The sequence below is a fragment of the Myodes glareolus genome, chromosome 17 (genome assembly GCF_982192425.1).
Source record: "Myodes glareolus chromosome 17, mMyoGla1.1, whole genome shotgun sequence".
NCBI lineage: Eukaryota > Metazoa > Chordata > Mammalia > Rodentia > Cricetidae > Myodes > Myodes glareolus.
This window is the reverse complement of record NC_142042.1, coordinates 51,306,095-51,378,183: the sequence shown is the minus strand read 5'-3', so window position 1 is coordinate 51,378,183 and position 72,089 is coordinate 51,306,095. Positions and strand designations below refer to the sequence as shown.

The window sequence follows — 72,089 nt, the reverse complement described above, 5'->3', positions numbered from 1 at the left end:
AAGTGGAAAGAAAAATTTCAAGATCAAGAAGCTAGAAGTAATGAAAGGTCAAATGAAGACCCTGTGGAGGACACAGATGCACTTAGGAAGAAGCTCAGTAAGCTTCAGGATGAGCTTCAGAAATTCAAAGAGAAATATAAAGCTGATAGAAAGAAGTGGTTAGAAGAAAAGGTGATCCTTACCACTCAAGCAAAAGAAGCTGAAAATCTACCAAACACAGAAATGAAAAAACATGATGAAGACAGAGAATACTGTTTAAAGCTACAGAATGAAGTGGAAACCCTGAGATTACAGCTGGCAGAGAGAACTTGTCACCTTCAAAAGTGAAGAGAGAAGTGGGACTAGGTGCTCATAGCTGTGGAGGTGCAGATGAAGGTGGTGCTCTCCACAGCAAGCACAAGGACAAGGGAGTCCAGCAATGGAATAGGGCTGCAGCAGAGAGCGCGGGGCCAGAAAACCAAACCGGGAATCTCAAGCCTGAACATAATAGTTTATTTGATCTTGGTGTAGTTGAAACTGAACCTCAATAAACAAGTTTTGAAATTTCTAGGAATGCAGCAGAGGATGGATCTGTAGCTCTTGATTCTTGTGAAGTTTCAACAGAAAATGTGCAAAGCACTTGATTTCCAAAACCTGAATTGGAGTTTCAGTTTACACTTTTGCAGCCAAACAGAATGGCAGTGAAGCACCCAGGTTGCGCTTTACCAGTCACAACTAACACTACCAAGGCATGGAAGAGGAAATGTGATGAAATAGAGGAGGACTTGTTGAAATGTGAAAATAAGAATTCTACTCTCAGAAATAACATGCAGCTTCCTGCTTCAGAACATAGAAATTCCTCTATGAAAAAGGATCAAAAGGTTTCCTCATGTCCATCATCAAAGAAAACATATTCTTTATGGAGCCAGGCATCTATAGTTAGTGCAGACATAACCTCTAGCAAATAGAGAGAGCAATAAAGAAATTTGGAGACTTCTTGCAGCCTTCTCCAACAACTCTTCAATCCAAAGCGAAAAAGATAATTGTAACAATGAGTTCTCCAAAGAACCAAGTAAAGAAACCTTGTCTCAGCCAAAAAAAATGCAAACAGAAATTATACATAAATAAAATTTTATCTCCCATCAATATATCTGGACAAGTGATTTTAATGCAACAGAAAGTAAAAGAAAGTGACATCAGATTCTCAAATGACAGCTTTGAACAAGAACAGTCAAATAAATTGCTTTGGGAGACTGTTTCAATGTCAATTTTGTATTCACAATCATTGTAAATTTTAAGTTTTAAAAGTTAATTGTGGATTCCAGCTTTCACACAGGAACCATTTCCTTTATTCCTCCCTTCCTCCTCAGGACCATAAAATCCCCCAGCTCTGCTGCCTTGGTCTTGTTCACTGGGACTGGGCTGCAAGTGCAACCCGGCAGGAGGAAATTCCTGTGTTTCAATAGCCTGCGTCCAGAAAGGTAGGCCTTTTGTCAGTTAAGCAAGATTCCTGGCCAGCAAGGGGCACTGATCCTCTAGCAGAAGATCCATCAGAGGGGTGAGTTTGCTCCTGACCCACGGCAGAAGCCCAGCAAGGCAGAGCTCAGACTTTCCCCGACCCCCTTGACTCTCTGGTCACTCGGCATGGGCTGCTCCACCCTGCTAAGCCCTCTGACCTCCTATCCCATCCCAGCTTTCACCCAGGAACCACTTCACTTATTCCTCCCTTCCTCCTTGGGGCAGCTCAGCCTGCTTGGACTCCAGGACTGGGTGGTAAAGGCAATTCTGGCAGGAGGGAATTCATGTGTTTCTATAGCCTGCCTGCAGAAAGGCAGGCCTTCTGTCAGTGAGGTCCCTGCCCAAGAAGGGAACCTGACCCGGTACCAGAAGATCCATTAGAGAGCATTTGAAGGAAGAAATGGGCAAACGCCAAGGCAAGAATTCCTCCAACAATCTAAAAAACAACATGAAAACACCAGATCCCAGCGACCCTACAACAGAAGAACTTGAACACCCTAATCCAGAAGAAGTGGGAAAAAGTGCCATTATGAAAGCAATAGAGTCCCTTTAACAGGATATGAATAACTCCCTTAAAGAAATGGATGAGAAGTATAAAAAAAGTTTGAAGAAATGAGTAAGGAAATGGATGAGAAATATAGCAAAAAGTTTAAAGAAATGAGTAAATCCGTAAATGATACCCCAGGAAACCAAGAAAAACAATCAAACAGATAATGGAAACAGTCCAAGAATTGAAAACTGAAATGAGGCAATGAAGAAAACCAAACCAAGGTCTGGCTGGATATGTAAGATCTAGGTAAACGAAAAGAGACTCCTGAATCAAGCATAACCAATAGAATACAAGAGATAGAAGAACGAATCTCAGATTCTGAAGACACTATAGAGAAAATAAATGCTCTGACCAAAGAAAACAGCAAATCCAACAAATTCTCATCACAAAACATTCAGGAAATCTGGGACATAATAAAAAGACCAAACTTAAGAATAATAGGAGTAGAAGAAGGAGAAGAATTGTGGATCAAAGGCCCAGATAGTATATTCAACAAAATTATAGAAGAAAACTTTACCAACCTAAAGAATGATATTCCTATGAAGGTTCAAGAAGCATACAGAACACCAAATAGACTGGATCAAAAAAAATCCCCTCACCATATAATATTCAAAACACAAAGCATTCAGATTGAAGAAAGAATATTAAGAGCTGCAAAGGAAAAAGGTCAAGTAACTTATAAAGGTAAACCTATCAGACTTACACCAGACTTCTCTATGGAAACCATGAAAGCCAGAAGATCCTGGATAGAGGTACTGCAGAAACTAAGAGACCATGGATGCAAGCCCAGAATACTATACCCAGCCAAGCTATCATTCACGATCAATGGAGAAAACAAAATATTCCAGGGTAAAAACAAATTTAAGCAATACGTCGCCACAAATCCAGCCTTACAGAAATTAAGAAAAGGAAAATCACAAACCACGCAATCTAACATTCCCAACACTGCCTACAATAACTCAGACATCTGGCGACCCTTCACAAGAACAGCTCAAAAAAGGGAAACACACAAACTCAACTACACAAAAATAAAATAAAAAAAATAACCGGAGACAACAACTACTGGTCACTAATATCACTTAATATTAATAGACTCAACTCACCTATAAAAAGGCACAGACTAAGAGATTGGATACGAAAACAGGATCCAACATTCTGCTGTTTACGAGAAACATACCTCAACCATAAAGACAGACATCTACTCAGAGTAACGGGTTGGGAAAAGGTTTTTCAAGCAAATGGACCTATTAAACAAGTGGGTATGGCCATTCTAATTTCCAACAAAATCGACTTCAAACTAAAATCAATGGGAAGAGATGGAGACGGACATTTTATACTCATAACAGGAACAATTCATCAGGAGGAAGTCTCAATCCTGAATATCTATGCCCCTAATATAAAAGCACCCACTTATGTAAAAGAACAACTTTTAGAACTCAAGGCAGTCATCAAACCACACACACTAATAGTAGGAGGCTTCAACACACCTCTCTCACCAATGGACAGGTCAATCAGACAGAAACCTAACAGAGAAATAAGAGAATTAATAGAGGTAATGAATCAAATGGACTTAACAGATATCTATAGAACATTCCATCCAAATAAGAAAGAATATACTCATAAGTGGATTCTAGCCTTAATTAATGGTCTTTGAGCCTATAATTCGTTATCCTAGAGAAGCTAAATAAGAAGGTGAACCTGAAGAAAATCTTATAGATATCCTCCTGAATATTAAAAGAAGACAAAATTGCCAGGCAAACTTGGTTGCATGGAGGGGGGTGGAAGTCAGGGGATATGGTTAGAGAGAAGGGAGTAGGGGAAGATTGGGGATAGCTTGGGGGAATGGGCTGGGGGGAGAGGGAGGAAAGATGGATATGGGAGCAGAGAAGTATATATCTCAACTAAGGGAACCATTTTACGGTTTGCAAGAGACTTGATTCTGGAGGGGTTCCCAGGTCCAAGGAGAGGTTCCCAGATTGTTCCCTGGGCAGCAGAGTAGAGGGAGCCTGAACTGGCCTTGGTCCATAACCATACTGATGAATATCTTGCATATCACCATAGAACCTTCATCTGGCGATGGATGGAGATAGAGACAGAGACCCACACTGGAGCATTGGACTTAGCTCCCTAGGTCCAAATGAGAAGCAGAAGGAGGGAGAATGTGAGCAAGAAAGTCAGCATCAGAGGGAACCTTCATCCGACAATGGATGGAGATAGAGACAGAGACCCACACTGGAGCACTGGACTGAACCCCCAAGGTCCAAATGAGGAACAAAAGGAGGGAGAAAATATACAAGAAAGTCAGGACCCCGAGGGGTGCGTTCACCCACTGATACAAGGGGACTGATCTAATGAGAGCTCACCAAGGCCAGCTGGACTGGGATTGAACGAGCATGTGATCAAACTGGATTCTCTGTTTGTAGCTGACATGGGGGCTGACTGATAATGGCACTAGGACTTGTTTCTTCTGCATGTACTGGCTTTTTGGGATCCTAGTCTTTTGGATGCTCACCTTCCTAGACCTGGAGGAAGGGGGGAAGAACTTGGACTTCCCACAGGGCAGGAAACCCTGACTGCTCTTAGAACTGGAGAGGGAGCAGGAGAGGGAGTGGGGGGAGTAGGAGGGTATTGGGAGGAGGGGAGGAAGTGGACATTTTTATAAATAAATAAATAAAAAAATTAAAAAAAGTTAATTGTGTATATTATGGTTTAAATGCCTCTGTATAGATTGATATTTTATATATAATTTTAATACAATAAATTTATCAACAGTAAAAAATAACAAATATAAAGTATAAAAATTAATATTACAACCAGCATAAACAATATCAAGCAAGAAATGTGACAAATGTCTCAATAATTATCCTATCCTAAGGAATCTATGTCTTATATTATAGATAACTTGGGCAATCATTATGAGAAAGTAACTGTGACTATCTAGTCTTCAATCCCATCAAAGACCCGAGAAGAGAAACAATATTACTTGAGTTAGCAGGAAGTGTAATCAAACAACTTCCAAATGTGCAATAAATGACAGAGACAACTGGTTACCTGGGCAATCACCCAAAGTCTCATTTGCAATGTTGAAGGAGCCAACTTTAGCTAAGTCCTAGAGTCACTGACAGGTGATTTTCAGAGGCAGAAAAATTTTCAAAACTGTCTTACCCTGTAATGGCAGGATTTGACAGTCTTTTTTCTTGTATCCTTATTGTCCTGTCTGGACATCGTGTATTTTTTCAGTGGTCCATGCATGCGCAGTTCCTTGCCCAAAGGTCAGTTTTGCCAAGAAGAAAACAAGCTACAAGTGGAGTGTCTTTGGTGCTCAACATTCACTCGGAAATAGATTGGTTCTGCCAGGAGCAATTGTGCCTCATGTCAATAGAACCCTAAGTTATTAAAAAGTCATATTCTACAATTCTCTGAAATGGCTGAAGATTTCCTATCTATGCAGAATATAATCTGTATGTATCTAAAGAACCTAATTAGTCTAACTGTAAGTATGACAAACATGGATGACTATTGACCTATAATTCTTAATATTTATATAACTTGAAGACTACGTCTTCATATTAGAATATTATACAACCTTTAAACAACTGTGCAACAAATGAGATCAATGACCTCAAAATGTGTCAATATACAAAATGTCTTAAGCAGAGGTAGAAGCATGCATGCATGAATGCATGCATACATCCTGACAAATACAAATATACAAATATTTTAGACAAAAAATCAGACATATTTCATATAATTTAAGTTTGTATCAAAATACAAGAATCTATACCAATGTAATTTGCTTATAAATAATAGCTTACAAGTATCCACTCTATTATCTACTATAATTATTATTTGTTTGAGTAAGCTCACACTTATCTATTTTACCATCCAATTTCTCTTTTTCAGAGATCTCCGAGCCTACAAAATTTTCTTCCAACCCCCACACCTATACCAATTATAATCAACCCCTAATTGATGCCCACCTTACTTCAATCTTCTGATTTGTATCATGCCTTTCCTGATTTATTTGCATCAGGATAGAATGTACAGTCTTCGGTCCAGACAATTGTGCCCCATAAAATGCGGGGAAAGATCCAAATAATTCTCTTTATAAGGTTAATTCTATTGCTTTTGGGGTAAGTGTTGTTAATATCTCCTAAAAAATTAGCACAAGCTCTTTGCCAATGTTCATTGTCTTCCCATAATTTTTAAATTTCATCAGTAATAAAGGTACTATAATCTATGCTGGGTCTATACCTACTAGTTGACTAAGTCTCAAATGTTATTTTGTGATCAATTCAGCAACATCCAAATGTTACTCTATTTTGGGAAATGAAACAAAAGATACGACATAATAGAAAGGGAGTGATGGGTTTGTTTTGTGGAGGAGTAGACATTTAGCTCAGTCATTACTATCCTCTATAGCCTGAGCACCTAAGGGTTCTTAAATTCTCATTCACTGAGTTTCATGGGACCACTGGGCTTGAAGAACTATGAGTATTCTATCTTAGAAGAAATCTAAGACTTTCCAAACTTTCAAAGAGAATATATACAATTTCTTAACTCATCTGCAGGAGTGCTCAACTAGTCACCTCCAGTTAGAGATTAGGCCTGTGAGGTTGGTGGGTGGGGGAATAAGCAAAGCACAAACTTTCATCATAGTTAAATGATATCTAAACTGGACCAACATCCTTATTTTTGACCACCACAGGATCTGCCTACAAACTGGTATGCTACTTCTCCAACTGGGCCCAGTATCGGCCAGGCCTCGGGCATTTCACACCTGATAACATCGACCCTTGCCTGTGTACTCACCTGATCTATGCTTTTGCAGGGATGCAGAACAATGAGATCACCACTATAGAATGGAATGATGTAGACTTCTACAAAGCTTTCAATGGCCTAAAAAACAGGTAAAAGAAACGGGTAAATATCTAAAACAGTATCATTTGAACAAGTTGTTGCCAAGTCCTAGTTCCTTTGAAGATACTATTCAAAACTGATTATCACAAGCCAATGTTTATCTATCTATCTATCTATCTATCTATCTATCTATCTATCTATCTATCTATCAATCATCTATCTATCTATCTATCTATCTATCTATCTATCTATCTATCTACTTATCTATCATCTTTTACTCATTAAAATTAATTTTGAGAATTTGTATAATATATTCAAATGATATCACTCCCTTCTCAAACATCCCAAGATGCTCTCTGTTTCTACCTATACAATTTTAGTGTCCTCAGTTTTGTTTTAAACTCACATTCTAATTTGTGCTGTCTATATATTCTTGAGTGTGTGGGAACCCACTGGAATATGGTTTGGCTACAAGTCACACCACTCTCCTAGAGCCTATCATTTGGTGCCAGTGCTTCAGTTGAAAATGTGACCTCATGCCCACATTCCTTTCCATGCACATATTTTGTCTGGCTTGAGATTTTGGTTGCCCTATGCACACTGTTTTCAACCGCAGTGAATTCATACATGCATCTTCCCTGTTGTTTCTGGAAAACACCTTTTTTTTTTTACTGTTGGCCACTGTCTCTGTTTCTTTCTACTCCTCTTCTTTGATATTTCCCTGTTTGATTTATGGCCTACTTCACATGATGAAACTCACAAAGGCATCATTGTCAGGATAAAGAACCTGTGGATAGACAGGATGTTTTGATTTCCTGTTGATACAAATTATTTTCAACATACAATACAGTGTTATGAATTGTAGACACTATGTTGTAGAGATAAGCTCTGAACTCATTCTTTCTATCTCACTAAAAGTTTGTATGGTTGACCAACATCTCTTTAATCCTTTCTTTCCCTATTTAAACATTATAACTTCAATATGATCGCTTTTGCTTCATTAATATATTTTGTTTTGTCTAATTTAGCTATCTTTTAGAAGTCTGTTCTTTTGTAATAATATCTTGAATACAGAGCGAAATACCTTGAATACAGAGGTACAAGTAAAGGTGGAGGAATGGGAGTTGTGGAGTGTGGGAAAACAATAATCAAATATATTGTATGAGAAAGGAATCTACTTCCAATAAAAGCAAAAGATAAAATTCTGCCATCTACTTCTATGAGTTCAAATATATTAAATTTTGCTTGTAAGTGAGATCATGTATTATTTGTTAATCTGTGCCTTGTTAATTTCAGTTAACATATCTTTAAAGTTAAAAATTTTGCTGAAGATGGCAGCTTTTATTCTTTTAAAGATTGAATAACATAATTCACTGCATATCATAGCACAAAATTTTTAAAGTTTCATTCTTTTCTAGACATTTGCCATAATATGTACCTTAAATAAGTAAGAATAATGCTACAATGAATATTTAAGTGCTATCATTGACAATATGGCTTATCTATTCTGTTTTTGATAAAATCAACTAAGTAATGTTTTGGGCTGCATTTCTCTTATGAGTAATGGATCAACTATTTTCATGTATCTCTAGGACATTTGTATTATTTTTGAATATATTTATATTATTTTTGAATATTAATGTCTAATCAGAATCTTCTACCTTTTACAATTAGGTTGTTTCCTTGCTATTAAGATGAGTTCTTGATATATTTGGGATATCATCCTCAGTAAGAAAAATGGTTTGCAGATATTTTCTCCCATTTGTTAAGCTGAAAATCAATTTACTTCAAGATCTAGTCCGTCGGTTATTGCTATATACTCAGTGAACTCTTCATCTTACTCTAGAAGTACTTGATAATCATACATGGTCACTCCTGTACTATTCATAATAGCCAGAAATGAGAAACAGCCTAGATGTTTATCAACCGATGAGTAGATAATGAATACATGACACACTTATACAATATAGTATTATTCAGCTCTCAAGAGAAATAAAATTTGCAGCTGAATGGATGGAGTTAGAAACCATCATTCTGAACATGGTAACCCAGGCCCATTGGATAATCATCACATATTTTATCTTATATGTGGATGTTTGACTTTAAGCTTTAGATGTGTGTGCTTCATCTGAAAAGCCACAGAGATTAGGTAATTAAAAAGAGATCAGGCAGGAGGACACATTCTTCCAAAGAAAAGAAATATAGTTTCATAAAGAGATAATAGGAAAATAGGATAGGAGGTTTAAGTGGGGGAGAGGATGGTGGGCAGAATAAAGGAGAGAATAAGGGGGGTGATAACTGACACTAAAGGCTTTTTGAAAATGTCATGTGGAAACCTATTACTATAGAGACTACATATATATATGTATATGTATATATATTCTTTTATTGAAGAAAGACCTTTTATCATAAACTATTTCAAGATTATAATTTCCTCTTTCTCTTCTCCTCCCATTCTTAACTACTTCCCTTCCCTGGATAATCCACTCCCTTTCTGTCATTCATTAGAAAAGAAAGTCTTCTAAGAGATAATAACTAAACATGACAAGAATAAGATATAAGAAGGTAAAGGAAAGACTATCATTTTGAAGTTGGACATGGAAAACAAATAGTAGGAAAAGACTAACAAGCACAGGTATAAAAATCATAGACACACTTTCTTTCACAATGAGGAGTATTGTAATATATTAAACTAATAATTATAACTTATATGAAGAGGACTTGTTCCTGGCCACTGTAGGCTAGGTGATTACTGTTTCAGTCTCTATGAACTCAAATGTGCTTGTTTAGTTGAATCAGAAGTCCCTAGTCTTGTAGTATCCTCTATCTCCTCTGTCACTTAGACCTTTCTGCCAGCCTGGTGGTGGTGGCACATGCCTTTAATTTTAGCAGTCAGGAGGCAGATTCAGGCCGATGTATATGACTTCAAGACAAGTATGGTCTCCAGAATGAGTTATATGATAGACAATGCTACACAGAAAAACTCTGCTTAAAAAACAAAACAAAACAGAAAAGAATCTGAGAAATTATGGAAAGAACTTCCAAGCCATAATTATTAAGATACAGAGTACCACTGAGAGCACAAATTAACAACACAAAGGCTAGCAATTGTCAAGTGTTACTTTGCTGTGGAAAATCCTTCAGTCAACAGCCTTTAAGATACCAACCCAAATGTGGCCTCTTATACTATAAGTACAGCTGTGAAGCTTGAGCTCTCTTTTTCCCAGCTGCTTGATTCAGTTCTTTTTCCCCATTCTTGCAGAAGACAATGATCTATGAGACTATCCCTAAATAAAGAACCATTTATAATACTCATATTTGAGCTAGTGTGGGTTTACTTTGTAACATCTATCTTCATTTGGCACCCACGTGAATACTGGTGTAGGATGTTTTCTGTATTTGTGTTGCTCTCATTGGTTGAATAAAGAAAACTGCCTTGGTCATTTGATAGGGCTGAAAATTAGGTAGACGGAGAAGACAGAACTGAATTCAGGGAAGGAGGCAGGCAGAGTGGGTCACCCACCATGAAGCTGCCAGGCCAGACATTCTGAATCTTTCCCAGTAAGCCATGATTTTGTGGTGACATACAGATTATTAGAAATGGGTTGAATCAAGATGTGAAAGTTAGCCAAAAGAGACTAGAATAATGGGCCAGGCAGTAATTTAATTAATATAATTTCCATGTGGTTATTTTGGGTGTAAGCTAGCTGGGTGGCCGGGAGCTGGGTGGGATGAGAAGCAGGCCTGCTCACCTTTTACTACAGGATGGTGCCCAACGTGGATAACTGCATTTACATAAAGCCTGAGACAGCTTGGAAAGTAACTCTAAAACAGAATAACATCATTATGCATGATTTCTTGGTAGCAGCAATTTCTTGAGTCTGCTCCTTGCTAGAGGCAAGCAAGTGCCCTCATCTAAGAGAGCCTTCCTGACTCAGCTTTAGCTGTAAAACTTTCCAGCTCTCTTAAGTGGTCCTTCCATGAACACTTGCTTTTCGGTTTTCAACTGTAGCAGGGAAAAGCTGCGCCATTTTAAAGAGCTGGCTTTGTGGGCTGACCAGACAGGGCAAACTTTGTCTCTTTCAGGCAGTTGGTCCAACTACGGAGCATTTGAGCGTGATTTCTGAGCACACTACCTCAGCTTTCTTGCTGGTATGAGCCTTGAAATGCCATAGAGTTGGGCAGTGAACATGGCTCTGGCTGGTACCTTCACCATGAAGCTGGAATCTCAGAAAGCTAAGAAATGGCCTGGATCTAGCCATCAAAGCCATGGCTTTAATCCTCTCCACACTGCTTAGCAAATTAAAGACTCATGTAGTCAGAAAAAGAGGGAGATATAGTAAAGAGAGATTTTTTGTTTAAAAAAATAGAGGGGAACTGGTGTGGGAGAATTGTCTGTATTCTGTCAATCATGTTTTAAATAAATGCTGATTGGCTGGGCAGAATGTATAGGTGGGACAACCAGACAGGAAGTATAGGTGGAGCAAGAAGAATAGGAGAATTCTGGGAATCAGGAAGCTCCCTTGGGAGTCCTGCCCACACCACCAAAGAATCAGGATGTGATATGCCTTGCTGAAAAAGGTATTGAGCTATGTGATTAACATAGATAAGAACAATGGGTTAATATAAGTTACAAGAGTTAACAAGAAGCCTGAGCTAATGGGCCAATTAGTTTATGATTAATGCAGACTCTTTGTGTGATTTTCTTTGAGGGCTTACCTGCTATGTGAACTGGACAGGATAGAAACCCCCACAAGCAGGCCCCTCATGTTAGAGAATCCCAACTCCATACCTACCAGGACAGGCTCAAAAGACCTGAAAGTTCTAAAGGTCTGTGGCCCAGAAGAACTCCCAACCATGCTCACCAGGCTTGATTTCACCTACTAAGCAGAAGAACAAAGAGAAAGGTTGTGACCATATGTGGCTAATACCACAGTGAACAGGCTGTTCAAGACCACAAAACAATGAACAAATCTTTAGGGGTACCAATGGCCCTACTTTTAAAATGGTTAACTGAGGAACCAATATGGGTTAAACAATTGCCTTTAACAGAAAAAAACTGCAGGCTTTAGAACAGCTTGTACTAGATGCTCACCATATAGAAGCATCAACCAGTACTTGGAATTCTCCTGTATTTGTTGGTAAATGAAATTTGAAAAATGGAGAATGGTGACAGATCTAAGAGCTGTCAGCAATGTAATTCATCCTATGGGCCTTCTGCAATCTAGAATTTGTCTACCTATTCATTACCTAAAGAATGGCCTCTTATAGTTATTGATTTGCAAGATTGTTTTTCACTATGTCCTTGTAAGAAAAGGAGAACAATTTACCTTCACAGTGCCTACTTATAATAAACCTCAGCCTACTAGGAGATATCAATCAATGAATTATCCATTCACAGGGAATGCTCAATAACCCCACCAGGTGCCAATACTTTGTAAGTCAGCCATTGGGGGCCAGCAAGGGGCACTGATCCTGTACCAGAAGATACAATGGAGGGGTAAGTGTGCTCCTGACCCACTGGAAAAGCCCAGCATGGGAACACACAATTTCCCTGCCACCCCTATTTCCCTGGGTATTTGGAAGGGGCGCCTTCCCCCAGCTAAGCCCTCTCTCCTCCTATCCCATCCCTGCTTTCAGCCAAGAACCCCTTCTTTTCCTCCCTCCCTTTTTTAGGTGTGGGTGCCGGGACAGGGCGGTCAGTGCAACCAGGGAGAAGGGAGTTTTTTTGTTTTAGTAGCCTGCCTGCAGCAAGGTAGGACTGCAGTCAGGGAGATTCCTGGCCAGCAAGGGGCACTGATCCTGTAGCAGAAAATCCAGCGGAGGGAAGAGCCATTGGAGAGCATCTGAAGGAGGAGATGGACAGGCGCCAAGGCAAGAATTCTTCCAATAATCTGAAAAACAACATGAAAACACCAGATCCCAGCGATCTTACTACAGAAGGACTTGAACACCCTATTCCGGAAGAAGTGGAAAACAATGTCATTATGAAAGCAATAGAGCCCCTTAAACAGGGTATTTATAACTCACTGAAAGAAATGGAAGAGAAATATAACAAAAAGTTTGAAGAAATGAGTAAAGAAATGGAAAAGAAGTATAACAAAAAGTTTGAAGAAATGAGTAAATTCATAAACGACACCCTGGGAAACCAAGAAAAAACAATCAAACAGGTAATGGAAACAGTTCAAGAATTGAAAACTGAAATGGAGTCAATGAAGAAAACACAAACTGAGGGCCAGCTGGATATGGAAAACCTAGGTAAACAAACAGAGACTTCAGGAACAAGCATAACCAATAAAATACAGGAGATAGAAGAACAAATCTCAGATTATGAAGACACCATAGAGAAAACCAAAGAAAACAGCAAATCCAACAAATTCTCATCACAAAACATTCAGGAAATCTGAGACATAATAGAAAAACCAAATCTAAGAATAATAGGGTTAAAAGAAGGAGAAGAATTGCAGATCAAAGGTCCAGAAAATATATTCAACAAAATTATAGAAGAAAACTTTACCAACATAAAGAACGATATTCCTATGAAGGTTCAAGAAGCATACAGAACACCACATAGACTGGATCAAAAAAAAATCCCCTCACCATATAATACTCAAAACACAAAGCATTCAGATTAAAGAAAGAATATTAAGAGCTGCAAAGGAAAAAGGTCAAGTAACTTATAAAGGTAAACCTATCAGACTTACACCAGACTTCTCTATGGAAACCATGAAAGCCAGAAGATCCTGGATAGAGGTACTGCAGAAACTAAGAGACCATGGATGCAAGCCCAGACTACTATACCCAGTCAATCTATCATTCACTATCAATGGAGAAAACAAAATATTCCAGGATAAAAACAAATTTAAACAATACGTAGTTACAAATCCAGCCTTACAGAGAGTATTAGAAGTAAAATCACAACCCAAGGAATCCAACATTGCCAACACTGCCTACAATAACTCAGACATAAAGTGACCTTTCAGAAGCACAACTCAAAGAAGGAAAAAACATACACTCTACTACCAAAAAAAAAATAACCGGAGTCAACAACCACTGGTCATTAATATCACTTAATATCAATGGACTCAATTCTCCTATAAAAAGGCACAGGCTAAGAGATTGGATACGAAAACAGGATCCAACATTCTGCTGTTTACAAGAAACACACCTTGACCACACAGACAGACACCTACTCAGAGAAAAGGTTTGGAAAAATATTTTCCAAGCAAATGGACCTAAGAAACAAGCGGGTGTGGCCATTTTAATCTCTAACAAAATTGACTTCAAACTAAAATCAATCAGAATAGATGGAGATGGACATTTCATACTCATAACAGGAACAATTCCTCATGAAGAAGTCTCAATCCTGAATATCTATGCCCCTAATATAAAGGTACTCAGGAGATCTTGAATTTTTCTACTTTCCACGTAGAATAGATCTATATAAGTCTGTCTTAGTGTCCTCATTGTTGTCTAAGTTTTCAGAGATTGTGTTTTGTAGGCTGTTTTTCTTTTCTTTATGTTTAAAAACCACATATAAGGGAGTCTATGTGATAATTGTCTTTCTGTGTCTGGTGTACCTCACTCAAAATAATGTTTTCTAGCTACGTCCATTTTCTTGCAATAGTCAAGATGTCTTTTTTTGTGTGTAGTACTTCATTGTATAAATGTACCACATTTTCCTTACTCATTCTTTGGTCTAGGGGCATTGAGGTTGTTTCCAGTTTCTGGCTATGACAAACAATGCTGCAATGAACATAGTTGTGCACGTGTCCTTGTGGCACAATTGATCATCCTTTGGATATATACCTGAAATATGGTATCACTGGGTTTTGAGGGAGGTTGCTTCCTAATTTTCTAAAAAAATGCCACACTGACATCCAAAGGGGCTGCACCAGCTTACATTCTCACCAGCAATACAGGAGTGTTCCTTTTACCCCACAACTTCTCCAGCATAATTTGTCATCACTGTTTTTGATCTTGGCCATTCTTACAGGTGTAAGACAGAATCTCAGAGTTTCTTTGATTTGCGTTTCTCTGATGACTAAGGATGTTTAACATTTCTTTAAGTGTGTTTCTTCCATTTTAGATTCCTCTGTTGAGAGTTCTCTGTTTAGGTTTGTACTCCATTTTTTTTTACTGGATTATGTGTTCTTTTGATGACCAATTTCTGGAGTTCTTTGTATATTTTGGAGATCAGACTTCTGTCTGATGTAAGGTTAGTGAAGTTCTTTCCCATTCGGTAGGCTGTTGTTTTGTCTTGTTTACCATGTCCTTTGCCTTACAGAAGCTTTTCAGTTTCAGGAGGTCCCATTTGTTAATTGTTTCTTTTTGTGTCTGTGCTGCTGGGATTATGTTTAGGAAGTGGTCTCCTATGCCAAAGCGTTTAAGTATACTTCACACTTTCTCTTCAATAAGGTTCAGTGTGGCTGGCTTTATGTGGAGGCCTTTGATCCATTTGGACTTTATTTTTGTGCATGGTGATAGATATGGGTCTATTTTATTTCTTCTACGTGTTGATACCCAGTCATGCCAGCACCATTTGTTAAATATGCTTTCTTTTTTCCCATTTGATTTTTTTTTTAGTAATTTTATTAAATTATAAAAAGTTTCCATTTACGCCCCTCCTCCCAACGCCCTCCCACTCCCCCCCTCCCTCTCCTCCTCCCTCTTTGTCCCCAAGGGCAGTCTGGGTCTCCTGCCCTGTGGGAAGTCCAAGTTTCTCCCCCCTCACTCCAGGTCCAGGAAGGTGAGCATCCAAACAGACTGGATCGCAAAAATCCAGTATATGCAGAGGAAACCAGTCCCAGTGTCATTGTCAATGGCTTCTCGGAAAGACTGCAGGCCAGCCACATTCAGAAAATCCGGCCACATTCAGAGAATCTGGTTGGATCACATGCTCGTTCAGTCACGGTCCATCTGGCCTTGGTAAACTCTCATTAGATCCGACCCCTTGTATCAGTGGGTGATAGTATCCCTCGCAGTCCTTCGTCATTTTCTTCCTCCTTCTGCTCCTCGTTTGGATCTTGGGGGGCTCAGTTCGGTGCTCCAACGCGGGCCTCCATCTGTATCGTCATCCAACGCCAGATGAGGGATCTATGGTGATAAGCAAAATATTCATCAGTATGGTCACGGGCCAAGGCCGGTTCAGGCACCCCCTCCTCTGTACAGAGAACAATCTGGGGATCTCTCCTTGGACCTGGGATCCCATATATAATCAAGTTTCCTGTAAACTCTAATATGACTCCCTTAGTTGAAATATATTCTTCCCTGATCCCACATTCATCCTTCCTCCCTTCCCCCCATCCCGGTCAACCGAGCTTTCTCCATTCCTCCCCTACTCCCTTCTCTCTAACCCTCTCCCCTTCCAACAACTCTCCCACCTCCCCCCCCATGCACCCAAGGTTACCTGGGACTCTTGACTATTTCCTACCTCCTGGCGGATAGGTAAATAATCTTCATCAGGTTCGTCTTCTTATTTAGCTTCTCTAGGATCACGAATAATAGGCTCAAAGACCTTTAATTATGGTTAGAATCCACTTATGAGTGAATACATACCGTGTTCCTCTTTTTGGGTCTGGCTTACCTCACTCAGTAAAGCGTTTTCTATGTCGATCCATTTGCATGCAAAATTCAAGATGTCATTATTTTTTACCGCTGAGTAAAACTCTAATGTGTATATGTTCCACACCTTTTTTAACCATTCTTCTATTGAGGGGCACCTAGGCTGTTTCCAGGTTCTGGCTATTACAAATAGTGCTGCTATGAACATAGTTGAACAAACGCTTTTGTAGTATGTTTGGGCATCTCTAGGGTATATTCCCAAGAGAGGAATTGCTGGGTCCTGAGGGAGGTTGACTCCCAGTTTCCTGAGAAACCGCCACACTGATTTCCAAAGTGGCTGCACAAGTTTGCATTCCCCATTTGATATTTTTTGCTTCTTTGTCAAAAATCAGGTATTTGAAGAAGTGTGGATTAATATGCGGGTCTTCTATTTGGTTCAATTCGTCTTCCTGTCTGTTTTTATGCCAATACCAGAATGTTTCCATACTTTAAGCTCTGTAGTGTAGTTGGAAGTCAGAGATTGTGATGACTCCAGAAGTTCTTTTACTGTACAGGACTGTTTTGACTATTCTGGGTTGCTTTTCCATATGAAGTTGAGTACTGTTCTTTTGAGGTTTATGAAGAATATTGCTGGGACTTTTATGGGCAATGCATTAAATCTGTAGATTGCTTTTTGTAACATTTTCATTATTACTATATTAATTCTGCCTACCCAAAGCATAAAATATATTTCCACATTCTGGTATCTTCTTCAATTTCCTTCTTTAAAGATTTGAAATTTGTATGTGTGGAAGTTTGTTCTTGTCATATAAGTCTTCCACTTGTTTGGTTATACTTACTCCAGGATATTTTATGCTATTTGTGGCTATTGTGAATGATGTTGATTCTCTGATTTCTTTCCCAGCTCATTTATTATCATGTACAGGAGGACTACTAGCTTTTTTGAGTTTATCTTGTATTCTGCTACATTAATGAACATGTTTATGAGGTGTAGAAGTTACTTGTTAGTATATTTGGGATCGCTTATGTAAATTATTCTGTCACCAGCAAACAATGAGAGTTTGACCTTTTCTTTTCCGATTTGTATCCCCTTGATCTCCTTTTGCTGTCTTATAGTTTTAACTAGAATCTCAAGAACTATATTGAGTAGATGTGAAGATAGTGGAAAACTTTTTATTGTTCCTGATTTCCGTGAAATTGCTGGGAGTTTTTCTCCATTTAGTTTGATGTTTGCTGTTGGCTTAGTGTAAATTTCCTTTATTATGTTTAGGTATTTTCCTTTTAGTAATGCTTTCCTGTGGTTTGTGTATCAGGGTTATTGTAGCCTCATAAAATGAGTTTGTCAGGGTTCCTTCTGTTTCTATTGTGTGGAATAATTTGAAGAGTATTGATATTATTTCTTCTTTGAAAGTCTTGTAGAATTCTAAGCTGAAACCTTCTGGTCCTGGGCTTTTTTTTTTGGTTAGGAGACTTTTAATGACTGTTTCTATTTCTTCAGCAGTTATATGTCTGTTTAATTTGCTTATATGGTCTTGATCTAATTTTGGTAAGTGATATTTATATAGAAAGTTGTCCATTTCCTTTGAGTTTTCCTCAGGTCTCCAAAAGTGACTGGTCCCAGGCAGGGAGCATGTGGTTAGAGAGAGACAGAGACCTGGATAGACATGTTATGCAGAGTGAGGTTGAATATTTATTTAGTGGGTGATGGAAGGGAAGCAGAGTGGGGTAAGGAAAGAAGGTGGTAGAGCAGAGAGAAACAGAGAGTGGGGAAGAAGGGGAGAATGAAGCGAGGCAGAATGTGCGTCTTCAGGGAAGAGGACTGAGGCTGGAAGCTGAAAATCAGCTTGCCTCTGTAGACAGGAAAGGAAATGGGCAGGGTTTTTCTCTTAAAGGGACAGGACAGATCATTACATTCTCATCTTTTTTTATAATGAAAAAGAATTGAGTTTAGGTACAACAGGTTAAATAACTGGGGTGACAGAATATCAAGACTGCTTCCTGCTTATTTGTGGGTGTCATCTTCATGTGGGGGGACACCTGAGAAAGCTGGTGCTGGTGACATTCTAGCATAGCTGGTCTGTTCGTTCTTGTCTGGTGTTTGTGGTATGGAAATGTCTTGTGTCTCTTACAACTGTTTAAGATATTGGCAAAACAGAGGAGAAAGTTAAGTTTAGAAAAAAAAAAACTTTAGTACCATGGAATTGAGGGGGTGTATCTGACCTGTTTAAGGTGGATCCTTCAATTTGGCTCCCTGGAACTAACAAGATTTTTTTGAGATCATGAATATAGAACTTTTAGATCTATACATTGTATAAACAGCATATTCATGTTAGAATGATGGTGACAGATTTTTTTTTGCACAATGAAACATATTTTTAAGGCTATGGAAGACAGTGTGAGAAAGACATTTGATAACTTGCATTTGTCCTCACACCTTTATAACTTGTAGGTCTTATATTGGTATTTTACAGAAATTTATTTGGTGAAGGTGTTCTTTTAAACTGACCAAACCTCTCAGCTGTCAAACTGCATCAGAGAGATCTTTGAGAAGGATATAATTTTATTTGAGTTATTGATTAAAAAATAATAGATAACTTACTTGGTTGGCACCTAGAGCTACTCTTCAGGGTTCTCCATTGTTGATGAAGGTTGTATTTGCCTTTTTCTGTTTAGTTCAGGGCCTGCCAGTCTCCAGAAGATCCTATGGGCTAAGAAATCTGTAGGAAGACAAGTCTACCTTGACCTGAGCAGCTAGGCTGTCGATTCCAGCGATTCTGTCCACGTTTGGAGATCTTCAGTTTAGATGAAAGGCAGTTTTGCCCAGTTGTCAGTGCTTGGCAGTTGAACATTTTTCTGTGCCCATTTGTATTCTGTCTTTTTTAGAGGAAATAGAGTGATGTTGCTAGGAGCCAATCTATCTCTTTTTGTTATGAAAAAATTTTAATAATTAAATATTTAAATGCCATATTCCCCAGATCTCTGAGCAGTTGAAGGCTGTTTATCAGGTGTAACTACAGTATAGAATCTACCTGGAGGACTGGGTCTGAGCTTGACTGTACTGGGTCTTGACTTAACAGATAAGATTTATACTCATAAAAAGACAGAAAGAAGAAAAAACTGCTTGCAATAGAAGGTTAATGGCAGAATTGATAGTAGTAGAGAACATCCTAATATATTTTAAATGAGGGTCGGATTAAATATAAAGTATTTTTGTAAGAGACTTAAATGTACATAAACATGAGACTTATTGCTTTATAGTCTAGAATGAGTTGCAATGAATGGATAATTATACCATTTGAAAATAATCATAGATACATTTAAGTTACATTTACGGAGACATGCACACAGAGTGAACAGGAATTGAGTGAAGTGGATGCTGTTGGTGGGCCCTAACAAAGACATGCCCCTGTGCAAAACACACATGCAACAGAATCAACAAGAGGAATTCAGAGACAAAAACATAAGTAAATCTGGAGATCAGGCAGGGTATACTTCAGTAATAATGGTGGAACTAGATCACCTGATCTGGCTTTCAGTTAAGATGGTGGTAAAGTCACCTGATCTCAGTTAAGATGGTGGTAAGGTCACGTATGTAAAAGAGTTAACACTGGGGAACCAGGCAGGGAATACCTCAGTAAAGATGGTGGAACTTGGTCACCTGACCTGGCTCTCAGCCAAGATGGTGGCAAAGTCACATGACCTCAGTCAAAATGGCAGTGGTAACATGTTGTACAGAAAAGCCACTCAATAAAGATGGCAGTAAAGTCACATGACCTCAGTTAAGATGATGGTAAAAAGGCATACACGTCAGAGAACCGGGGAATGCCACCACTGCTCAGTATCAGGCACCTCTGAGGGTTGGCCTATAAGGCTCCAGGAGCACCACGAGGATTGAGACCAAGACGCTTGCACACACCCAGTCAGGAAGGGCACATCAGCCAACCCTTTCCCTGCTCAGAGGGAGGCTCAGAGGGAGGAGGGCCAAATGGACCTCACATGGGCAGAGTGAAATGCAGGAGAGGACAATGGAACCCCTGATGTGCCTCACAGGAACCCCCATGGACCACAGCGAGAAGTGGAAGGGGTTGACAGGGCTTAGACTGGATAACCACACCCCTGTCTTCGACACACCACCAGTATCTGTGGGGAGGCTGGAGAGGTTGTGGGGGAAAAGCAAACACTTCTGCGTTGCTGGTGGGAAGCTGGTACTTCCCCTGTGGATGTCAGTGTGGCGATTTCTCCGAAAATTAGGAAACAATCTTCCTCAAGACCCAATAATACCACTTTTGAGTATATATCCAAAGAATGCTCAATTGTGCCACAAGGACATGTGCTCAACTGTGTTCATTGCAGCATTGTTTGTCATAGCCAGAACCTGAAAACAACCTAAATGCCCCTCGACTGAAGAATGGATAAGGAAAATGTGGTACATTTACAGAATGAAGTATGACACAGAAAAAAAAAATCTTGAATTTTGCAGGAAAATGGATGGAGCTAAAAAACATTATTTTGAGTGAGGTAAGCCAGACACAGAGAGACAATTATCACATGTACTCACTCATAGGTGTTTTTAAACATAAAGCAAAGAAAACCAGCCTTCAAAACACAATCTCAGAGAACTTAGACAACAATGAGGACACCAAGAGAGACTTACATAGATGTATTCTTCATGGAAAGTGAAAAAGACAAGATCTCCCGAGTAAATTGGGAGTATGGGGACCTTACAAGAGGGTTGGAGGGGGAAGGGGAATGATAGCGAGGGGAGTAGAGAAAAAAAATGTAGAGCTCAATAAAAGTCAATAAAAAAAGAAATAAAAAAAATGATGGTGGTAAGGCCACCTGACCTCAGTCAAAATGGCAGCGGTTACATATTGTAAGGAGAAGCCACAATTTTTGAGCTGCAGGGATTTTAAGTTTAATAATAAGAGAGACCTAGAGGCATGATCTGTCTTGTCCCTTAGCCACCATGCCACACGCTGTAGCAGAAAGCAAAAGGCTGGAATTGAAAACAGCTGCCTTGTGGATCCAACCAATCTTGTTGGCGGCAGTCACGAAGGCAGGGACAGTTTGAGGAAACTCTTTCCATTTGTCTTTGCGCTGACAATAGTTAGAAAGCTCCCACAAAAGTGGAGTGAGTAGGAAACTGGCAGAGTGAGGGTAGGAGCTGAAAAAGCAGGACATTAAAGCCTGGAGATTTAGGGCTTTAAAAGTCATCCATCCCAGAGGGAGGCTGGATTGACTGACATGGATGAATTTCTACCTATAGCTGAAAGCGTGAAAACCCACTTACAATGGTGACACCACAAGGTCTTTAACGGGATGTCTCCCACTACAGCTGGGACAGAATAGAAAGAAAAATCCGTGGGACCCTGGGCCCCCAATTGTGGCAGGACCAGCCCCAGGCTGTCCAAACACAATTTTAGCTAAGGGAAGCAATCTAGAGATGAATGTCAATGAAGGGCTCAACCGTAGCCTTAAAGACCATGGTTGGGGGCTCTCTCCCCATTTCTAGGAACATCAGAAAATTTCCAGGAGCTCAATGGTCAATATCTTGGGTTTGGAGAAATGGTTAAGCTGACCAGAATGGGGGAAACTCACCAACTGAAGTCCGTGGTGTGCATAGAAATCATACTCAGGCATATGGAACATGTGGTTGTTGTAAAAAGAAAAAATACTTGGTTCTAGATCCTGACCCAGGAAGAGGGGCTTGGGGTGGGAGAGCCTCCCAAGTCTAATAGCTTCAATGTAATAATAAAGTATAAACACTGCAGGTCCCCAAACTGTGGCAGTGAGCAGCAGGTCCCAAGAGCAGCCAGTCCAAGGCAAGGACGGTGCAGTTCCCCAAGTGGCTGCAGTTGGCCACAAGTCCAGGAGAGGAGCTGCATGGTGAGTGAGAAACCTTGATTGGGCAACCAGTTCCACAAGGAGAGGTAGACAGATTGGCAAGCCATGAGACCACGTCACAGGTCTCTAAAGGTGGTTGGTCCCAGGCAGAAAACCACATGGCAGGCAAGAGACAGAGACATGGATAGGCATGCCATGCAGAGTGAGGTTGGATATCTATTTAGTGTTGTATGGAAGGAAGGAGGAGAAAGGGTAAGGGGAGAAGGGGGAAGAACATAGAGTGTCAATGAGAGAGAAACAGAGAGAGACAGTGAGGGGGAAGGAGGAGGAGAAGGGCGCAAGGTCTCTCCAGGGGAGAGGACCCAGGCTTGAAACTTCAACAAACACTTCACTAATCAGTAAATTCCTAACTGCACTCTGAGTATTTGTTCTTGTACCCACAGATAAGTGTAGTTCTGACCCTTTAACACAGAAAGTTTTCTTTGCAACACACAAAGCCCATTACAGAAGTCTACAATCAATTAAAATGTAGTTATGGATACTATACTCAATGGAAATACCTATGAAAAATTCCTGAACCCAAGGTTCAGGGAACATTTCAGAAGAGTTGGTGGAAGGATTTTAAGAGCCAGTGGATCAAGTGGTTTACTGCGAGACTTTGTCTTCTAGTAATGCCAGAATTTACATCTACAGTCTTACTTACATGATGGCCAAAACATGAGTTGAACTAGGACAATAACAATGGACATGCTAAAGTGGAAAGGCAAAAGCCTAAGGTACCTCTAAACAACACAAAGCACTACAGACAAGGGATACTAAAAGTAGGAGGAATAGTCTTCTCTAGGGAAAAGCCCACCAATTATTTACATGCCAAATAATCAGTACTGAAAGCATACTTAAAATTGCATTATATAGACTGAGCAGGTTATACTTAGGAATGCATATGATTTTACATACACACACAAACACACACATATATGCTATGCAGCAATTAATAAAAAAGAGTACATCTTAAAGAGAGCAAGGAAGGATATATAGGAAGATTTGAAGAACAGAGGGGAAGGTGAAAATGATGTAATAATATAATTTCTCAAAATTAAAGAAAAGCACTATTTTGAGAATCCATCTCACCATACTTACCATGTCTTTTATATAGAAAACAAATGACAAGAAATCCTGAATAAAATGTGGACAAAGAGGAACCATTATATAGTTTTGGTATGGTTCAGACACAATAGAACTCAATAAGTAGATTTCCAAAAAAGATAGAAGCAGAACTATGATACAACCCAACCCCACCATGAAACATATACACAAATGATTCAGTCGTACTGTAGAGACATGCTCACTTTCATTATTTCTTTATCTCAAGAAGGTTGGAAATGAAATCAGCCTAGATGTCCACCAGCTGATGAATGGATAATAAATATGTGGTGCATATAATGGAGTATTTGTAGAAAAATGCATGAAACTGGAAAACAACATAGTTAACCTAGGCCCAGAGTCATGAATTCCTCCTGTTTTCTTCTACTAGCTTTGGATTTTTATATTTGTTCTTTTAACATGAATGTCTATAGAGGTCAGGAAGCTCTAAAGGGCCTCTCATGGTTGGGAAGAGTCCTTAGAAGTAGATAAGCACATATTGTAGAACACATGTATTACAGAAGGAGAGAGAGAAATTCTGCAAGTGTAAAGGTTTAAACTAGGATCATGTGGGTCAGGAGCATAAGAATATAATGTGTGTGTTTGTGGGGGATGTGCATAGGAGAGGAATATGAAGCAAGATTTAGAATGTTTGACAAACCACATAGAAAAAAATCTTACTTTGTAAACTAATATTTTAAAGACAGAGTTTTAAATCAGGTATCCTGTGTGTTTGGATGATGCTTCCAGAAGCCATAGTTATATAAACAAAAATCCCAGTGCTAAGCATGGGATACCTGCATATAGTTGTTATTTAGGAAGGTCCTTATAGCTCCCCAAACAATGTTGTTACAATTGCTCTTGAATAGTTAGACCTTATTTCTGAAAGAACTAGACCCTATTGCTGAATAAACTGTATAGTTAGACCCTATTGCTGAAAGCACTAAATAGTTAGACCCTATTGCTGAAGGCACTAAATAGTTAGACCCTATTGCTGAAGGCACTAGATAGTTAGACCCTTGCTGAAAAAAGCTAGATATTTAGACTCTAATGTTGAAGGAACTAGATAGTCAGATCATATTGCTGAAGAAACTAGATAGTTAGACATGGAAAAATCAAGTTGAAACTCATGTGAAAGCTTTCACATTTCATGTTGTGGCAGGTGCTCTGCAGGCTTCTGGTGAAGAAGAACCAAGGCAGTAGATAATGTGCACTATAATACTGATCTGTCAGGCAAGATGCTCTTATTGGTAGAGTAGTGAAATAACTGATATGGTGGTAACCAAAAGCTTTGTGGTTGGATATGAGGGCTGTTTGCCAGAGGGAATTTATGTCTAGTGCTTTAAATATATCTACTCAAGAGCTTGGAGAACATATTTCTATTGTTTTGCAAAATGAAAATGGTGCCAAACTGCCTTTTATTTATTTATAGTTATAAATTATTGTCATTTTGGGACTAGTGAATACATCTTGGCTAAAGAAGAAATTGACTAAGATTGGTCAATCAGAATTAATTTTGAATTCCTAGAGTCTTAAACCAATTATTCTTATAGTTATAACTGGAAGTCACTTCTAAGAACAGATATAGGCAGAATATTCAGGAAGCATCCCCCAAAGAGGAAAAGTTCTCCAGGTACTTACTGTGCATTTTACATGTGGAAGTTCCATAAAATAGAGATTTTAAAAACAGCAGTAATTTCCAAAGATTTCCAGTGTTTACTTTGCAATAAGATTCTTCTTTAGTGCCAGGTACAAAATGTCCACAAAATGAAACTTAACTTTAGTATATGAACAGGTGTTTGTCCACACTGGGAAGTGCCAACAAAGGTATTAAGTCTAAAGGTCACAATTAATGGATGTCCTAAGGAGACATGGTGGTATTTATTTGACACGAGGAAGGAAAGGTGATGGCATTGATGACAGAATTAAGCAACCAAATCTGATGAGGAGATCTGTGAATTTAATGATTAGTCATGTACACATCTTGGATAAACACTGTCCATTGAGAAACCCTTGTGATAAGTAGCCACCCAGATGGTATAATAAGCCATTCACGGCCTGCTTGAGCTGTATTGAAGGCACCATGGCCAAGCTCATTCTTGTCGCTGGTGAGTGAGTCTGTAGCCTTGCCTTGTGTCGGTCTTTCTCGGGATCTTGCAACCATGAAAGAGTCATTACACTACACCTCTATACTTTTCCTTCGTTTCTTCTCACTGTAAGCATTCTTCCTTCATGCAATGAGTCTTTCTCTTGTTCTCAAAGCATAGCCACAAAAGCAAGTCTCACTGTCTTTCAATACTTGTCTTTCTCTTTCCTGTCCCATCCAGTCATTCTTTTCTCTGCACTTATCTTCCTGCACAACTTGTCTTAAATGATATTATGCTCATTTATTTCTTCATGCTCTGCAACTAACTCCTTTGGAGGTAAAGTCCACAGGAATCCACATAGAGTCATGCATGTTGTCTTTGCTCTGCTTTCTGCAGGATTATTTCTTATCTATTCTTTATGGTCCTGGTTAGGTGATGATGACATACGTGTCCCTCTGAGACATTCAATCCAACTGGTAGATTATGTAGTTGTTTAGGTCCAGTTCACATTTAAAACTTGCTATCTCCTTTACATTTGTGCTTTAGAAACTTTTATTTTTCTTCAAAGACTTTTCAAAGGTACTGAAGTCCAACATATAAAGAAGCAGTGGCCCACTTCTCTTGACAGTGTTCAGGCTTGTGGTTCCAGTACGCAGGTGACACAGGCAGGAGGTTCTCCATGTCAAGGCCAGATTGGGCAGTAGGGTGAGATGATCCTAAAAGAATGCGCTCTATTGAAGCCAAGGAGCAGCTTCTGGAGGCTTGCATCACACATTCTCTAGCAAAACTTCTCTGAAGATTCTTCTAACATATTCCTGCTGCTCGACTCACTGCTGTGGAGGATGTCTTATATGTTGAAGTCCTGAGCTCATATCAACTCTGGAAATGAGACACATTTGATGAATGTTCACTGAGTGCAGTGTATTTAGAACAATTTCAGTCAGCCCTGCTTTGTAGATAGTAGACTTCATACTTCCAAAAATTATGACCCAGAATGGAGAAAAAGGTAAAGCTTTTTTTTTTGACAAACTGTAAAGTGTAGATCAAAGAATGTTTACTGAAAAGATGCCCTTTCACACAAGTCACAACACATGGCAAATGGATTGAATCATAAGACTCTAGAGTTATATTTTGAGAGGATTCAGACAGCTGGTTTAGAACAAATGTGTATTTTCTCTCACTAGGTCTGGCCCTTCTGCTGAATGCTTATCTGGGTAAGTCACAATTCCATGTTTTATTGGTTACAAAATGATTACATCCCATGAAACTCAAACTCCCACATTTACATAAAACAATTGTCTGATTAATATAATTAAAAATATACCCGGGTAAAGTCAGATTTTTGTCTCTGTGTGACCACCAGCTCTTCAATATTGATACTGAGACTTATTAATAATTATGGGAGCCTGGCTTTTAGCTTAGGCCTGTTACCAACTAATTCTATAACTAAAATTAACCTGTTTTTATTCATCTACATTCTACTATGTGGCTTTTACCTGTCTCCCCTGCTGTATGCCTGACCCATTCCTCAACTCACCGGCGTCACTCTTGCAGGTAGATTCTAACTGCCTGAGTTTCTCCTTCTGCCCAGAATTCCTGTCTTTTCTCTCCTGTCTAGTGTTTGGCCATTCAGATTTTTTATTAATACAATCACAGTGACACAACTTCAGACAGTGTACAAATATCCAGCATCACCTCAGTGTTACTCTATTTGGAAAATAAAACAAGACATGAAACGTAGTAGAAAGAGAGAGATGGGTTTGTTTTGTGGAGGAGTAGACTTTTAGCTCAGTAGTTACTACTATCCTCTATAGATTGATCACATAAGGGTTCTTAAATTATCATTCACTGAGATTCATGGGACCACTGGACTCGAAGAACTATGAGTATTACATCTTAGAAGAACTCTAATATTTTCCAATCTCTCAAAGAGAATATATACAATTTCTTAACTCATCTGTAGACGTGCTCAACTGGTCACCTCCAGCTGGAGATCAGGCTTATGAGGTGGGTGGGGGGTGCTAAGCAAAGCCCAAATGTTCATCATAGTTCAGTGATATCTATACTGTACCATCATCTCTATTTTTGACCACCACAGGGTCTGCCTATAAACTGGTATGCTACTTCTCCAACTGGGCCCAGTATCGGCCAGGCCTAGGGCGTTTCACACCTGATAACATCGACCCTTGCCTGTGTACTCACCTGATCTATGCTTTTGCTGGGATGCAGAACAATGAGATCACCACCATAGAATGGAATGATGTTGAGCTCTACAAAGCTTTCAATGGCCTCAAAAACAGGTAAAAGAAACGGGTAAACATCTAAAACAGTATCATTTGAACAAGTTGTCGCCAAGACCTAGTTCCTTTGAAGATATTACTCAAAACTGAATATCACAAGTCAATGTCTACTCTCTCTCTCTCTCTTATTATCATTTTACTTTTAAAAATTAATTTTTAGAATTTGTCTAATGTTTTCAAATCATACTACTACCTTGTCAATATTCCTCAGATGCTCTATTTTTCTTTACCTATTGAACCTTATTGTCTTCATCTTTGTTTTAAACTCACATAGTCTAATTTGTGCTGTGTATATATTTTTGAGTGTGTGGGAATTTCTGGAATAATGCTTGCCTACAAGGAATCATACCACTCTCCCAGAACCTATCATTTGGTTCTGTTAGAACAAGTGCTTCTGTTAGAGATGTGACCTTATGCCTCCCCTCCCTTTCCATGATGGTATTTAGTCTGGCTTGAGATCTTGGATGACATATGCAGGCTGTTCTACCTGCAGTGAAGTGTATTCATATGTGCAACTTCCCTGTTGTTTCTGAAAAACAACGTATCTTAGCCCACTGTTTCTGTTTTTTCCTACCCCCTCTTCTATAATATTTCTCTATTTGATTTATGGCCTGGTCCACATGATAAAAGTCATAAAAGCATTATTATCAGGACCAAGAACCTGTGGACAGACAGGTTCTTTTGATTTTTTGTTGATACAAATGGTTTTCAAAATATGATACAATGCTATGAATTGTAGATAAGCTCTGAACTCATTCTATCTCACTCAAAGTTTGTATTGCTGACCAACATCTCTTTAATCCTTTCTTTCTCTGCTTAAACATTATAACTTTAATATGATCATTTTTGCTTCATTTAATTATATTTTATTTTGTCATGTTTAGCTATCTTTTAGAAGCCTATTGTTTTCTAATAATAGTAAGAAAGGGATTGAATACAGAAAGAAGAGTAGAGGTGAAAGAGTGGGAGTTGTTGAGGGGGGAGAAATAATAATCAGGGTATATTGTATGAGATGAAATCTATTTTCAATGAAAACATAAACTATAATTCTGCCATCTTCTCTGAGTTCACATATTTTAGATTCTGCTTATAAGTTAGATGTTGTATTATTTGTTAATCTATGCCTTTAATTTTTAATTTTGGGTAACACATCTTCAAAATTAGAAATTTTGTTCCAAACGGCAGATTTTATTCTTTTAAATATTGAATAACATATTTAATTGCATATCATAGCACATGGTTTTTAAAGTTTCATTTTTTTCTAGACATTTCCAGTGATTATGTATCTTAAATAACTAAGAATAATGCTACAATAAATATTGAAGTGCTATCATTGACAATATGGCTTATCTATTCTGTTTTTGATGAAATCCACTCTCAATAATGTTTTAGTTTACATTTTTTCTGATTAGTAATTTGCCAACTATTTTTATATATCTTTAGGACATTTAAATTATTTTTTGAAAACATCTATTCAAGGTCTTCTCCCTTTCACAATTAGGTTGTTTCCTTGAAATTGTGATGAGTTCTTCATATATTTGAGATAGCATTCCTAGCAAGACAATTAGTTTGCAGATGTTTTCTCCTCTGTATTAAGCTGATAATCAATCTACTTCATGATCCAGTCATGGGTATATACTCAGTGAATTCTACATCTTACTATAGAGATACTTGCTTATCCATGGTCATTGCTGTACTATTCATAATAGCCAGAAATGGGAAACAGCCTAATTAGCTGATGAGTAGATAACGAAAACATGACACATTTATACAATATAGTATACAATATAGTATTATTCAACTGTCAAGAAAATGAAATTTGCAGGTAAATGGATGGAATTATAAGCTATCATCCTGAGCAAGGTAACCCGTACCCAAAGGAAAATCATCACGTATTTTTTCATATATGTGGATGTTTGACTTTAAGCTTTGCATATGTGTGCTTTATCTGTATAACCACAGAATGTAGGTAATTAAGAAGGGATCAGGCAAGAGGATACACTCTTCTAAAACAGAAAACAAAATATAGTTTTATAAAGAGATAAAAGGAAAATAGATTAGGAAGATTAAGTCGGGGAAGGGATATTGTGCTGAATAAAGGAGAGAATAAGGGGAGTGACAACCTACACTAAAGGCTTTTTGACAAATCATATGGAAACCTACTACTATAGAGATTATATATATATATTAGATTACATATTATATATAAAGATATTTTTCTTTTATTGAAGATAGATTCTCTTATCATACAATATATCAAGATTACAATTTCCCCTTCCTTTTCTCCTCCCATTCTTCCCTACTTCCCTTTCCTGAAAGATCTATTCCTTTTCTGTCTTTCATTAGAAAAGAAAAGACTTCTAAGAAATAATAATTAAACATGGCAAGAATAAGATAAAACTACCATATTGAAGTTGGACATGGAAAACCAACAATAGGTAAAGAGTATGAAGCACAGTCTCAAGAATCACAGCTCCATTTGCTTTTACAGTGAGGAGTACCATAATATACTAAACTAACAGTTATAATATATATGAAGAGAACTTGTTCCTGACCACTGTATACCATGTGATTGCTTTTTCAGACCCTATGAGCTTATATGTACTTGTTTAGTTGATTCAGAAGTTTTTGGTCTTCTGGTGTCTTCTATCTCCTCTTGATCTTAGAACCTTTCTGCCAGCCTGGTGGTGATGGCACATGTCTTTAATCCCAGCATTCAGCAGGCAGGTTCAGTTAGATCTCTGTGAGCTCAAGACCAGCATGGACTACAGAATGAATACAGAATAGCCAAAGCTACACAGAAAAACTCTGTTTAAAAAACAAAACAAAGTAAAATGAATCTGCCTCTTATTTGGTAAGCATTCCCTGAGCTCAGAGGGGAAGGACTTGATGGAGACCTCTCAGTTACACTCTCTCAATGTATAATGTCTGACTGTGTGTCTCTGACTCTGTTCCCATCTGCTGCCAGAAGAAGTCTTCTTGATGATGATTGGATAAGCTCTACGACTACAGCAGAATACTATTGGGAGTCATTTTATTTGTATTTATTTCTTTATTTATAGATCAGTAGTGTTTTGCTTTACCCTCGTTCTTTGGGCTATCTATTTGCTCATTCCTGGCCACCCTAGAAGTATCAGGCATGAGTTCCTTTTTGTGGAGTGGGCCTTAGGTCAAATCAGACATTGGTTCGCTTCTTGCAGAAATTCTGTGCCACCATTGTCCTAACATATTTTGTATCAGGACAGATTGTAGGTTGAAGATTTTGTGCCTGGGTTGGTGTCCATGTTTGTGTTTCAGTAGCCTGCAAAGTACTTTCCCACACCAAAGAGAATAGGAACACAGGGTTGAAGGTTACATGTGGGCACCCGCTCAACTTCTCCAGGTTCGATGAGATGTGTGGATGTTTTCCTTGGCAATGGGTTCCCACTGTTAGTTTGTTGAGAGTGGCCTTTTGTTTTAGCAACATCCTGGGGGCATTTGGGGATTTTCATAGGATACCCTTGGCCAACAACTCAATGAATGTAACTGGTCCTACCACTGAATTCCTTACCTGACTAAAAGTGGTGAACATTCGAGGTATCATATTCCCCATTATTAGTAATCCTCATGAGGGTCACCTTTACAGATTTGAGAAAATTTCCATTTTGTTAGGTTTCTACTCAACAACACCAAATTCCCCTCCCCATTCTAACTGTGTAGTTGGGACTTTTTCTCTTCTACTAGTCAGGTCCTAATGCAGGACATGGAAACTTTCTTAATTATGCAAGCTCAGTAAATAGCTTAGGCTGGTATTTAACTAGCTCCTAGATCTTAAACTAACCCATTTCTATCGATTTGCATGTTGCCACATGGCTCTTTGCCATATTAAAATCAAACTCTGTGTGGAGTTTCTTTGATGTCATTTTTCTTCTCTCAAGTAAACTGGTGCTTCCAGGAGCAGATGTGCCTCACTGTCATGAGAAATACTATGTTAACAAAATATTTTAAATTCTGTATACTGTAGATCTTTGAAGTGTTTGAAGACCATCTATCTCTTTAAAACTTTTCTGTTTTGCTTTGAAAGCATACTTTACATGGATACACGGTTGCTTGTTACAGGTGACTAACTATTAACCTGCATTTGTTTATTTACTTAAATAATTTATAGTCATAAGTTTCAAGGACTATAAATTTACATTAGGTTGTTAAATGATCTGCATAGGCATGATATCTTAAAGAGGAGGAGAAACATGTGCTGCATATATCAAGAAAAATGACTTTAGATTTGCATCTATGAACAAAAATCCATATCAATGTGAAATATTGAAAGTGGGGTGTTCAAAAATAAATCAACAATCCACCCTTCTATTTATTAGTTTTATAGTCTAAATCCCATTTTTCTCTTCATAAAGAGATTCCTGAGTCTAATCTCCCTTTTATCAGTTTTTTCCCTATGACCAATCACAATATTTAACCAATACTTCCAAACAATGACAAAAATTCATAATCTACAGAATGACAAAAGTGCACCAACCCCATTTCTTACTCTGAAAACATATAAATTTTTAAAGTTAACACACATATCTACATTAACACAAGTATGGACTGTGTATTATACACAAGCCAGTCAAAGATGATGCTTTTGTTCATGTCTGAGCAGGTAAAATATGTCACCTGTCTTGTTATTTTAGGTTTATTTCTTTATGTCTATAACTAGAGCTTTCAGGGGTTCTTTCCTGATCCAATCTAATCTCTATCAACCTTGAATGATCCTACACCCTTTCATTTTTTTGTGAATACAAAAACATAACCTCTTCCTCAATGTAACATATAATTTGGACTTTTATTTTGAAGTTAATGCATTTTAAAAATATATACATGAGTTTAATTTAGCAGTTTTTATAATCAATGTCTCTCAACAGTTATTATTTGCCCATCATCACTCAAAAAATTTAATGTCAATACATTACCATACTGGATTCAAAATCCCTGTGAATTTGCCATCTCTATGTGGATTAATGTTTTTGATTATTTATAAACAACTTCCCTTTTCTATGACTGTCTATATGCATTTTCTTTTCTTTCTCAACCCTATGCATATTTTATAACACACTGTAACCTGTTTTGAGGTTTTTCTGTAAGAACCTGCTTTACTCTGTATGTATAACCTTTTTTTCTGCATGAGCAAAATTTTAAACTGTCACACAGCTTAGTTCATGGCGAGCTGGGAGTTCAAGGCCACAAGCTATGGCCAGGAGATGCATCTTATATGAGAGACTGTGGGACTACAAAACCATGTTTGTCTCTATTGTTTTATTTTGTGTGTGTATGTTTGGAACCTATTTTTAAAGCTTTATTAGGTCTTATGTGGAAATACATGCCCAGACATTGGGAACCATTTGTAATTTGACTTTTCTGTCTCAGTAGCCAGCTCTTCAGGGCCAAAACTGAGACCTATTAATTATAAAATCTTGGTCAAAAGCTTAGGCTTGTTTCTAACTAGCTCTTAGAACTCAAGCTAACCAGTTCTTTTAATTTATGCTCTGCCACATAGCTCATGGCTTGTTACCTCATCTCCCTCATCATCTGCTTCCTCTGTGTCTGACTGGCAACTCCACCCTTCTTCTTTCCAGCATTCTCTCTGCCCTGAAAATCATACTTGGTTATTGGTTACTTAGTTTTATATTAAACCAGTCACAGTGACATATCTTTACACAGAGTAATCAACTATTTTGCAACACATTTGTCTCTATCCACACGCTCACTCTCTATCCCACCTCTCTCTTACATGATTTCCCCCCTCCCATCTTCAACCTTAACCTGTCCACAAAACCTATTCTGTTTCCCCTCCAGGCAGATGCCTGCATCTACCATAGAAGCTTCTTCTTTACATAGCCTCTGTGGGTATATGGGCTGTAGCATGGTTATCATTTACTTAATTGCTAATATCCCTTTCTAAGTAAATAAGTCCGATATTTGTCTTTGTGGGTTTGGGTTACCTAACTCAGTGTGATTTTTCTAGCGCCATCCATACGATGCACATGTTGTGTCCTTTTCCTAATTCCTTTATTCCCTTGTAGTGGAGTAGCTTTAACTTTATGTAACTCTTGTGTTCATATTGCAGTTCCTACCCATGTAGCAGTCACAATGTAGCCATTCCAGTCATAAGAACTCCTCACTCCCCAACCACAAAGAGATTACTGCTTAGTGAATCTATCATGGACCCCTATCCATGTTCCCTATATTTTTTCTAGTAGTTTTATAGTTTTGAGTTTTATATTTAGTTCTTCAATGCGCGTTACATATTTTTTAATATGGTAAGGGGGAGTAGTCCAATAATTTCTGTTTGTGGACAATACTACATCTTTTAAGCTCTGATACATTAGGGTGATGCTTCTGGTCCAGGAGCTTCACTTCAAGTACCAAAGATGTAGATAACTTTTCAGATTGCCCATTGAAGTCAGCATTAATATATATGTATTACATTAAAATATTAGATTATTTTAAATAAAATAAAATTAAGTTAAGTTAATAAAAAAATTTAAAAATGTGTGTTTGATGATTTACTTTATTTTTCTGTCTTTGTGTAATGACACAGGAATCTGAAAAATCATCTTGACACCCTGAAAGAAGAAACAAGGGACAGAGGATTTTAAAATTAGAAATGTTTGAAGCTAAGAATAGAAGGGTTTGCTATACTTTGATAGTTTTCTTTGAAATTTTTAATTTTACTTTTATATGTGCATGTGTGTGTCTTTGTGTAACCAAGTTCATGTGTATTTGGGAGTTTAAAAGTTGACATTGCATCTCCAGGAGTTGGAATTACAGATAGTTAATTAAGTTGGGAGTCACCTGATGTGAGTGCTTGCAAACTAGACTTTAATTCACTACAATAGCAACATGCACTCATAATGGCTGAGCATCTTCTCCAGTCATTGGTTATTTGCATACAAATTGTATGGATCTCTTGATAAAAATGTCGGTCTAATGTCACCCTAAAACAGGTTCTCAACCTGTGGGTTGCTATTCCTTTGATGGTTGAACGACCATTTCACAGGTTTCCTTTTCATTGTTTTTCTTGAGCTATACATTTTTTCTTCACTCCCTTCACTTTCTCCCCCACTTCTATCCTCTTTCTTGACCTCCATGTGACCAAGTTATTCAGGAGATCTTGCCTTTTTCTCCTTCCTATACAGATCCTTGAATGTCTCTCTTGGTGGTCCCCTTCGTTATCTAGGTTCTCTGGGGTTGTGGACTGTAGGCTGGTTTTTCTTTGCTTTCTGTCTAAAATCTACTTATTTAGTGAGAACATATTATGTTTGTCTTTCTGGGCCTGGTTGACCTCACTCAATAGGACTTTTTCTAGATCTACCCATTTGTCTGCATATTTCAAGATGTCATTATTTTTTACTGTTGTGCAGTACTCCATTGTGTAAATGTAGAATTTCTTTATCAATTCTTCAGTTGAGGGGTAGCTAGGTTGTTTCCATGATCTGGTTATTATGAAAGTGTTGCTTTGAACACAGTTGATCACATGTTCTTTAGGTATGCTTGGGCATCCTTTGGGTATATCCCCAACAACGGTATTGCTGGGTCTTGAGCTAGATTATTTCCTTATTCTCTGAGAAATTGCCATACTGTTTCCCAAAGTGGTTGTACAAGTTTGCACTCCCACCATCAATGGAGGAGCATTCTTGAGGCAATTAGAAATATCAGATATTTTCATTACAGTTTATAATACCAATACTACAGCAATGAAGTAGCAATGAAATAGTTTATGTTTGGGTGTCACCCCAACATGAGGAACTGTATTAAAGGGTCACAACATTAGGAAGGTTGAGAACCATTGCTCTAAAGTAATATTATCAGAATCTTAGGGGAAAGGAAAATAAAACTAGAGTTTTCATGTTCTCTCACTACCCTTGCACTTAATTCTTATGATACAGTCATTTTATCACCACTATTCCCATCTATGTTTGTAAAGTCAAGTCAATTAACTTATATTCATTGTTATATTGTGTTCTAAAGTAATTATGCTTTGGAATTATTCAATACTTTATCTGATGAAACAGCAAGGAGGTATTTATGCTTATAAGTTATATGTAGTACAAATACTGTTAGTACAAGACAATAAGACTGAAGAGTTGTATAGATCTGATTTCTATGAGTGGCTCTGACCTCTTTTATGGTGATAATAAAGTTTAAGTAGTGGAAAAAAATTCCTCAAATAAATCTTCAGCTGACAGTACGACATCAGCCCTACTCTGCATAGTTTCAGCAGACACAATACTATAAATAGTAATCCTGTTTTAAATGGCAGGACCCATGAATTTAAACATTTTTCTGTTTTTTTTGCTTTAAAGGAATAGCAATTTGAAAACCCTCTTGGCCATTGGAGGCTGGAACTTTGGATCTTACCCGTAAGTTCTCTTTAGATAAGCAATTGTTCATTGAAAGTGATGTAGTTCAAGCATGATCCTTGTCCTTTTAGATTTAAAACTCCAGATGGATATTAAGGACCTTCATTAAATTAAGGTCTAACTTAATAAAGTACCATTAAAAAGTCATAATTCTTATTAGAAAATTTTAGGATGTCTATTGTGACTTTCCTAGGGATAAATTTTGATGGATGCTTTGGGATGCTATCTTCTGAGTTTTAGTTGCTTGCTTCTAAGGAAGCCTCTTCATAAAGTATATAAAGGGCACAAGGACCGATGAAGGTTGTATATATTATTTGTCTGTCTTCCGGAGAACGGAAACAGAGACCAGGTATACCAACAAGACTTACTTGAATACAAATGAACTTGGAGCATATTTGAAGATACAGAATTGTCTGTGAACTAAGTTAGTTAGGCATGAAAAACAACAAGGCAATTTGCAAAAAAAAATTAAAAACATCTAAGTTGGGAGTGGGGATGAATGACAGGATAATGTAGATTCAGAGATACTGTGACTAGCAAGAGTAATAATTGCAAAGAGAGAACCCTGGAATGTACTTTAATTCTCAATCAGGTCCTGGGTAAGGACAGCGAGGAAGAATTTGTACTGCAAACTGTTTTTATTCTTGTGTGTAAAAAATGCCAAGATCTTATTCTGCCTCATTTTGGTTTGTCTCAGCTTCACTACCATGGTCTCCACTGCCCAGAACCGCAAAACCTTCATCACTTCAGTAATCAAATTCCTGCGCCAGTATGGGTTTGATGGGCTGGATCTGGACTGGGAATACCCAGGCTCACGTGGAAGCCCTTCTGGGGACAAGCATCTCTTCACAGTCCTGGCAAAGGTGAGGAAAGTAGAAAGAGGCGGTATCCCCATAATTCAAAGCCTATTTTTTCATAAGGGCAACAGGATGCTTGCATAGTAGAACCAAATATGACTTGATAATTATGGAATATTAGCAAAGTAAAGGTACTTAGATACCATGTACTCCTTGAACAACCTATATATTGGACAATATTCTATATACTGTTTTCAGAACAATTCATTTCATCTTAACATTAACTATTATGCAGGTTTGCTAAGCACTAGGGTCCTCATTTTACTGATAAGCAACTTAGGCACTGAAAATATGTAAGTATATTGACCATCACACGGCTTTTAAGTGTCACAAATACCTGTGCTGTCTGTTACTGAGTCATTGATCAAAATTATCTACTGTTTTTGAGGAATTTATTCTCTGTGCAAGTTGTTTGGTAAAAGAAAAACCAAGGATAAGGCAGAATCTTGACTTTAAAGAATACATACCTGAGGAATGAAGCATAAGCAATAACTCTAGCACATTTTGATAAATATTGGTGTAATAACAGTATACAAACTCCAAAACCAAATGAGGAGTTACTTGATTCTGCTGTTGTGCAAAGACACGAGGTGCATTCTAGGTAAAGTGATACTGGACTTCACTGAGAGAACTTGGTATTATCCAGTTCAGTGAGGATGGAAATGATACAACAGATTTGTGGGTGCAAGAGAGGAATGAGTTTCAAGCCTGTGAGAACAAATAGGTGGCAAAAATCAGATCATGTGGAGACTTTTATGCTAAGTTAAAGAATTCTGAACTTACCTAAGGACAATGTAGATCTCTGAAAGATTTCATGACCAATAAATATGACAAGGCTTGCAATTTTGGAATGATTATTTTTGGATTACCTATGAATCATGAGTTGGGAGTGCAGAGGCAGGATAAAGAAGGAGTTCAAAGAAGTAAGTGAAGCAAGAGGTGACCAAGGTCCCCATAGTGGCCTTAAGACTGGTGGACGAAGAGAATATAGAGAGATCTATGAAAAGAACAAATGTCAGTAAAAATTGGGTTAGAAGTAGAAAGGATTCCTAGTTTTCTGATTTTGAAGAGCTAATTTTATTGTAGTGGAGCTGGTATAGATAGGAAGAATAATGAGATTGTTTGAATATGCACATGTCACTTCCTGAATAACCACAAATAATTGAATAAATACCAATCTAGAAGTCACAATAAAAACACTACTGAGCTCATCAGCAAATGTATATAATTGCTAAGGAAAAAAAATGAAATGGTAAAGCAATAGTTATTATGTTTGTCAAATTGGGAAAGAAATTGGTAGTTAATAATTTGACCCTTTACACCACAGCAATAAGAAAACCTCTTTTTATTTTTAGCACAATGTGGGTGGAAGCAGTGATTAGAGGTTTAAAATCAGTATAGCAAAGTAGGCTGCATGTTGGAGTTGTTTCTGTTTGGGGGAAGTATTTGATGTTCAATAGTGAATATCTTAGCATGCACCTTCTGGGTGTGTAGTTCCCACCGTGTAAATAAGTGAAGTCCAGACTATACACCTACTAAACACATTTTTTCCTGTTTTACAACCTCTTCCAGGAAAATCAAGTCTGTAAAATTGAGGGACACATAAGTCAAGATTGTCTTGGTTGATCACAGTTTCATAGTAGGCAGACTAGGGTGAATTAGTATTGTGGTTTTGTTTGGCACTTCTAGTTAGCAGTTTTGCTGGAGACAGGGCTTTTTTCTTTTGAAATTTATGAACCAAGCTTGTGAAATTAAGCTGAACATTTTCTGATCTTTCAGTGACCTCACCACAACATGGGTTTCAGATAATAATGTAAATTATTTTCTTCATCAATTCATGTGTCAGGTGCTGCCAAACAATCCCTTTCTACACTATTACTCTCATTTGCTAATCAAAAGATGGTTGACTGATAGCTAGCTGGGCAGGAAGATATTGAATGTGAGAGTCAGACTAGTAGAATTTTGGGAAGAGGATGGGCAGACACAGAGAGCCACCAGAGATAAGCAAGATGATAATGTTGAACTGAGAAAAGGTACAAAGACACATGGCTTAACAGAGATAAGAGTTACTGATTAATTTAAGAGTAACAATTAGTTAGTAACAAGCCTGAGCTATTGTCTAAGCATTTTTGAATAATATTATTTGTTTGGCTTGGTTATTTTGTATTAATCAGTTGGGACAGGATAACATCTGTTTGCAATCAGATCATCAACTGGCTTCATAGTAACTTCAATTTTGGACTAGTGAGATGCTTTGATAGGTATTTTTTTTGTCCAAATCATGAGAACCTGAGTTGAAGTTTCTGGAACCCACATTAGGCCAAATGCAGCAATGCACATTCCTATAGAGATGGGAGGTAGAGACAAGAGCATCCCTGGAATTATGTGGACAAGCTAGTCTGGCAAGCACAGTAGCAAAGAACAAAATGAACTGACTGAAAGAAGGTAGAATGTGAGACTGGCAACTGAGGTTGTCACATGTGCTTGTACTCACACATGTGTACATGGACATTTTATGTGTACTGCATACATGTGTGTGGGGTGTCATTCCACAGACATTGTCCACCTTGGTTTTTGAGTCAGCTTCTCATGATCCTAAAAATAATGAGTGGTACAGGCCAGTTGGCCAGTGAACCCTAGGATCTTTCTGTCTCAGTTTTGTCAGCACCAAGATTAATACAACTCTGCCACTTTGTTTCTCTTACACATTTTATGTGTGTTCTGTGGGAATTAAGCTCTTGAATCCAGGTCCTTCTGCTTGCCTGGTAAGCACTTTAATCATTGAGATATTACACAGGCTCACTTTAGTCTTGTTGAATAGCTCCAATGATCAGAAATGGCACCTCTTTTAGTTGAAACATGACTACTGTAAGTTATAACATCATAACTGCAGTTATGTTCAATGAAGTGACAAGGAATAAAACCATTGATATTACAATATCTGTGTTTACCATTTGAAGACAGACATAACAATCTGCTTATATTCTTCTTCTAGTAAAATATTTCATTTTTAAAAGTACAACCTACACAGCAATGTTCAGAGGTATCCCTGGAATGCCCTCTGGTGATGCAAATAATGCCATCATCAGAGCTCAACTCAGTGTTCCAAATACATGAGAGTCATACAGAATGCAGGTGAACTAACAGTTGGCACTGAGTTGGACCTTTCTCCAGACATTGCCCCTTCCCCACTTGCTAATGCAGTACTTTATTGAATGATATGTTTGTGTTGTAAGGTGTATGGAAGCAACTTTCTATACTGCTGACAACTAGATAAAGGGCACCAATGAGAGTGTAGCTTCAGAAAATTTCCAACTGTCATGCATATTGCATGATATAATTTTTAAAATTAATGTTATCTATACTATTGAAATTATTAAGATATTGATAGACTAAATCAGACAAAATAGATGAAAGCACTTTAGAGAAGAAAGATGCTCTGAAAATATGTATTCATTATATATACATCTCTGAAACCAACTTCAAATATGCTTGCCTTGTTCTATAGGAAATTCTTGAAGCTTTTGAGAATGAGGCTAAGGAGAGCAACAAGCCCAGGTTGTTGATTACTGCGGCCGTAGCTGCTGGCGTTTCTACCATTGAGGCTGGCTATGAGATCCGTGAACTTTCCCAGTGAGTGATGTACTTCTTCTAAACTTCTGCAGGAACAATTAAAGCACTGTGGTTATGCTAGAAATGTCTTGCACTCAAAGACCATGTTTGTGAACTTGCTTTGGAAAAGGTGTATTTGTCTGCATAGATGTGATAAACAGTTATCAAAAACATTTAAATAAGTTTAAATCTTACTACCTATCAGGTACCTAGATCAAATCCATGTCATGACATATGACCTCCATGGCTCCTGGGATGGCTACACAGGAGAGAACAGTCCCCTCTACAAATATCCTACAGACACTGGCAGCAATGCTTACCTCAATGTGGTAAGACCCCACAGGAATGCAGACTGGGGGTAACATAAACCATATGGAAATAAGACCGGCAATTTACACAAATTCAGCAACTGTCCAAATTAGATAAAGATCTTCTTAAGTTAGTGGACATATCTCATGAACTATAACTTCATCAAAAGTTTTTGAAAAGAAAAAGAAAATATCAAGAAATAAATTCATTGTTTATGAACATCATATAATTTTCCTACTAAAACAGGGAGCTAAGCTAATATACTTAAATACTGACCAGTGACTCATTGGGTCCTGTACCTAACCTATTGCCATTACAGGATTATGCCATGAATTACTGGAAGAACAATGGAGCCCCAGCTGAGAAGCTCATTGTTGGATTCCCAGAATATGGACACAATTTCCTCCTGAGTAATCCCTCCAATCATGGAATTGGTGCCCCTACCACTGGTCCTGGCCCTGCTGGACCCTTTACCAGGGAGGCTGGGTTCTGGGCCTACTACGAGGTCAGTAGATTGGCTGTCTAGTACTCTGTGATTTTCACACCCAACATTGTACATAGCCTTCAATTTAGGATCTCCTGGATCTGAATGTTCATTTTGGTGCTGTATGTTCACTCTTGGTGCTGTATGTTTGGAAAACATACTTCTATATTTAATCCAAATAATGTTCCTATAAGAAAAAGATCATGCTACTAAAAACAGTTACATTAGCATAGAAAGAAATCCAATGAACATATTTCTCATTCTACTATGGATTCCAATATTCTAGTACTAAAATGTGAATAAAATATAAGAACTTGTTAAACAACTCAATCTGGGAGTGTACCTCAGTGGTACACTATTTACTACAATGCAAATAGCCCTGGATATAATTTCTAGTAGCATAGGACAAAGCAAAGTAGTAACATGTTGTACAATGACTTTTTGTAAAAATATTTCCAGTTTTTGTTGGTCATTCATTTAATCTGAACATTTAGGAAGCTGAAGCAGTTTGATTCTAAGTTCTACAGAGTCTATCTTAAAACGGAAGACTAGGGGTGTGATGTAGCTCAGTGATAGAGTCTGTACTGAGCATGTACATGTTCTGGGTCCTATCGCCACCAGTGCAATGTTGAAAGCAACTCATTTTTTTTTTACCATAAACAAAACTGAATCATAAAATTGAGGTAACCCCAATTGAAGATAAGAAAGAAATCAATGTTTTCTCTCTTTCATGAAATTAACATGTGAAACTCTTGATATTTAAAGATTTGCACCTTCTTGAAAAATGGAGCCACTGAAGTCTGGGATGACTCTCAGCAAGTGCCCTATGCGTATAAAAGCAACGAGTGGGTTGGCTATGACAATATCAGGAGCTTCGATGTCAAGGTAAGGTCAGCTCCTTGGATTTTCTGACATCAGGGCACCAAGGCTCCGGAAATCAAATTAACCTTACCCCTTCTATCTTTAAACAGACCCAATGGCTTAAGCAGAACAATTTTGGAGGTGCCATGATCTGGGCCATTGATCTTGATGACTTCACTGGCTCTTTCTGTGACCAAGGCAAATTCCCTCTGACCTCTACTCTGAAGAAAGCCCTGGGTGTGTCCACAAGTAAGTGACAACCTGAGTATGCAGATGGAGTGTTTCTAATGTCCCTTTATCAATATAAAGTCAGGCTTGATATGCTCACCACCACTGCATGGGGTATACTCTTCCCATTCCATTTCATTGTTCTTGCCCAGGTGACCTTTTCTAAATCTCAACTTCTAATGAAATTTTGTAAAACCAGCCTAACTTTGGTGTGTGTGGGAACAAGTTTTATTTTTATTTTATTTTCTTTAGCTATGCATTTTCTCTGCTCTCCTCCCTGCCTCTCCCTTCCCCCTCAGCCCTCTCCCATGGTCCCCCCGCTCCCAATTTACTCAGGAGATCTGGAATTTTTTTTTTAGGACTTCAAGGTTCGTAAGAGTCTGCAGAAATTGTGCTTATCTTTAGCATACAAATCTCTGTGTGTGTTTTTTAATGTGTGTGTGTGTGTGTGTGTGTGTGTGTGTGTGTTATTCAATGTCTTGCTTAGGTTCCTGGGATGAAATAACAGGAAGTCATGCCAGTACTCTTATTTATCCATCACTCAGGGAATGTCTCAATCTCTCTATCTGTTTCTTGATTTTTTTCTCAGAGGTATTAATATTCAGATCTTAAAACCATCTGTTTGTGCTAATTCTTCAATGCCTTCGATGGCAAAAGAGAGAAAAATAGAAAGCAGGACTGAAGCCACACCTTTTCTTCTTTCCTGATATGTTATTGTCTTTGAGTCTCTTCAGTTGAGAGTCTTCAGCTTATTGCAACTCTTCCTGGCAATAATGTACCTAGTTTTCTTTACTTAGGTGTGAAGTTCATAGCCATAATAGGACCTTCCCTCCACTCTCTCTGTTTGTATATTTTAGGTTGCACAGCCCCTGAAGTGCCTACTGAGCCAGTGACTTCTCCTCCAGTAACTGAAGGTGGGAGTGGGAGCGGGAGTGGGAGCTCTGGAGGAAACTCTGAAGGCAGCGGATTCTGTGCTGGCAAAGCTGATGGTCACTACCCTGTGCCCGATGACAGAAACGCCTTCTATCAATGCGCCAATGGAATCACATACCAGCAGCACTGTCAGGCAGGCCTTGTCTTTGATACCAGCTGTACTTGCTGCAACTGGCCATGAACCTGACTCTGTCCCACTTTTCCAAACTTCTGTACTTTCTACTATGCCTTGCCAAAGACATCTTGCTTCCATCTAAAGCTATGAAATAAAATCAGTTGCCAAAACATGGGTGTTCTTAATTTTTCATGGTTTAGTGGAAAACTTTTCTCCATTTAGAAAGACCAGCTGTGTGTGTGTGTGTGTGTGTGTGTGTGTGAGAGAGAGAGAGAGAGAGAGAGAGAGAGAGAGAGAGAGAGACAGAGAGAGAGAGAGAGAGAGAGAGAGAGAGAGAGAGAGAGAGAGAGAGAGAAGAGTGTGTAACAACATGGAGGAGCCACGAATTCTGCATTTTTTTTACTCTCACACGTTCATGTGCATGATAGCTTAGGCTCTAGAAGACATCTAATGTTTGGTGATGGGTCATAACGTAGAGATCATTTTCTTTAAGTCTAGAGGATACACAAAGCTGCTTGCATTTCTGAGGAATGAAATTCAAGATCCCCACTCTTGTTGGGGATCTGGTGCTGTTCCAGCAACTCTGGAGTTGAAAGCAGTGGCTAAATACGTGCGATGGACTCCTCTTTGGATGCCTGCCTACCAAAGAGGCTTGCGGGGGTCTTTATCAAGTGTATTAAATTAACTCCTAATGATTTAGTGTCTCTCTAAAGCTTCATCAGAGATACCTTGTTCTGCAGTAGAATACAATTAATGCAAAGACCCACAACTTGTCAATATGTGGAACATAGGAAATTGTGGAATGCTTATTCCTAAATGAGATATCTATAGCACACTCCTCCTCCTGAGACTCAGGTATAACCGTAGAAGAGTTCTCAAAAGATTGTAAGAGTCATAATCAGTGGATAAATACAAGAGAACAGCGTTTTCTGGACACTATCAGAAACATAGAACATCACAAAAGTTGTGACAGTCTACACAAGGATAGCATGCCAGTAAGCACCATCCATAATCTCTACATCAGCTCTTGCCTCCAGGTTCCTGCTCTTTTTGTGATTTTGTCTGACTTCCTTCAGTGATGGACTGTGATGTGGAAGTATAAGTCAAATAAACCCTTTCCTCTCCAATTTACTTTGGTTATGATGTTTCATGCCAGCAACAGAAACACTAAGACAAATTAGGACCAGGATAGTGGGGTATTTCTGTGACAAACATGATTATGTCATTTTGGGGAAGACTGTGGAAGTACTTTGGAACTTTGGGCTAGAAAAGCCATTGAGTGTTGAGAGCTCACTGAGCTATTTTCTGGGAGCTTGGGTGATAAGAATGTTGAGAGCAGAGCAATGATAAAGGTATGGGTAGTAAAATTTCAGAGAGATGTTTAAAGACTATCAGGGCCATTTGTTATTTTGATTTAAGCGTCTGTGGTTCTGATCATTTGGGACTGGAAAGTCAAGAGACCAGCAATATTGAAATGAAATCTTTGCATTACTGGGAAAACTGATGCTTTTTGACTGAGAAATTAGCAGTGATTAAGAAGACACTAGAATCTTTGAAATGGAATTTTCCGGAGTATGTTTTCTCAGTCAGCACACCAAAGCTGTCTTCCAGAGGTGTCCAAAGTTGTGCCTCTTGCCAGTAGTCATACTTTGTAGTGTAAGAGTTACCCAGGTAGTACTTGTTTTGACAGGAGGACAAGAAGAAGTCATGGGGAGTAGCTGAGGTTTGGCACTGTGGGAGTTCAAGAAAACCCACTGGTAAAGGTATAGCCAGGATAGTAGCTGAAGTCCCAGGATTAAGGCAGATAAATTGAGGCTTGTCCCCATGAGAGGGTCAAGAAGAGGGTATTGGTGAAAGTGTAGCCTAGTTGCAGCAGAGATCCCAATACTTTGAAGATGCTGGTGCCATGGGTTGTCCACCAAGAACAGCATCAAAGACTACTTGAGCCACCTGAAAAACGGAAGAGAAGCTGTGTGTCAGCGAAGAGAGAAAGACCTTTCAGAGGTTTTAAGAAGATGAAGAGTGAATCCCACACTTTGGACCTGGAGCTATTATTTATACTGTTGGAGTCTGATTTTGCTTTGATCATTCTGTGACTGTGTAGTTTTTTCCCTCTTGAAAGTTTTTTAACATGATTTTAGTTAGTTAGTTTTTAACATGATTTAGCCGAAAATTGAGAGATTTTAAACTATTTAAAGAGATTTTGGATTTTTCAAAGAGACTGGATATGTTAAAGGGAGTAAACTTTTTTAATTAACTAAATCTATTCATTTTTTCCACCCCAAAGGAAGCATTCATCCTCTCCTCCCATTTATTTCCCCCTCCATTTACTTTTCCATTTTCAGTTCAGAAAGGGTTAGGCCTCCCATAGATAGCAACAAAACATGGTGTCTCAAGTTGCTGTAGTAATAAGTACCTCCCATTTTATTAAGGCTAGGCTCGGCAGTCCAGTATAAAGAATAGGTTCCCCAAAGTAAGCCTAAACGTTAGGGACAGCCACTACTCCTACTGTTAGGAGTTCCACAGGTAGGTAAAGCTCAAAATTCAACTCCAAAAGGTGAAAGACCTCAACATGAATCCAATTACACTTAATCTGATTGAAGAGAAAGTGAGACATAGCCTTGAACACATTGTGTCAGGAAACAACTTTCTGAATAGAATACCAGTAGCACAGACACTAAGATCAACAATTAATAAATGTGACTTCATGGAACTGAAAAGATTCTCAAAGGCAAAGGACACTGTCAATAAGACAAAATGGCAACTTATATAATGGGAAAATATCTTTACCAACCTCACATCAAACAAAGGACTGATTTACAAAATATATAAAGAACTCAAGAAACTAAACATCAAACCCAAATAATCCAATTGAAAGACAGGGTACAGTTAAACAGATAACTCTCAACAGAACCTCAAATGGTCCAAATCTCAAATAAAAACACTTAAAAGTGTATTCAGTATCTTTAGAGATCAAGGAAATAAATTGCAAATCAAAATGACTCTGAGATTCCATCTTATAACTGTCAGAATGACCAAATCAAAATCACAAGTGACAGTGTTTGTTGGAGAGGATGTGGAACAAGGAGAACACTCCTTCAGTGCTAGAGGGAGTCCAAACTTATATAGCCACTTGGCAATCAATATGGTTGTTTCTCAGAAAAATAAATAAATAAATGTTGTTCAAGACTCAGCTTTATCACTCTTGGGTATATACCTAAAGGATGCTCAATATACCACAAGAACACTTGCTCAGCCATGTTTACAGCAGCTTTATTGGTTATGTAACCATGAAATCACACTCTTTTTTTTCTCACTCCTCCCCAAGATATCATGCTAAAACCATAAATAGCTTCAAAAGTTCCACAGTGTTTACAAATTCAAGCACATTAAAAGTTCAATCCCTTGGACTAGGTTTCTACCTGACCCCAGAGTGTTTACCTTTTTCAGTCATCTCTTTCAATACTGTCCCCCTCCATCTATCTCTTAACCTGATCCTTCATCTTCCTATCTCCACCTTTCTTCTGTCCACCCATATCTCTTCCATTTCCCCTTCCCAGAGAGATGTCATTGGCCCACTTTGAACCCTCCTTGTTACCTAGCCTCTATGATGTGATTTTTGTGTCAAGCTGACAAGGTGTCAATTGTGCTGGAAAGTTTTATGTCAACTTGACCCAAGCCTTAGTTATCTGAAAGAAGGAAATCTAACAGAAAAAAATGTCTCCATAATATCAAACTGTAGGCAACTCTGTATAGCATTTATTTACTTAGGAATTGATGGGGAAAGGTCTAACCTATTGTAGGTGGTGCCATCCCAGACTGGTGGTCTTGGGTTTTATAAGAAGCAAACTGATGAAGCCATGAGAAACAAGTCAGTAAGCAGGACCACTCCAATGCCTCTATATCATCAACTCCTGCCTCTAAGTCCCTGCCTTGTTAATGTTCCTGTCCTGAATTCCCTCAAAGACAAACTATGATGTAGATGTATAAGATAAAATTCCCTTCTTCTCCAACATGGTTTGGTTATGGTGTTTCATTACGACAATAGAAACCCTAATTATGACCATACTCAACTTGACCACATGTGTTCCAGTAATCAAATTCAGAGCTCAGGTTATTAAATTTGGTGGTAGGCACCTTTACCTGCTGAGACATTGCTCCCTGTGTGCTGTCTTTATAAACAGTTATTTTACTTATTTTGTTTTTGCAAGTACCTAGGTTTTTTTAAAATATGGTATCTTTAGAAGTTTATACATTCTAAGATCAGAAACAATTAAGTTCTCTCTTGGACGCTGTATATGCCTCCAATACAAAAAGAAAGGTTGTTTAAAAAGATAGCAATAATAAATAAATGATAAATTCAGTCAATTGACCAACTTCAAGATGTGCAGGCCTCAGTGCAGAAACAAAACAAGACAAAAAATCTAGGCAATGCTATCCTCCCAACCTTGGTAGAACTCTGAAAAACAGCTTGCTCCAATACTGAGGGGTTTTAGGAGGTGAGTAAACAGCCATGCAGCAGGACACCCCGATTGATAGGATCTCTTCAATGGGACAATCCCCCAGGCACCTTCCCCAATTCCCTCAGCTTTTCTAGCCAGCCAGTGGGGAGTTTCCTGTGGTTAGGCTCTCCCAAAACCCAAACTCATCCCCTGGATCCTCCAAGCTACTAGCCACACCCTGTATAAGAGCTGAGAACTTGCTATAATGCTGATGGGGGCAAGAACTTGCTAAACCATTGAGGGTATTAAGACAGAGCACCAAGAGAGCAAAGCAGGAGAGACGACCAATAGAGCCGGCATATACAGACCTCAGAAGCTTTTTGAGACAAGCATTGACAGTACAGAACAGACCAAGAAAAACTCCCAAAAACTCAGGCAGTCACAGCAGAAATTGGATAAAGAAGCAAAGACACTGCTGGCCTCTTTTGAAGGAAGAGATGGGTAGGCGCAAATGCAAGAATTTGTCCAACAACCTAAAAAGCAACATAGTAACCCTATAATTCAGCAGTCACACAACAGGAAGACTTCATCATTTTAACCCAGAAGAAGTAGAAGAAAATGACTTTAAATGTAACTTTATGAAAATGAAAGAGACTTTTAAAGAGTAAATGAAAAACTTCCTTAAAGAAATGGAAAAGAAGACAATCAAAAAATTAAAACAAATTAGCAAATCACTCAAAGAAACCCAAGAAAAAGAAGAAAAAAACCAATCAAACAGATGACGGAAACAGTTCAAGACTTGAAGACTGAAATAGAGGTAAGAAAGACAACACAAATTGAGAGAATTCTGGATATGGAAAATATAGGTAAATGATCACGAACTACAGAGACAAGTATAACCAACAGAATACAAGATATAGAAGAAAGAATCTCAGGCACTGAAGTTACTATCAAGGAAATAGACTCATTGGGCGAAGAAAACATTATATTCAACAAAATCTTAGCATAAAATATTCAGGAAATCTGGGTCACCATGAAAAGACCAAACCTAAGAACAATAGGGGTAAAAGAGGAAGAAGAACTCTAGCTCAAAGGCATAGAAAACATATTCAACAAAATCTCTGCAGCCAAAAATTCAAAGAAAACACAATAATATACATAATCCAGACACTACATGTATTTTTCATCTTTATATGACTTATTTTTCTTTACTCCTTCTATCTATGACTGTCTGTACTCTTTCATATTATTTTTAATATTTCTTTAAAGACTTTACTTCTTTTTATAACTGTCTATACTCTTTTTTTCTCTCTTCCAGCCTATGTACATTTTTAAAATACACTTTGTCTTGTTTAGAGATCTTTTATGTCTTAATCTGTCCTAATGTGTTTCTGAAATCCTTTTCTGACAAGGAGCATTTTAAAATGGTAAGCAGTATGGTTGCAGCAGTCCTGAAATTTTGTGGAGGTATGTTTACTACTAGCTCTGGGACTGCTGGATGGGAGCCATGATCACCACCTCAACTCTAGGTAATACTGTGAAGCCCACAAACCCTTTTTATCTGAGCAAAAGCTAAATCTGCCAGGCAGCATGCCACACAGCCTAGAAATGTCTCCATATAGTGGTGGGAAACAGCCATGTTTTCCTGCCTGTGCACACCTAGCAGACCCAATCCAGCTGTTCACACAGGTGGAGATGCTAAGTGGCAGGTGTGCTCTCAGCTACTTTCCTCCTAACTGTTGGGGACTGCACCAGAGCATTGGAATTCCACCAGAGTAGGGGGTTTGGGACAACTGAGGATGGGACTGAGATGGGAGAAGGAGGGGCATAGGATATGCCCTGGGAATTAGGGCCTAGAGTTTAGGGTAGGTTTAGCTGGGAGACCAGTCATTAACCTCTTCTTCCAACTGGTATAAGTGGTATTTGTGCCAGTAGGAGCTGCTGATATTGCTGGGGTAAGTGTGGGTGTTTGGCAGATTGGGTCTTGTGGGAAGAGTCCAGTGGGTGGCAGCAGTGGTGGTGCAGCCTGCCTGTAGGTCTCTCACCTGCTAGCGGGCTACTGGGGTCTGCATCAGAGTAGTGGGGTTCCAACTTGTGTTTCGTATTCCTTGTCTATCTCTAGTATTTTTAAATGTGTCTTTTGATAATGTCCCAGGTAACCTGCATGTTTTGTTCCAGAAGTATTTTCAATTTAACATTTTTTTATGACTGATGTATCCATTTCTTTAATTGTGTCTTCAATACCTCTGTGTCTTTCTTTTATCTCCTGTACTCTGTTGGTAGTTTGCCTCTGTGGTTCCTGCTCAAGTTCCCAAAATTTTAATTTCCAGATTTGCCTCAGTTTGGATGTTCTTCATTGTTTCTATTTCCACTTTCAGGTCTGAAAGGGTTTTATTTATTTCCTTCCACTGTTTGTTTGCATTTTATTCTAGATTTCTTTAAGGAATTTGTTTCCTCTTTAAGTACCCCTATCATATCCACAAAATTTGTCCTAAGGTCTTTTACTTGTACTTCAAATGTGTTGGCATACTCAAGGCCTGCTGTGGTAGGATGACAAGACTCTAGTAGAATTATATTGTTATGCTTATATTGTGTTTTTACTCTGGTCTCTAGGCATCTGAGCTTGGAACGATAGGTCTAGTAATGATTCATGGGTTTATCTTTGATGGGTGTGTGTTCTAGTCCTTCATTTCCGGTTCCTCTCTGGTTCTTGGGGAGTGTGGTCCTGTGTGTTGCCTGTGGGAAAATCTTCTGGGATCCTGATAGGTATGGCCACTGGTGTATCCATGTAAAATGTGTTTATTGTATGAAGACCTTAGATTTAAAAATGGGAATAGGCTATTTTGGTAGATAACTTTGCAAGAGGGAGGAAAGCACAGTTGTCCACTAATATCTGCTTAATTAGTCTCCTGAGAATTGGGGCGGTGTATGAAGAGAGGCCCAAACTGAAGGTCTTATGTTGAGTTTGAGATGAACCTGAGGGATTGGTCTTGGAGTATGGGTGTAGAGGTGGGATCTGAAGTTAGCCTCCCTGCTTCTCTGACAGGAGCGGCCTATGGGGTCCCAGGGATCTCCCTCTGTTGTTGGGGTTGGGGTAAAGCAGCAAGTGGGGTAGGGTGTTCTATAATGGGAAGATCTGTAAAACCCACTTGAGATTGGGAGAAGCACAGACATGTAGTGTATTTTCCTAAAAAAATCCATTAACACTCTTATTTATTCATTTTTTCCACTTGATCTCCCAGTGATCTCCTTCCCATTTGAAATATGGCTTGTTCTACATTAATGTTTTCCCCTTGAATGACACAGTGGATTTGACTATTTAAACCCACGTGCATCATAATTATTGCAAGATCACAGATGAAAAGATTTCAGGAGAATTGTCACCTTACTGGTGAGAACATTGTCAAAAGTGTCTCTTCTTTCCCCATTGTTTCTGTTGGAACGTGACCCTCCTACATAGGCTTATAGGTTTGAACACTGGTTCAACAGCAGGTGGAAATCTTTGGGAAGTTTGTTGAACTATTACAAGTTGAATTCTGGAGAAAAAAAGCACATGACCAGGGCTAGTCTTTGAGGTTTTATAGCTCAGCTGTAACTGAATACTTCCTGTTCTTTGGTTCCAGAATGTGACAGCTGTGTGACCAGCAGGTGCCTGATACAATGTTCGCCCTGCACTCTGCCTCTTGAGAACTGCAAGGCAAAAGAAACCATACCTCCCCAATGTTGTGTTTTCTCAGAGTTGTTTACGAAAACAACAATACAAATAGCTCAGAGAACAGCTATCACCATACTTGAATTCTCAGTGGAAGGTAGTTTCTCATGATGACCCCCATTATTATGAATGATTCTCTACACAAACTGTTAGTACCTGTAGTATAAAGAGTAACAGCAATAAAAAACTATGGAGAAAGAAATAACACCTTTGTTGATTAACAAAGCCTCAAGAGATACTCTTTTAAATTATCAGAAATTATACACTATATATTATACATTTTGCTGACAATGGTTCTTATTGTTCACACAAGGAACATTGGTTAGCCTAGAAACCATATACATACAACAAAATGGACTCACTTGAGCATGCATAAATATAATCAAATGAAAAGTGGATAGCAGCATGAGCAGTGATAACCCAGGAGAGGGCTTGAGGGAGGATAACTGGTAGGGGTTGGAAGAAGGGCAGGGAGGAGTGAAGTGATATAATGTATCCCGACTAAAAGCACTAAAACCCCCCAAAGAATATCAAACATCAGTTATATTTTGTCTTTTAAATGAATAATAAAGAATGCAAACACTTCTCATGACTGACAGGCACTGAAGAAAATGATTGACAGTGTTAACATATTGAGCTGTATGTCAAGGGAAGGCAGCTCATCTTCATCCTCTCCTTATTCATGAGGAAGGAGGCACAGAGAAAGCAAAAATCTGAGCTCACAGCCGTTGTTTGTGGCAAATCTTGTCACTATCTGATCTCTTGTTAATCATTTCACAATATGGTAATCTTTGGACCACTATGCAAAGTGACCACAACCACCCAAGAAAAGGAGAAAATGTTTAGTTCCTCCAACAGGAGATTCATATATTTATTCTTGCTCATCAGAATGGGTTATGAAGAATTGGAGATTCAATATTTAATGACTATTACTGTGAATTTTTAATAGAGTTGAAGTTAATAAGATGAAAATAAAGGGAAAGTAGTGACACACCTAATTTACTGTTCTGTTGTGGTATTAAAACACTGACAAAAACTATCTTTGAAGAAAAAGTTTATTTCAGCTAGTATGTTACACTGTATTATCAAGGAAGACAAGTTAAGACAAGTTGGATATGAATCAGAGGCCCAAAAGGGACACTATTTGCAAATTGATACTAAAGGTCTGCTCAGTTACCTCTCTTATATAACCCAGGGCCACTTGCCTAAGGATGCGTTGCCCACTTTGGGATGAGTTAGCTCACATCAATCAGGAATTACCAAATTATCACACAGACCAATTGTATGGTGGCTCTTTCTCAGCTGTGATCTCCTTTTCCTAGATATGTCTAAATCAGAGCTACATCTAACTGCTTGGAAAGCAATATGAACACAATTTTACTATGACCTGCACGCTGAAGAATAGCTGAGAATATCAACTGGGAGTGGTTTTGCCATAAACCACCATGGAGAAAAGGTGGATGCAGCCTGATGAGTGAATCCAGATCAGTCAGAAAAGTCAAGGCAGTTAGGACGGAAGATGGCAGCTACTTTTATAATTTCTTCAAGAGGGACTTGTACTCATGAGAATGCCAAGCAGAACTTTCCATCTTAGAGTCCTGAAGTGTAAGTAACATCTTTCATATGATGGAACTAGACAACAGACTTTTTCTGTAAATGTTCTTATTCTGCCATGTGCCCAAATCAGCAATATTCCTTTGCAGGGTCTCATCAATCATGGCTGTTGACCCAGTTAAATAGAAGCATGTATGACTTTGGATTCAGTTCATCCACATTAACTCTCTTTCACCTCTCTACACAACGCACAAATGACATTTCTACATCTGTGACAGAATATAGCAAGCTAAAATTTCAAAGACATTGATTTTGATATCTTGTTGTATTCAATAGTGTTAGGAAAGATTATTTTGTCCTCAGAGTGAAGACTGAAGAACCATAAGAAGCCTGGGAAAGGGGACAGGTCAAGTTCAGGTCTGGCTGCACAATCACAGCTTATTTTGCACACAATGCCTTCATCACATTTCTCCTGAAATGTGATTCCTGTTAGGTCATTCCAGAAGCTACTGCTGTCACTCTTCATGCAAGTGACACAGAATCAACAGTCCCAGAGTGACAGTTCCTACCTCTTCCTCGAGAAGTAGCTACTAACAATGCATCAGAACAGAGGGCCTACAAATGAAATACACATCACAAGGAGCATGGAAGTGAGCTTCTAGTGCCAGCAGTTCTCCAGAGGAAAAGTAAGTATGTTTGTGCTATCTGCAAGAGAGATGTGAGCTATGCCAAGAGGGGTCCCTCAGATGAAGGACTTGAAGCTCTGAAGGTAACTTTCTCTTTTGAAAAGACAGGTTGAAGTTAGAATAGCATTCAATTCAATAGATTCTGCATGTAGGTTGAGCGTGTCATGAAATTTACACAGAACTATGCATCTAGCCAGTCTACTGACATAAAGTGGGTCAAGATCCCAAACTTCCTAGTGTAGGCATCTCAATATTTATAAAAACCAACCTAGTAGGAGTGAAACAGAATGTAAGAAGGTCTTTTGAACTCAAATATTCTGACAAGAGAATTATACCCAGAATTTGTGAAAGCCTGTAAAACAAAAGGTAAAACTGAAGAGTGAAAGGGGGAAGAAGAGGGAGCTAGAAGAAAATGGGAAAGAAATAAGAGTTTGTAGGCAGAGACTGCTCGTTTGTTTCCGCGCTGTCCAGACCCAAAATAATCATACAGAAACTATATTATTTACAATAATGTGTGGCTATTAACTTGTGTGTTTCTAGCTAGCTATTACATCTTAAATAAACCCATTTCTATTATTTTACCACAAGGCTCACTGTTTATCGGTAAGGTTTCTGGTGTTTGTGTCCTTCTGCTGCTACACGACATCTCTCTGATTCCACTTTCTTTCTCCTAACATTCTTTCCTTCCATAGGCCAAAGGAGATTTATTCATCAATAAATGTAACACATATACAAAAGGACTTCCCATACCAAGAGTTTGGTAAAGGGGGAATAACATAAAATATTGGGAGGTGATGAAAAGTTTCTGAGACCCAAGGAGAGATTAAAGAGTGACCCGGACTTTACTGCTCAGCAAGACATTCATCTTTGCATATGTGCTGTCTTGTAGTCACTATGACTCCTTCTGGAGTTTGGTCTCAAACTGAGAGATGTAAATGATCCAAGTCTTCCTTCATCCCTGCACCAAAACCAAATGCTTATCTCCCAATCTCCATCCATTAAGCACAAGAATGCTGACAGATAAAAGACTATGAGGTTCATGGCTCTACAACTTCTTAACACATGTCTTCTAGTATGACAGTCCATACAGATACATAGAACTGATGTTTTCACCTGAACAAAAGATTTCTCCAACCACCCCCCCCTCTCTCTCTCTCTCTCTCTCACACACACACACACACACACACACACACACACACACACACACTCGAGGAGAAAAAATAAAGACTAGTGTTCTGAATGCTGACTTTATTTTAGTAATTTAGGGAAGAGCAAGGGAGCTTTGCAGAAAGCAAGGGAGACTGTTCTGTTCAGAGTAATGAGAAAAGCTGAAAGGCCAAGCTCATGCCATGTCCCCTCATCACAGGGGTATTGAGGGCAAGGTCCACTTAAGATATGTGCAGGGATTAGATTGCATTCAAGCAGTACAGGAAGGCATCTTTATTATTCTCTTAGCACAGAACAGAAGGCAGAGAATCTACTGGCTCAGTTGTATTCTTCTGATTTCCACTCCCTCTGTCTAGTGGAGCATTTACCTGATGAAGGTCTGGAGTTGAGACCATGCAACCTGAAAGACACGGTGCAACAGGATGAGTAGAAACCTTTATATATATATATATATATATATATATATATATATATATATATATATATATATATATATATATATATAACCTTAGGACCTTCAGATTATGGAGATGGTGGGACTTATCTAATGGGAGCTCAAGGTTCTGACTATTATGAATAATGTTGCTTTGTGTTGTGGGAGTAACTTCCGCTGCCTCAACCAATAGTCGCTGAAGCACGAGCCCACAGTGCGGCAGGGAGCGCCTTCCTCTCCGTCAGCCAATAGTCGCTGAAATACCAGCCCACTGGGGCATGGTATATTTCTCCTTTAAAAAGAAAAATATATTAAAAAAAAAAGAGCCACAGATCCCGGATCAGGCTCTCTTGGTTCCGGCGCTTGGTTCCGGCTCCTGCTCCAGCGACTAGGCTCCCTTCCTGACGGTTTATGGTGTATGTAAGTTTTACCCCCCAAAATAAATAACCCCTTAAAACATAACTGGTGTGGGATTGATTTGCCGATAGCTTTGAACACAGTTGAGCATCTGTCCTTGTGGTATGGTTCAGCATCCTTTGGGTATGTACCCAACAACAGTATTGCTGGGTCTTGAGCTAGATTATTTCTTTATTTTCTGAGAAATTCCCATACTGTTTCCCAAAGTGATTGTACAAATTTGCCCTCCCATCATCAATGAAGGAGCAGTCTTGAAACAATTAGAAATACCAGATATTTTCATTACAGTTTGTAATGGCAATATTACAGCTAAGAAGTAGCAATCAAATAACTTTATGTTTGGCCGTCACCATAACATGAGGAACTGTTCTGAAGGGTCATAGCATTTGAAGGTTGAGAAGCACTGTCCTAAAGTAATATTGTTAGAAACTTAGGGGAAAGGAAAATAAAGCTAGAGTTTTCATGTCCTCTCACAATTCTTGCAATTAATTCTTATGACTCAGACATTTCATAATCACCATTCCCATTTATGTCTGTAAAGTCAATTCAATTAATTTATATCAATTTTTATAGAGTGTAATAAAGTAATTATACTTCAGCATTATTCAACACTTTATCTGATGAAACAGCAAGGAGGTAATTATGCTTTTAAGTTATATGTAGTACAAATACTCTTAGTACAAGACAATAAGACTGAGGAGTTGTTTAATTTTGATTTCTCTGAGGTCTCTGACTTCATTTATGATGGTTATAAAGTTTCAGTAGTGGAATAAAATACTTCAAATAACTTTTCAGCAGACAGTATGACACCAACCCTACTCTGAATAGTTTTAGCAGACCCAATACTATAAACAGCAATGTTATGTTAAATGGCAGGACCCATGAATTTAAAAATTTCTCTGTCTTGTTTTGCTTTAAAAGAATAGAAAATTGAAAACCCTCTTGACCATTGGAGGCTGGAACTTTGGATCTGCCCTGTAAGTTTTCTTTATATAAACAATTGTTCATTAAAAGCAATGCAGTTCAAGGATGATCCTTGTCTTTTTAAATTTCAAAATTCCAGGTGCAAATTAAGAACCTCCATTAAATTAAGGTCTAACTTAATAAATTACCATGCAATTTTATTAATTATTATTAGAAAATTTTAGGATGATTATTGTGGCTTTCTTAGGGTTAAATTTGGATGGATGCTTTGGGATGCCATCCTCTGAGTTTTAGTTGCTTGCTTCAGAAAAAGCCTCTTCATAAAGTATATTGAAGACACACGGTCTGATGAAGGTTGTGTGTATCTTTTGTCTGTCTTCCTTAAAAAGAAAAAGGAGATCACATATGTGAAGAAGACTTACTTGAATATACATGAACTGGGGGCTTTTATGAAGACACAACATTATCTGTGAACTAAGTTGGTTAAGTATTGAAAACCATAAGGGCCATTTTCAAAAACAATCTGGGTCGGGAATGGGGATGAATATAAGCTAATGGATGCTGAGATACAGTGTCTGGCAAGAGTAATGATTGCAAAGAGAGAACCCTGGAAAGAACTTTAATTCTCTATCAGGTCCTGGGCAAGGACTGTGAGTAAGAAACTGAACTGAACTGTAAACTGTTTTTATTCTGGTGTGTAAAGAATGTCAAGGTCTAATTCTGCCTTATTTTGGTTTGTCTCAGCTTCACTGCCATGATCTCCACTTCCCAGAACCGTAAGACTTTCATCACTTCAGCAATCAAATTCCTGCGCCAGAATGGGATTGATGGACTGGATCTGGGCTGGGAATACCCGGGCTCTCTTGGGAACCCTCCTGAGGACAAGCATCTCTTCACGGTCCTGGAGAAGGTGAGAAAAGTGGGAAGAGATGATATCCTTATAATTCAAAGCCTATCTTTTCCCAAGGATAACTGCGTGCTCACAAACCAAACATGTCTTAATATTTATGGAATCTTAACATGGTAAAATTTATGAGATACCATGTACTCCTTGAACAAGCTATATATTGGACATTACTCTATATGTTTTTTCAAAGCCACAATACATTTCATCTTGACTTTTACTCTATATGTTCCCTAAGCATTATGGTCTTTGTTTTACAGATAAATAATTAAGGTACTGAAAATACGTAAGTAAATTGAACATCACACAGATAGTGTCACAAATACCTGTGCTGTCTGTTACTGAGTCATTGCTCAAAACTGTCTACTGAGGAATCTATGTTATGTGCCAGTATTTGGTAAAAGCAAACTAAGGATAAGGCAGAATCTTTAGTATAAAGAACACATATCTGAGGAATGAAGCATAAGCAATAACTCTAGCTTATTTTGATAAATACTGATGTAATAACGGTCTAAAAACTCCAAAGTCAAATGAGGAGTTACCTGATTCAGCTCTTGGGAAAAGTCACAAGGATCTTTCTAGGTAAAGTGTTGCTGGACCTCACTGAGCAAACTTGGTGTTTTCCAATTCAGTGAGGGTAGAAATCACACAAGAGGAGACAGATTTGTGTGTGCAAGTGGGAAGCGAGTTTCAAGCCTGTGAGAACAAATAGGTGGCAAAAATCAGATCATGTGGAGACTTTTATGCTAAGTTAAAGAATTCTGAACTTACCAGGATAATATAGATCTTTGAAAGATTTCTTGGCCCATAAATATGACAAGACTTGTAATTTTGGAATGGTTATTTGTAGATTAACTATGAATCATGAATTGGGAGTGCAGAGGCAGGATAAAGCAGGAGTTCAAGGAAGTAAGTGAAGCAAGAGGTGACCAAGATTCCCCTAGTGGCCTTAAAACTGGAAGAAGAAGAGAATATGCAGAGATCTATAAGAAGAACAAATATCAGTAAGAATTGGGTTTGAAGTAGAAAGGATCCGTAGTTTTTTTTAATTTGAAGACTAAATTTATTGTAGTGGAACTGATATAGATAAGAAAAGTAATAAGATTGTTTAATTTAGATTTAAATATGAATATGTCACATCTGAAATAACCATAAGTAATTGAATAAATACCAATGTAGAGGAAAGAGCAATGTACACTACTGAACTCATCAGTAAGTGTATGTAATTGTCAAAGAAAAATGAATGGATTGATAAAAGCAACAGTTAAGATATTTGTCAAATTGTGGAACAAATTGATAGTGAACAAATTCACCCTTTACACCATAGCTATAAGAAAACCTATTTTTTGTGTACATTGGAAGTGGAAGCAGTGATTAGATGTCTACAGAAAGTATAGCAAAGTAGGCTGCATATTGGAGTTGTCTCTGTTTTAGAGAAGTATTTGATGTTCAAGAGTGAATATCTTAGCATGCACCTTCTGGGTGTGTAGTTTCCTCCATGTAAATGAGTGAAGTCCATACTATGTATCTACTAAACACATTTTTTCCTATCACACAATCTCTTCCAGGAAAATGAAGCCTGTAAAATTGAGGAACACAGAAGTTAAGGTAGTTTTGGTTGATTACAGTTTCATAGTAGGCAGTCTAAGGTGAGGTAGTATTGTTTCGTTTGGCACTTCTAGCTAGCAGTTTGGCTGGAGACAATGGTTTTCTTTTTGAAATTTCAGGACAAAGTTTGTGAAATTATGCTGTCCATTTTCTGATCTTTCAGTGACCTCACCACAACACGGGTTTCATATAACAATGTAAATTATTTTCTACATCAATTCAAGCGTCAGGTGCTGCAGAACAATCCTTTTCTACACTATTACTCTCATTTGCTAATCAAAAGCTGGTTGGATGATGGCTAGCTGGGCAGGAAGATATTGAGTGTGAGAGCCAGACTAGGAGCATTTTGGGAAGAGGAAGGGCAGACACAGAGAGTTACCAGAGAAAAGCAAGATAAGAATGTTGGACTGAGAAAAGGTTACAAAGCCACATGGCTAAACAGAGATAAGAGTTACTTATTAATGAAAGAGTAAGAGTGAGTTAATAACAATCCTGAGCTATTGTCTGAGCATTTTTGATTAATATTAATCCTCTGGTTTGGCTATTTGGTATTAGTCGGTTGGGACAGGATAACATCTGTTTATAATCAGGTCATCAGCTGGCTTCATAATAACTTCAATTTTGGACTAGCAAGTTGTCCCAGCAGGTAATGATTTTTGGCCAAACATGAAAAACTGAATTCAGTTTCTAGAGCCCACATTAGGCCAAATGCAGTAACACACATCTGCAATCCAAGGCCCCCTATAGAGATGGGAGGCAGAGACAGGAGTATTGGCCAACACAGTTGCAAAGAACAAAATAAACTGCCTCAAGGAAGGTAGAAGGTGAGACTGGAACCTATATTGCATATATGTATGTGGGGTGTCATTCCTCAGACACTGTCCACCTTGTGACAGTTTCTCAGTCACTAGAAATAATGACTGGTACAGGCCAGTTGGTCAGTGAATCCTAGGATCTATCTGTCTCAGTTTCATCAACACCAAGACTAATAAAAATGTGCCACTTTGTTTTGCTTAAACATTTTATGTGCGTTCTGTGGGAATTGAGCTCTTGAACCCAGGTCCTTCTGCCTGCCTGGTAAGTACTTTAGACACTGAGATATTTTCATAGGCTCACTTTAGTTTTAATGAATAGCTCCAAAGATCAGAGATAACACCTTTATTTTAGTTGAAACATTACTACTATAAATTATAACATCTAATTATTGGCTGCAGTTCTGCTCAGTAAAGTAACAGAGAATAAAACCACCGACATTGCAGTATCTGGGTTTACCATTTGAAGACAGACATAACAATCTGCTTGTATTCTTCTTCTTCCAGTAAAATATTTCATTTTTTAAAACTATAACCTACACAGTAATGTTCAGAGGTATCCCTGGAATGTTCTCTAGTGACATTATCAGAGCTCAACTCAGTGTTCCAAACACCTGAGAGTCATACAGAATGCATGTGAACTAACATCTGTCACAGAGTTGGACCTGTCACCCAGACATTGCCCCTTCCCCACTTGCTAATGCAGTACTTTATTGAGTGATATGTTGGTGTTGTAAGGTGTATGGAAGCAACTTTCTATACTGCTGACAACTAGATAAAGGGCACCAATGAGAGTGTAGCTTCAGCATGGTGTGAACTGGTCATGACCCAGACATTAACTTTCTCTGGTACTCCACTGAAAATTTCCAACTGTCATGCATATTGCATAGCTGTAACTTTTAAAATTAATAAATAATAATAATAAATTAATAAATAAATTTTAGAAATCTGAAGCAAAATAATCCTAACTCCAAAACAAGCATAGACAGAGTCAACCTTAAAAATGGAAGATTAGGGGTGAGATGTAGCTCAGTGATAGAGTCTGTAATGAGCATGTACATGTCCCGGGCCCTAACACCACCACTGCCATGATGAAAACAACTCATTGTTTTGGTACGATGAACAAAAGTTAATCATAATATTGAGCTAACCCAAACTGAAAGTAAGAAAGGAAAGATATCAATGTTTCTCTCTTTCATGGAATTAATATGTGAAGGATTTAAATTTCTTGATGTTTAAAGATTTGCACCTTCCTGAGAAATGGAGACACTAAAGTCTGGGATGCCCCTCAGGAAGCGCCCTATGCCTATAAAAGCAATGAGTGGGTCCGCTATGACAATATCAGAAGCTTCAGTGTCAAGGTAAGGTCAGTTCCTTGGATTTGCTGACATCACAGAACCAAGTCCCAGGAAATCAAATTAACCTTTCACCTTCAATCTTTAAACAGGCTCAGTGGCTTAAGCAGAACAATTTTGGAGGTGCCATGATCTGGGCCTTTGATCTTGATGACTTCAATGGCTCTTTCTGTGACCAGGGCAAATTCCCTCTGACCTCTACTCTGAATAAAGCCCTGGGTGTGTCCACAAGTAAGTGACAACCTGAGTATGCAGATGGAGTGTTTCTAACGTCCCTTTATCAATATAAAGGCAGGCTTGACATGCTCACTACCACTGCATGGAGTCTACTCTTCCCATTCCATTCCATTGTTCTTGCCCAGGTGACCTTTCCTCAAATTCTAAGGCATTTTTGGGAAACCAGACCTAATGTTTGTGTGTGGGACAAACTTCATATGACTTCAAGATTTGTAAGAGTCTACAGAAATTGTGCTTATCTTTAGCATACAAATCTCTGTGTGTCTATTAATGAGTGTGTGTGTGTCTCTCATTCAATGTCCTGCTTAGCCTCCTGGAAGAATTAACAGGAAGCCATGACAGTGCTCTAATTTATCTACCCCTCATGGAATGTTTCCATTTCCGTAACTGTTTCTACAATTCTTTTCTCCAACGTATTATATTTAGATCTTCAAAGCATTTGTATGTATTAATTATTGAATGTCTTGGATGACAAAGGAGACATAAATGGAAAGTAGAACTTGATCCACACTTTTTCTTAGTTCCTGATATGTAATTGTCTTTGAGTCTCTTTGTTTGTGAGATTGCAGCTAATTGCATCTTCTCCTGGGAATAATGGACATAGTTTTCTTTACTTACACTTGAAGCCCATAGGCACAGCAGGATCCCCTCTCTACTTTCTCTGTTTCTCTATATTTTAGGCTGCACAGCCTCTGATGTGCCTTCTGAGCCAGTGACTTCTCCTCCAGTAAACAGAAGTAGGAGCAGGAGTGGGTGGGGTGTGGGTGCTCTGGATGCTGTGGATTCTGTGCTGGCAAAGCTGATGGCCTGTACCCTGTGGCCGATGACAGACATGCCTTCTGGCACTGCTCCAGTGGAATCACATACCTGAAGAACTGTCCAGCATGCCTTTTCTTTGATACCAGTTGTACTTGCTGCAATTGGCCATGAACTTGACTGTGTCACTTTTCCCCAAATTTCTCTGCTTTTGTTTAGCTCTTGCCAAAGACATCTTGCTTCCATCTAAAGCTATATAATAAAATCAGCTGCCAAAACATGGGTTTCCTTGATTTTTATGATTTAGTGGAAAACTTTTCTCCATTCAAAATACCAGCTGTGTATGTGGGAAAGAAGAGGAAAGAAGAGAAGAGGGGGGGGGTGACAACGTGATGGAGCCAGGAATCCTGAGCTTTTTTCTATTTTTCCATGTTAATGTGCGTGAAAGTTTAGACTCTGGAAGACCTCTGAAGCTTGGTGATGGCTCAATAGTCTAGAGACCATTTTCTCCAGCTCTAGAGGATACACAATGCTGCCTGAATTGCTGAGTTGCTGTTCTAGCATCCCTGGAGTTGGAAGCAGAGACTAGATATATGCCATAGACTCCTCTTTGTATGTCTGCCTAGCAAAGAGACTTGTAGGTGCCTTTATCAAGAGTATCAAACTAACTCCAAATGATTTAATGTCTCTTTAAAGCTTCACCAGAGAAGCTTTGTTTGGCAGTAGAATGCAATTAACACAAGGACTGGTTAATATGCAGAAAATAAGAAACTGTGGAATGCTTGTCCCTAAATGAGATCTCTACATCACACCCCTCCTCCTGAGACTAAGCGATAATCATAGAAAAGGTTCTCAAAAGATTATAAGAGCCATAGTTAGTAGACTAAAAACAAGGAACAATGCTTTTTTTGGAAATGACAGGGCATTTGCACATATGATGTCATAAAATTGTGACATTATGCACTAAAACAGCAATCCAGTAAGCACCCTCCATAACGTCTACATCAGTTCGTGCCTCCAGGTTCTTTCCCTGCTTAAAATTTTGTCTGACTTCCTTCAGTGATGGACTGTGATGTGGAAATATAAGCTAAAGAATCCCTTTCCTTCCAAGTTTACTTAGGTGACAGTGTTTCATTGCAGCAGCAGAAACTCTAAGTCAAATTAGAGCCAAGGTAGTGGGGTCTTGCTGCACCAAACCTGATTATGTCATTTTGGGAAGGATTGTGGAAGGACTTTGGATCTTCAGGCTGCAAAAGCCATTGAGTGTTGAGAGCTCAGTGAGCTATTTTGTGGGTGCTTGGGTGATAAGAATGTTGGGAGCAGAGCAATGGTAGAGGTTTGCGTTGTAAAATTTCAGGGAGATGTTTAAAGACTATCAGGGCCATTTGTTGTTTTGAATTAAGATTCTGTGGTTCTGATCATTTGGGGCTGAAAAATCAAGAGACTAGTAGTACTGAAATGAAACCTATGCACTATCCTCACATTTCAGCCTTCCTTTCCCATGGTCGTTCTGAAGGTTTGTCTTGACACACTGTGAACTCAGTGTGAAAGACTACATTAGTGTTATGGAAGCAGGGTCAGGAAGTGACGACATGGGCTATTTGTTCTCCAACACATAGAAACTAGATATCAAAATTCCAAATAATCCAGTTTAAAGACAGGGTATATTTAAACACAGAACTCTCAACATAAGAACCTCAAATGGTCCAAATCTTAAATCTCAAGTAAAAACACTTTAAAATATCCAACATCTTTAGCCATCAAGAAAATGAAATGCAAATCAAAATGACTCTGAGATTCCATCTTATACCTGTCAGAATCACTAAAATCAAAATGCATGTGACTGTGTATGTTGGAGAGGAAGTGGAGCCAGGGAAACACTCCTTGATTGCTGGTGGGTGTGCAAACTTATACAGCTACTTGGAAATCAATATGGTGTTTTTTTTCTTAAAATTGGAAATAAATGTTTCTCATGACCCAACTTTATCACTCTTGGGTATGTACCTAAAGGATGTTTCATATACCACAATGACACTTTCTTGACTATGTTTATATCAGAATTATCGGTAATGTCACCATTCAGTCACACTCTTTCTTTTCCCACTCATCCCCAAGATGTCACACTAAAACTATAGACAGCTTCAAAATTCCCACAGTGTTTTTCAAAATCAAGCACATTAAAAGTTCAGACCCTAGACAAAGTTTTTAACTTACCCCGAATTGTTCCCCTTTCCACTCATCTCTTTCAGTACTGTCCCCCTTCATTTAACCCTCAACCTGATTCTTCAGGTTCCCATCCCCACCTTTCCCTGTCCACCCATGAGATTTCTTCCATTTCCCCCTCTCAGGGAGATGTAACTGGCCCACCTTGAACCCTCAAGACATCAAGTCAGGTTGATACATTTTTTTATTATCAGTAAATCAACTTGTAATGAAATGGTTGCAAGGCCCAAGGACAGCAGAATGCAGACACACCCAGAAAAGAAAAGATTAAATGAAGATGAACTTCAGCAAGGTGATCCACCAGCAAAGAAAGGGCTTATACTGTTAGTCCACCTATCACTGGAGATCGAAAGAAAAGTGAAGAAATATAACAGTCTTTTTCAGAGGGTGGATAAGTCATTAGAATTTTACAAGAAAAGAATAAAGAGTTTTTAATTATTAGTGAGAATGAACTCAAAAGTGAAATGGTGGAAAAAGCAGAATTAAATGAACAGGTTGTGAGTTTGCAGCAGCTTTGTTTCGCTGAAGAAAAGAACTTGTCTCTGAGGACAAAGGTGGAGCAAATCTAGGCCAGTTATGACAGTGTGGTTGCTGAGTTACACACACACACAGCACTGTGAACCAAGAGCAGGAGAAAAGGATCCTGAAATTGTCACAGAAGATGGAAACTGCTAAAAGCAGCATCACAAGCAACGTTTCACAGATACAACTGATACAAACAAAAATAGATGAACTATGGCTGCTGTTTCACCATCTCATATTTCAAACACAGATTACTTTGTCTCCAGGATCTGTCAAGTGGACCTGAAGGGGATAATTGCTGAACACATCACTACAGCTTCCAGGTAATGACTTGTCAAGCAAAGGGGTTAAAGAATATTATACTCAGGAGCTCAGTAGGGAACGTTCCTTCCACTTTAGTATTGAAGCCCTCTGGGAAGTATGTAAAGAGATTGTGAAGGCCTCCTCGAAACAGTCTTAGCAGATTCAGAAACTAGAAGAATAAATTGAAAAATTACAATTGGAAATAAAAGGCTGCAAGGATAAGAAGAATGAACTGCAAGCAAAGGAGAGTGAGGATAAGCATAACTATCACTGACTGAAAGAGAAAGTCTTATACAGCAGTTCACAGAAGAACTGCAAAAAATGTATTCATCTTGGTGTTCAAGTGCAGCTTGTAGCTGAAAGAGATCAAGCTCCTTCAGAGCTTACCCGAAATGTTGTGTGCTATAAGGTAAAAATAAAGGAACTTGAAGTGATGGTAGAGACCCAGAAAGATGAGTGTAGGCACTTAGGCAAATCAGAGTAAGGCATTTTAGAGTAGGAATCTGCCATCTTAAAGCTGGAAGCAAGTCTGAAGGAATTGGAAGCAAATCACCAGGATCACATCAAAAGCACAAAAGATTTAAATGAAAAGAAAATCAAGTTGAAGGAAGAAATCACACAGTTGGCAAATAATTTGCACAATGTGAAACAGTCACTTCAGTTAAAGGAAGAAGAGAGCAATTAGCAGACAAAAAACAGAAAAGTTGAAAGAGGAGCTTGCTGCAAACCATGTTCTTACTCAGAATACTCAAGCAAATTTTCAGAGGAATGAAGAACATTTTGCTGAGCTGAAGGAGAAACTCACTGATGCCAAAAAGCAGATTGAGTAGGTATAGAAGGAGGTATCTGTAATGCATGATGAAGATAAATTATTGAGGATTAAAATTAATGAAGTGGAGAAAAGGAAAAACCAGTATTCTCAGGAAATAGAGATAAAACAGCAGACCAGCCAGCTGCTCAAGGAGCAGTTAAACAATCACAAAAAATGGAAGAAACTGTACAACAGTAGGAGAGAGTGTGCAAAGATCTCATTGTTAAAGAGAAGGTGGTTGAAGTCATGAGACTGACACTAGAAGAGCAAGAACAAACACAGGTGGAACAAGACCCAGTGCTTGAAGCCAAGTTAGAGGAAGCTGCTTGGCTAGTCAAAGAATTGGATAAGTGGAAAGAAAAATTCCAAGATCAAGAAGCTAGAAGTAATGAAAGGTCAAATAAAGACCCTGTGGAGGACACAGATGCACTTAGGAAGAAGCTCAGTAAACTTCAGGATGAGCTGCAGAAATTCAAAGAGAAATATAAAGCTGATAGAAAGAAGTGGTTAGAAGAAAAGGTGATCCTTACCACTTAAGCAAAAGAAGCTGAAAATCTACCAAACAGAGAAACGAAAAAATATGTTGAAGACCTGGAGCGCCATTTAAACTACAGAATGAAGTGGAAACCCCGAGAGCACAGCTGGCAGAGAAAACTGGTGACCTTCAAAAGTGGAGAGATGTCCTGTTTGGACATCATGCATTTTTTTCAGTGGTCCATGCATGCACAGTTCCTTGCCCAAAGGTCAGTTTTGCCAAAGAAAACAAGCTACCAGTGGAGAGTCTTTGGTGCTCAACATTCTCTCGGAAATAGATTGGTTCTGCCAGGAGCAATTGTGTCTCTTGTCAATAGAACCCTAAGTTATTCAAAAGCCATATTCTATAGTTCTTTGAAATGGCTGATGATTACCTATCTATGCAAAATACAATCTGTATGTACCTAAAGAACCTGATTGGTCTAACTGTAAGTATGACATCATGGATGACTATTGACCTATAATTCTTAATATTTATATAACTTGAAGACTAAGACTTCATATTAGAATATTAAACAATCTTTAAACAACTGTGCAACAAATGAGATCAATGCCTCAAAATGTATCAATATGCAAAATGTCTTAAGCAAAGGTAGAAGTATGCATACATGCATACCACATGACAAATACAAATATACAAATATTGTAGACAAAAAATCAGACATATTAAATATAATTTAAGTTTGTACCAATATACAAGAATCTATACCAAGGTAAATTGCCTATAAATAATAGCTTACAAGTATTCACTCTATTACTCACTATTATTATTATTATTAGTGTGAGTAATCTCACTCTAATCTATTATACCATCCAATTTCTCTTTTTTTCAGAGATCCCTGAGCCTACAATGTTTTCCCGCAACCCCCACACCTATACCAATTACAATCAACCCCTAATGATGCCCACCTTACTTAAATCTTCTGATTTGTATCATGTCTTTCCTTATTTATTTGCCTCAGGATTGAATGCAAAGTGTTCGGCCCATACAATTGTGTCCCATAAAATGCGGGGAAGGATCCAAATAATTCTCTTTATAAGGTTAATTCTATTGCTTTTGGGGTAAGTGTTGTTAATATCTCCTAAAAAATAGCACAAGCTCTTTGCCAAGGTTCATTGTCTTCCCATAATTTTTAAATTTCATCAGTAATAAAGGCACTATAATATATGCTGGGTCTATACCTGTTAGTTGACTAAGTCTCAAATGTTATTTTGTGATCAATTCAGCAACATCCAAGTGTTACTCAATTTTGGGAAATGAAACAAAAGATACGACATAATAGAAAGGGAGAGATGGTTTTGTTTTGTGGAGGAGTAGACATTTAGCTCAGTCATTACTATCCTCTATAGCCTGAGCACCTAAGGGTTCTTAAATTCTCATTCACTGAGCTTCATGGGACCACAGGGCTTGAAGAACTATGAGTATTCTTAGAAGAAGTCTAAGATTTCCCAAATTCTCAAAGAGAATATTTACAATTTCTTAACTCATCTTCAGGAGTGCTCAACTAGTCACCTCCAGTTAGAGGTTAGGCCTGTGAGGTGGGTGGGTGGGAGAATAAGTAAAGCACAAACTTTCATCATAGTTAAATGATATCTATACTGGACCATCATCCTTATTTTTGACCACCACAGGATCTGCCTACAAACTGGTATGCTACTTCTCCAACTGGGCCCAGTATCGGCCAGGCTTAGGGCATTTCACACCTGATAACATCGACCCTTGCCTGTGTACTCACTTGATCTATGCTTTTGCACATGTGCACAACAATGTTCATTGCAACATTGTTTGTCACAGCCAGAAACTGGAAACAACCTAAGTGCCCCTGAACCAAAGAACGAATAAGGAAAATGTGGTACATTTATACAATGAAGTACTACACAGAAAAAAAAGACATCTTGACTATTGCAAGAAAATGGATGGAGCTAGAAAACATTATTATTTTCAGTGAGGTAAGCCAGACACAGAAAGACAATTATCACATAGACTCACTTATATGTGGTTTTTAAACATAAAGAAAAGAAAAGCAGCCTACAAAACACAATCTCTGAAAACTTAGACAACAATGAGGACACTAAGACAGACTTATATAGATCTATTCTACGTAAAAAGTAGAAAAATTCAAGATCTCCTGAGTACCTTTATATTAGGGGCATAGATATTCAAGATTGAGACTTCTTCCTGATGAATTGCTCCTGTTATGAGTATGAAATGTCCATCTCCATCTCTTCTGATTGATTTTAGTTTGAAGTCAATTTTGTTAGATATTAGAATGGCCACACCTGCTTGTTTCTTAGGTCCATTTGCTTGGAAAACCTTTTCCCAACCCTTTACTCTGAGTAGGTGTCTGTCTGTGTGGTTGAGGTGTGTTTCTTGTAAACAGCAGAATGTTGGATCCTGTTTTCGTATCCAATCTCTTAGTCTGTGCCTTTTTATAGGAGAATTGAGTCCATTGATTTTAAGTGATATTAATGCCCAGTGGTTGTTGACTCCGGTTTTTTTTTTTTTGGTAGTAGAGTGTATGTTTTTTCCTTCTTTGAGTTGCGCTTGTGAAGGATCGCTAGATGTCTGAGTTATTGTAGGCAGTGTTGGGAATGTTGGATTCCTTGGGTTGTGATTTTACTTCTAATATTCTCTGTAAGGCTGGATTTGTAGCTACGTATTGTTTAAATTTGTTTTTATCCTGGAATATTTTGTTTTCTCCATTGATAGTGAATGATAGCTTGGCTGGGTATAGTAGTCTGGGCTTGCATCCATGGTCTCTTAGTTTCTGCAGTACCTCTATCCAGGACCTTCTGGCTTTTATGGTTTCAATAGAGAAGTCTGGTGTAAGTCTGATAGGTTTATCTTTATAAGTTACTTGACCTTTTTCCTTTGCAGCTCTTAATATTCTTTCTTTAATCTGAATGCTTTGTGTTTTGATTATTATATGGTGAGGGGATGGTTTTTTTTTGATCCAGCCTATTTGGTGTTCTGTAGGCTTCTTGAACCTTCATAGGAATATCATTCTTTAGGTTGGGAAAGCTTTCTTCTATAATTTTGTTGAATATACTTTCTGGACCTTTGATCTGAAATTCTCCTCCTCCTTCTACCTCTATTATTCTTAGATTTGGTTTTTTTATTATGTCCCAGATTTCCTGAATGTTTTGTGATGAGAATTTGTTGGATTTGCTGTTTTCTTTGGTCAGAGCATTTATTTTCTCTATGGTGTCTTCATAATCTGAGATTCGTTCTTCTATCTCTTGTGTTCTATTGGTTACGCTTGTTCCTGAAGTCTCTGTTTGTTTACCTAGATTTTCCATATCCAGCTGGCCCTCAGTTTGTGTTTTCTTCATTGCCTCCATTTCAGTTTTCAATTCTTGAACTGTTTCCATTACCTGTTTGTTTGTTTTTTCTTGGTTTCCCAGGGTGCCGTTTACAAATTTACTCATTTTTTGTGTAGTACTTCATTGTATAAATGTACCACATTTTCCTTACTCATTCTTTGGTCTAGGGGCATTGAGGTTGTTTCCAGTTTCTGGCTATGACAAACAATGCTGCAATGAGCATAGTTGTGCACGTGTCCTTGTGGCACAATTGATCATCCTTTGGATATATACCTGAAATATGGTATCACTGGGTTTTGAGGGAGGTTGCTTCCTAATTTTCTAAAAAAAATGCCACACTGACATCCAAAGGGGCTGCACCAGCTTACATTCTCACCAGCAATACAGGAGTGTTCCTTTTACCCCACAACTTCTCCAGCATAATTTGTCATCACTGTTTTTGATCTTGGCCATTCTTACAGGTGTAAGACAGAATCTCAGAGTTTCTTTGATTTGCGTTTCTCTGATGACTAAGGATGTTTAACATTTCTTTAAGTGTGTTTCTTCCATTTTAGATTCCTCTGTTGAGAGTTCTCTGTTTAGGTTTGTACTCCATTTTTTTTTTTTACTGGATTATGTGTTCTTTTGATGACCAATTTCTGGAGTTCTTTGTATATTTTGGAGATCAGACTTCTGTCTGATGTAAGGTTAGTGAAGTTCTTTCCCATTCGGTAGGCTGTTGTTTTGTCTTGTTTACCATGTCCTTTGCCTTACAGAAGCTTTTCAGTTTCAGGAGGTCCCATTTGTTAATTGTTTCTTTTTGTGTCTGTGCTCCTGGGATTATGTTTAGGAAGTGGTCTCCTATGCCAAAGCGTTTAAGTATACTTCACACTTTCTCTTCAATAAGGTTCAGTGTGGCTGGCTTTATGTGGAGGCCTTTGATCCATTTGGACTTTATTTTTGTGCATGGTCATAGATATGGGTCTATTTTATTTCTTCTACGTGTTGATACCCAGTCATGCCAGCACCATTTGTTAAATATGCTTTCTTTTTTCCCATTTGATATTTTTTGCTTCTTTATCAAAAATCAGGTATTTGAAGGAGTGTGGATTAATATGCGGGTCTTCTATTTGGTTCAATTCATCTTCCTGTCTGTTTTTATGCCAATACCAGAATGTTTCCATACTTTAAGCTCTGTAGTGTAGTTGGAAGTCAGAGATTGTGATGACTCCAGAAGTTCTTTTACTGTACAGGACTGTTTTGACTATTCTGGGTTGCTTTTCCATATGAAGTTGAGTACTGTTCTTTTGAGGTTTATGAAGAATATTGCTGGGACTTTTATGGGCAATGCATTAAATCTGTAGATTGCTTTTTGTAACATTTCCATTATTACTATATTAATTCTGCCTACCCAAAGCATAAAATATATTTCCACATTCTGGTATCTTCTTCAATTTCCTTCTTTAAAGATTTGAAATTTGTATGTGTGGAAGTTTGTTCTTGTCATATAAGTCTTCCACTTGTTTGTTTATACTTACTCCAGGATATTTTATGCTATTTGTGGCTATTGTGAATGATGTTGATTCTCTGATTTCTTTCCCAGCTCATTTATTATCATGTACAGGAGGACTACTAGCTTTTTTGAGTTTATCTTGTATTCTGCTACATTGATGAACATGTTTATGAGGTGTAGAAGTTACTTGTTAGAATATTTGTGATTGCTTATGTAAATTATCCTGTCAC

General features: G+C 38.3%; 1 protein-coding gene and 3 pseudogenes across 1 annotated transcript; all 4 read left to right on the top strand.

The window, feature by feature from the left end:
* The window catches only part of LOC148119405 (kinesin-like protein KIF20B pseudogene), a 4,077-nt pseudogene extending 2,859 nt beyond the window's left edge, over nucleotides 1-1,218 (top strand).
* A 24,244-nt stretch (nucleotides 1,219-25,462) lies between these two features.
* Nucleotides 25,463-43,813, top strand: LOC125406386 (acidic mammalian chitinase). Its single transcript, XM_087897429.1, has 11 exons — nucleotides 25,463-25,566; nucleotides 26,730-26,759; nucleotides 27,644-27,845; nucleotides 36,188-36,244; nucleotides 36,942-37,107; nucleotides 40,610-40,734; nucleotides 40,919-41,042; nucleotides 41,342-41,527; nucleotides 42,272-42,391; nucleotides 42,478-42,616; nucleotides 43,453-43,813. Exons 1-11 carry the CDS (start codon nucleotides 25,542-25,544, stop codon nucleotides 43,707-43,709), a joined length of 1,431 nt encoding a protein of 476 aa, XP_087753555.1. The 5' UTR covers nucleotides 25,463-25,541; the 3' UTR covers nucleotides 43,710-43,813.
* Nucleotides 43,814-57,732: 13,919 nt separating this feature from the next.
* Nucleotides 57,733-62,928, top strand: LOC148119404 (acidic mammalian chitinase-like; annotated as a pseudogene).
* Nucleotide 62,929: 1 nt separating this feature from the next.
* On the top strand, nucleotides 62,930-67,942 carry LOC148119403 (kinesin-like protein KIF20B pseudogene; annotated as a pseudogene).
* Nucleotides 67,943-72,089: the final 4,147 nt, after the last annotated feature.

Bases quoted from the DNA above. Each gene is read 5' to 3' on its own strand.
- LOC125406386 (XM_087897429.1), top strand. From the start codon at position 25,542: ATGGCCAAGCTCATTCTTGTCGCTG. The intron at 26,760-27,643 runs GTAAGTCACAAT...TGACCACCACAG, and splicing joins TCTGCTGAATGCTTATCTGG to GGTCTGCCTATAAACTGGTA. The intron at 42,392-42,477 runs GTAAGGTCAGCT...ATCTTTAAACAG, and splicing joins TCAGGAGCTTCGATGTCAAG to ACCCAATGGCTTAAGCAGAA.